This window comes from Beta vulgaris, chromosome 1 (assembly GCF_026745355.1).
Source record: "Beta vulgaris subsp. vulgaris cultivar EL10 chromosome 1, EL10.2, whole genome shotgun sequence".
NCBI lineage: Eukaryota > Viridiplantae > Streptophyta > Magnoliopsida > Caryophyllales > Amaranthaceae > Beta > Beta vulgaris.
The window spans coordinates 41,809,544-41,881,632 of NC_079202.1; the positions used below are offsets into that span (position 1 = coordinate 41,809,544).

Here is a 72,089-nt window from a genome sequence, read left to right on the forward strand (position 1 = left end):
TTGACAGGTAAATCCTGGGTGGCTTTTGTTACACTTTCTACAAGTAGGGTTCTGGGTAGGGATCCTGCTGGTTTGATCTCCCCTGACCTTGGTAGTTGCTATCATTCCCTTGATAATTACCACCACCATTAGTGTGATTATTAAACCCATTATTATTGTTACCCCCATATCGAGGTTTCTTGTCATTTCCATGGTCATTTTGTGTTATGTGGTCTTTTCTCTTATTCCCCCCATAACTTCCTCTTCACGCCTCAAAATCCTCTCAATATTAGAAGCCTTAGCATAACCTCTTGAAAAGTTGCAGAAGTTGCTCCCCCAAGTCTGGTCTGAATTCTAAATGCTAACCATCCTCAAACTTTTGAGCCTTGGCTCTCTCATCTGGCACAACATTGGCAAAATCTAGCTAACTCATTGAACTTTTGGGCATACTCTTGCACAGACATAGTACCTCCCTGGTTAAATCTAGTGAACTCATTGTATTTTGCCTCCTAATATGTTCAGGGAAAAATCTATCCTTAATAGCAACCTTAAAAGCATTCCAATTAAATTTTCCTGAGCTCTAACAATAGGTCCTTGACTCTCCCACCAAGTGTCTGCATCCTCCCTCAAATAAAAGGTAGCTTGGTCTACTTTTTGAGCTTCAGGTGTCCCAGTAGCAGTGAATAACTTATCAAAGTCTTTAGCCAGTTCTCTAAGAGTAAGGGTCTTCCTTTCCTACAAAATTGGAGGTTTTTCGGGTTGTTAACTTCTTTGCCATAGCAGCTTGTGGGTCCTCTCCACCATTATTCCCTAATTGGTTTTGAACACTAAACCCATACGTTGCGAAAGTTGTTCAAGAGATCTCAGTCTCTCAAGCAGTTGTTCAGGGGTTTCAGCCATTTGTTCAAAAGTCCTCCTACGAGATCTAGTGTATACTTGATAGGTTTGCATACAATTCCTGCACATTAGCATTGGTATTACTACATCTATTCACCCATACATGGTCTTGCACATAGTTTTATTATTCAATACTAACTTTCATCATAAGAAAATTACATGCCTCAACAAAATATATTTCATCATAACATTTCAAGACAACTTTGCATGCTTCCACATAAACAATTTGACAAGTAAGCAACTTATAACAAGAACTTAAACTCTATTCAACTCAAATAAATAGTCAAGTAATAAAATTCCTATATAAAAACACATATATAGGAACTTAGAGAATTTCAATACTACTAAAGAACTTAGTCTATAGACCTTATTATAATATAATTTCTAAATATATGCGATGGTCTCGAGCGCAAATTTTCTTGTAGTTATCAACATCTAAACATATAAGAATGAAAAGAAACAATTAATAAGCACCTGAAATAAGTGCTTTCACATTAAGGCACATAAACCCTTTTCGATCCCACTCTCACAATTTATTTTAATGTTTATTATTTAATTTAGGGTTTTTTCACCAGGTATCCCTGTACTTTATCAAAATTCATGGGGTACCCCTAATTTCAAAAAAATGCACCAGGTACCCTTATTCTTTTCACAAAATGCATGAAATGCCCTTAATGACTAACGGTGTTAAGTTTCCGTTAGTCATTAGGGTTAATTAACCCCTTTAACCCCTCTAACCCTAATTAAATCCTAATTAACTAAGTAAATCCTAACCCTAAACCTAACTCCCTAACTTCAAACCTTAGCCCACCACTATCGAACCACCACCACGCCATCACCACCCAACAACCAGCATCTCCCTTCCCCCTCCCCCACCCCCACCGTAGAGCCCACAACAGACCCCCTCCCCTACCCCCGCAGCACCCCTCCCCCACCCCACCTCGGAGCCCGCAACACCCCTCCCCTGCAACCGACACGACATCAGCCCCCTTTATCCTCTCTACTGAAGCTCATCAATGGCGCCACTCCTCCTCCTCGTCATCTTGCGCGAATTCCCAGTCGCGAATTCTCTGTCGCGAATTCTCTATTGCGAATTCTCTCGTGAATTCTCTGTCGTGAATTTCTCTCTCCTTCTTCTTTCATTTAATGATTTTTGATTTTCAAAAACTGCATTTTCAAAACTTGTTTCGAAAATGATTTTCAAAAGTTTTCGAAATTGATTTCGCAAAAGGTTTTCGAAAACAATTTTCAAAAACATTTTCGAAAATGGTTCTTGATTTCGAAAATGTTTTTGAAAATGATTTTCGAAATTGATTTTTGAAAACAGTTTTTGAAATCAAGAATGGTGGTGGTTGCTGCTAGGGGAGAGGGATACGCTGTCGGGGATGGGGGTGGGGTTGGGGGTGGGTGTGGGGTTGGGGGTGGGGTGGCGGTGGGTTGGGGAAATCAAGGGGGAAGGAGGCCTGCTGCAGGGGTTGCCGGCGAGGGGGAGGTGGTTGCCGGCGACGGAGAGGGGTTGCCGGCAAGGGGGAGGGGAGGGGGAGGGGGGCTGGGGTTGTTTGGGGGGTGGTGGGTTAGGGGAGAGGAAGGGAGGTGGTGGTGGTTGGGTGGTGGTTATGGGGTTAGGGTTTCAAGTTATGGAGTTAGGGTTTAGTTAGTTAATTAGGGCTTAATTAGGGTTTAATTAGGATTAGAAGAGTTAATTAACCCTAATGACTAATGGAAACTTAACGTCGTTCGTCATTAAGGGCATCTGGTGCATTTTATTGAAACAATAAGGGTACCTTTTGCATTTTTTTAAAACCAGGGGTACCCCATGAATTTTGAAAAACCACAGGGGTACCTGGTGAAAAAACCCTTTAATTTATTAATACCTATATTATTTAACCTTAGACTCGTAATTATTTAACAAATTTTATTAACTCCTAATTTATATTAATTTATTATAACCTAAGCTCTGATACCAATTTGCAACACCCCAAAACTTTGGTTTCAAAACTTTATAAAACATTCACTTTTCATTAAAATATCTGACTAAACCTTTAGGGTGTTACCGTCGCATCAATTATTAAAAATAAATGCAAGGCTAATTATAAGAAATAAAATTTTAACTTACAAACCAAAGTATCAAAATAAACCAAACAAAGTTGTCTAATTTCAACCAATCCAAAACTAAACAATCCCAAATAACAATACTATACAATTTATTAAACTAGGTGAACCTAAAAATTATAGATTCACTCATTCTTGCAACGTATTCCCTTTCACCAACCTGCACAATATTAAAAGGAAAAGAACAAACGAAAACAAATACACAAAAAATTAGCGAAAGCTAAAAAATTACAACTCCATCTCGTAAAATAATAATAATAATTATTATATTTTGAAAATAATTTTATAGCATAATAAATACAAGTATAACATAATACATACAAGTAGATAATATGCTTAACAATTTCAATTATATCAAGTTTATAGGAGTCATACAACAACAAATTAGGTTATTAGAGGGGAATTGAACGTCAGTAAGCCGGGACTAATCCCAGTAACCACCTACTTCAACATGGGTCGTCACCCAAATAAATTGAGAGTAATGGCCAATAACGTTTTGCAGAACGTCCCTAGTGTGCACACCCCTCACTAATCTAATGGGTATGCGCAATACGCACCACTAGTATTAGGAGGTAGACAATAAAGAGTTGTAACATAATAAAATCAAGTAATGTTCATCACCTATGGAGGATCCAAGTCCACATGATAATTCCCTCGATAATATTTCCACTTTACGTGATTAATATATTTTAAAAGTTATGACACCTCAAACATCACATTAACATTAACAGGAACATCTTCAGTTTAATAAATATTTTTCACAACTTAACTACTTTATAGACTTATAATAATCAACGTCCACAATTCACAGGACCCAAATATCCATCATTAGTGCCTCGTATAGTCATAATACCAACTTACAATACCGTTCGTAACATCATTAATACACTAGTTGTACCCATTAAGTTACATTATCAATATTAGTATAATTTTAGCATGATGATATACATAGGTACATTATAAATCCAAAAGTAATAACAAAATACTAGTAGATACACATGTATTATACGTAGGGATAATATGTACTATAAATATAAGAATAATTTTAGTCACAACTGTTTATGCTAAAATTCGTCTCTTACGACGGAATTAAAGTTTGGGACGATTCAATCAGATTATGTGTAAGACGATGCAACAAATGGATGCAATGGGGATCGAAGGGGATGAACACACAAAGATGGTGACGCGGAAAACCCCAATGAAGATGGGTAAAAACCGCGGGTGGATGTAGATCCACCAATCAACTATCGTTGACTATCACTATAGGCTAGTGAAAATCGTTACAGATTATGTTGTTCTTTTCTCTTAATACAAAAAGTGTTCCGTAGTCCTATCTAATGATGCTTCTTTCTCTTTTGTATGCCTTTTCTTCCTTTGGCTTTTTTTCAACGAATACAATAATAAATTCTAAATCTATTATAATGGTAATGGTAACTTGATTATAGAAGATCTTCCTAATTACATTCCAACGTTGCAATTTTTTTTCCTCTTTTGCATAATCTACTCTTTATCGACGAATTTTACGGCTAATTTAATGCCTTGCTGAACTCTTTCCATTTTCAGACAGTCCGTTACTTGTACTCCGACTGACCTTACCCTCGTGTCTCTTCATCGTGTCTTCACGCCACAGTCGTCGTGTCATCATGTCATCATGTCAATGTCATCCTGCAAAAACACAACCATAATAGTTTGCCCCAATTGTTGAATCGGGGTAACATGAAAACCATGAGACAATTGTTAAAAAATCATTAAACCAAACGAAGAATCTTTAATGTAATCAAGGCAATTTACCAAAAAATCATAGGAAAAATTTCATACGACAAATGCGGAAAATATCTTTCGGAAAAAACCTAAGGGAGGAAACAAAATCCACTTGAGCGGTTATATTGGGCAACCCAAAGGTCTCAAAACGAAAAAGGTAGTTTTTTATTTTTAAATAGCCGTTTAATTCTAACCGTTAGCCCAAAGTCATCATTATTTTTGAAGGCATAAACATTGTGGGCGGTTGAGGATTTCAACCCACCAAATCTTTCTCTCTCGTTAAGCAAGATAGTTTCCATAACTCCCATTATTCTCTCCGCCAGAAAAACGATCACTAGTACCAGGTAATTTTCTACTTTCCGTTCGTCAATTTCTTCAATTCGCACTTTTTCTCTCTTCCTCAATCACACTTATGGCACCTAGTAGACGTAGCATTACGACATTCGTAAAAAACCAGGAAAAATCGAGAGGCAAAGAAAAAGTCGTAGAACAGAGGAATGATAATGAGCATGAACTGTCAACTATGTCTGAGGAAGACATGCTAAGGTTTTTAGACTTAGGAAATTTGCCCGACAACACTGTTATTAGAAATGCCGAGTCGGACGAACCACCAGAAACATGCCCCACCACCTGGGTGGTACTTTATGATTACCCTTTCAAAATAGGCCCGAGACTTCCCTTCACCCCTTTAGCAAGAGACCTGATGCAGATCTACCAAATTAGCCCTGGGCAGATTATGCTCCAAGTATGGTGGATCCTAAGCGTTATCGACAGGGTGACGACGTCGTGGGATGAAGCCTTCACCCTTCACGACTTACTGCTGTATTACGAAATTAGGGTCAAAGCCAAAAATAGGATAGCCCTACATGCAAAGGCGAGATTAGAACCTCTTGTTGGGGGAGTTCAGTCGAACGACAGAGGTTGGAAAAACAGATATGTGTTTTTGAAGAAGTCGACGCTAGGGGAACCTAGGAAGTCCCTGATTGGCGGTTGGAACACCGAAGGTGTGCTTATTTTTAGTCTTTTTACTTTCGTGTCACGTCGTTAACACTACTCTTACATCGTTACTACTACAGGTCTTAACCCCAAGTTACTGTCGCATAGCGACGAGTCTCAGAGTCTTTGCGACAAATTTTTAAAAGTACCAGAAGAAGACAGGCAGTTCAGAAGAATTATATTTGCTTCTCAAGACAGTTGTTCATCTATGGCATCTGGTAAGTTTACTTATTCTTTTTGTTTTAAGGCATAACGTTTGTCGAAAGAATTCATTTTACTGACTAGACGCTCCTGAACAGGTTCATCACAATCGCACCTTAGGGGGAGTTTGGACAACCAAGCCCTGGCTGAAATGCTGCGCAAGCGCAAAAGGGAATCCTCTGCTGACACTGTGTCTGCGTCGACGATGTCGACAACGAAAGACACAACGGTCGTCGTCCAATTTGGATGACGAGCAAGACGTTGCGTCTAAGACGCGCATAACTGACTTTCTGGCCCCTCCAGATAAGGGTGGACCCTCGTACACTATGACCGTCCCTAACGACTTTATGTCGTTGGAGAGGTCCATATGGCCTGAAGCTGACAGGTTCCTTTTTCCTAGCGCTATGGAAAGGATAAAGGAACACACTCTTCCTCGCATGATGCCGGACGGATTGGAGCTCCTATTCCAGGTATAGTCGCTCATCTCACTTTAGGACGCTTATTTCAATAATTGATAACTACCAACTGACACACGCTTTTTCTTCTTCGCATAGTCCTCTCAACATCTCCTTATGGCGAAGAGGGGGATCTCATCCTTACTGAAGGGTCACCTGACCATGAAGCATAGGATGGAGAAGGCTGAGTCGGACGTGAAGTCCAAAGATACTGAATTCGAGTCTTACAAGAAAACTATGGAGGACATGGAGGAAACTTTGAAGGAAAATGGAGAAGAGTTGGAGGAGATTAGGAAGAAGGCGGCTAAGTTGGAAGAATCATCGCGTCGGGAGGTCGAAGCTCTCCAGGCGCGCGTCGACGCTCAGAAGAATGAGCTGGACCTTCTCGAGGCTGAGGTGACTACTAGGGTCAGGGTTAAGCTGATGTATCAATTCTTGATGAAGAAGACGGCATCTTGGATGCCGCAAAAACACATAGACCTCTACCTCGAGTACAAGGGGTCGATGAAGGATCTGATGGACGAAGAAGACTTGGTTGCGACGGCGGATTCTTCATCAAAGGTGGATGAGAATACTCCAGTCTTGCGCCGGGTTCATTGCGTCGGACGTGCCTCCCGACCCGGAAACTGAGAAGGAGACCCAGTCATTGCTCCGTCAGCTGCTGTGTGGCCGGAGAAAGAAGCTAGAAAGACCTCTGACGCTTAGTTTTTAATCATTCTATATTATGCCCTCTTTCTTTGAACTTTTATCGAACTTTGTTCTGGGTCACTTAAGGGAGTGACTCTTTGTTTTGTACTTTTTGGGTCACCTACGGGGGTGACCATAACTTCTGATGTTTGTACTTTTGGGTCGCCCATGGGGGTGGCCATAACTTTGACAATTATGTTTTGTGCTTTTTAATCTTATGTTTTTACTTTGTGCAACATGCGTGTGTTTCAGTCGTTATTCTGACGTTACTAAGGCATAGTCAGGCGCTTAGTAAGCCTTTGTTGTTCGTTCAGACGTAATGTTCGGACTTAACAACTTTGAATACACATAGGAAATACATAAATACTTACATGCGATTGCTAGAAAAATAAATTGAACGTCGAAAATAGTTGTGGCTTTGAATAGCAGTGCCCCTGTCGTAACGTTTAGCTGGGGTAGGTAAAGATCGGAGGACTTTGGATGATGATGGCCATCGCTTCTTGCTTTGTTGTATAATAAAATGCAAGTTTACTTCTTACGTCGTAAAGACCGTCGCAGCGTTATTGGAACAGGTGGGGATGTCTTGCCTGGAAGTCGATAACACACATTGAGAGAACACTTAGGTTGCTAGCAGTTAACGACACAAACATGATAATAACATCATTTATTTCTTACACAATGACAGGAAAGCAAAGTAAATTACTTAACTAGAAGAAGTATCGTTTGAGATGTGTAGCGTTCCAACTGCGTGGTATGGAGCTTCCGTCGCGCCGGACCAGTTGGTAGGCTCTATTGCCTACTACCTTACTAATTTGATATGGTCCTTCCCGCTTAGGTCCTAGCTTACTAGAGTTAGCTTCTTGTGTGTTTTGAAATGCTTTTCTTAGGACCCAATCACCTTCAACAAAGGATTTGGCTTGGACGTTTTTGTTGAAACTCCTTGCGACTACTTGCTGCTGAGCCGACATGCGCACCAACGCTGTGTCACGGAACTCTTCAAAGGTGTCCAAGTTGTTCATGAGCTCATCACAGTTCTATTGCTCCATCGCTAGGTCGCATCTCGCCGTTGGGACGTTCACTTCAGAAGGTAGGACAACTTCACACCCATATACTAGTGAGAACGGTGTTTGTCCTGTCGCAGTGCGCAGTGTCGTGCGATTAGCCCATAAGATGGAAGGCAACGCCTCCGCCCATTTCCCCTTCTTGGTTGTGAGTCGTTTCTTCAAAGTGTCAATGATCGTCTTATTACTAGATTCTGCATGTCCGTTGGCTTGCAGGTATTTTGGCATTGACGTTAACAACGTTATGTTCCATTCGTCACAGAAACGTCTTGTCTCGTTGCTAATAAACTGCGACCCATTGTCGCATATTATTTCGGAGGGGACACCAAACTTACAAATAATGTTAGTATATATAAAAGAAATCACCTCTTTGTCACGTACCTGTTGGAAAGAACCTGTTCTATCCATTTAGAAAAGTAATCAGTTAGTGCCAGCATAAAGACCTTCTGGCCTGGGGTTGGAGGTAATTTGCCGACTATGTCCATGCCCCATTTCATGAAAGGCCAGGGTGTTAAAGTAGGGTGCAAAATCTCGCAAGGTTTATGCGTCAAACCTGCGTGTCGTTGACAGCTATCGCACTTAGCAACATACCTTATTGCGTCTTTCCTCATTATGGGCCAGTAGTATCCCATGCGCAACGCTCTATTGGACAAGCTACGTCCTCCTGAGTGATTTCCACATGTCCCTTCGTGCATGTCTTCTAAGACTTGCCCCACTGATCTTTTTCTAAACAACGCAGATAGGGCCCTGCGGCAGATTTCTTGAATAGTACTCTTGAATGAGCACTTACCGTGACGCTTTAAACCGAATTCTGCGCGCCTCTGCCTTGTCTGCCGGAAGCAGATCATTAGCAAGATAGTCATAAAATGGTTTTGTCCAACAGACACTTACCTCCTCAGTGTCACGGTCACTTGCAGCTACGATGTTTCTGATGTTACCAACGACACCTTGGTCGTCTTGAAGTCGCTCAGTCGTTGTCGCGACGATTTCGCCATCACCTCTAGCGACTGCAGGGTTTGCTAGATGGACTATAGGGATGGAAGTGAATGAGACGTCCCTTAAGGAGGATCCAAGATTGGCCAATGCATCTGCCTGCGTGTTCTGATCTATTGGTATCTGCAAAATGTCAAATGGATTAAATATTTTACTCTTACGCTGAGCTATCTCTAAATACATGGCCATTTTGGAATCTTTTGCTGCGAATTCCCCTTTGACTTGGCTAACAATCAACAATGAGTCGCTGAAAACTTTCAACGCCTTTGCTCCCATGTCTTCTGCTAACGTCATTCCTGCGATAAGTGCTTCGTACTCGGCTTCGTTATTCGTCGCTCTAAATTCACAGCAAATAGCTCGTACTACCTTGCCCCCTTGTGGCGACTTTAGCACGATACCTAGACCTGCGCCACGGAAATTAGAAGATCCGTCAACAAATAACACCCAAGGTTCGTGACCGATGTGATTAATTTTGGCGACTTCGTCGTTTGCGAGCTTTTCTAGCTCTGGGCTAAAATCTGCCACGAAATCTGCCAATGCTTGCGACTTGATGGCTGGTCTAGGGCGAAACTGAATGTCGTACCCACCGACCGCTATTTTTCATTTACTCATGTGTCCTGTTAACTCGGGGTGTCGCAAGACGACCTTGATAGGATAGTTAGTCATAACAGTAACGGTATGCGTCTCAAAATAATGCCCAATTTTTTTGACAACAACAACTATGGCTAAAATGAGTTTCTACAATGAAGAATACCTGGTCTCCGCGTCTAGCCGAGACTTACTGACGTAATGGATTGGGAGCTGTTGACTATCTGCTTCTCGCGTCAGGACAACACTGACGGACACACTGCTTACAGCAAGATAAAGCTGCAGCGTCGCCCCGTCGCGTCAGGTACTTTTTGAGTTCTTGTAGCGCGTCTTCATGCTGCTGTGACCAATCGAAACCTTTATTCTTCCTTAGAACGTCATAGAATAAATGACATCTTTCGGAGGACCGGGATATGAAACGATTCAACACAGCCACGCGACCGGTTAACTTCTGCACTTCTTTGACGTTCCTTGGAGACTAGATATTGAGAAGGGCTTTTATTTGATCCGGGTAAGCTTCGATCCCTCGCTGTGTAACGACATACCCTAGGAATTTTCCTGCAGAGACTCCAAATGTACATTTAGTGGATTTAATTTCATGCATACCTTCGCAGACGTCGAAAGCTTCCGACAAGTGTTGGATGTGATTGCTTGCTTGTTTGGATTTGACGAGCATGTCATCTATATGCACCCCAATGGTGTCGCCCAATTGGTCTTTGAACATTTGGTTGACCAATCGTTGATAAGTGGCACCTGTGTTTTTCAAATCGAAAGGCATAACCTTATAGCAATATATACCTTTGTCAGTGACGAACGCGGTCTTTTCCTGATCGTCCGGGTGCATCAGTATTTGGTTGTACCCAGAATATGCGTCCATGAACGTCAGGAGCTCGTGGCCTGCCGTTGCGTCGACCATCGCGTCTATATGAGGGAGAGGGAACGAATCCTTAGGACATGCTTTGTTCAAGTCTGTGAAATCTATGCAGACTCTCCACTTTTCGTTCTTCTTGCTCACGACCACGACATTGGGTAGCCAATCGAGGTATTTTACCTCGCGAATTTTCCCAGTGTCGATCAGCTTTTGAACCTCGTCATTGATGATTTGATTCCTTTCAGGCACAAATTTGCGTCTTTTTTGCTTTACGGGCTTGTGCTCGGGGTCCACGTTGAGTTTATGTGTTATGACGTCGGGACTGATTCCTGTCATATCCTCATGGGACCAAGCAAAACAATCTTGATTAGCCTTTAGAAAATTGATTAACTGACTTCGTATTTCTTGTGACAGCGTCGCTCCGATTCGAATGACACGATCGGGGATGGATGGATCGAGCATTACATTATCCACATCCTGCTCACTGGGCGTGTCGGGCGCTGATCCATCCTTTAATTTCTAGATTGCTGCCTTTGGCGGCTTGAGCGATGAGCTGTAACATTCTCTTGCGGATTTCTGCTCGCCCTTTATTTCTTGAACCCCCCCTTGGTTGAGAATTTCAGCGTCTGATGATAAGTCGACGGGACGGCCTTCATCTTATGTATCCATGGGGTGCCAAGGATTATGTTGTATGCTGACGGGCAATCCACGATGTTGAATCTGGTTGGCAGGTTGACACCTTTGGCTAACGTTGGCAACGTGATCTCTCCGACAGTGTGTTGTGCTTCTACGCTGAAACCAACTAAGACAGTAGATTTTTTAGTAATATCTTTGTCACACAATCCCATACCTTCGAGGGCGCTTTTGAATATGATATTAGCTGAGCTACCCTCATCGACCAACACTCGCTTCAATAGGTAATTACTGACAGTCAGGGATATGACTAATCCATCATGGTGCTCTACGTCGCAGACGTCGTCGTCATCAAAGGTGATTGCCATTGCTTCCAGCTTGCGTTCTTCTGCTGACCTACAAGACTTAAAAACGGCGGACGAGGGGGTACCCTCTCTTGCTAGCCTTTTGGCTTCGGAGTAAGTTAGCCCATATACATCAGATCCACCAGAATTAATGTTAATTACCTTCACGTGTGTCGGCGACGCTGGCGGGTCGGACTGCGCAGGATTCCTTTCGAAGGACGCTTTGCCTTTGTCGCTTAGGAGATCTTTGAGTTGCCCCTTATTGAGCATGAACGCGACCTCGCGTCGCAATGCAATGCACTGCTCCGTCTTATGACCATGATCATGATGGAACTGACACCACTTCGTCTGATCTTTTTGCGACTCCGGTCGATCACTCTTCTTTAGCCAACGAACGGGTGCTCCAATTTTGGTCAAGGCATTCACGACGCCTCCGACGTCGACGGAGAATCCATAAGAGTCAATATCTGGGAAGACTGGTGACTCCGTCCTTGCGTCATTACCTGCACTATCGACAATGTCAGTAACATTGTTTACCTGATTTGAGCAACTGTAGGGATGGTTTCGCCAATTATTCTTTTTGGGGACGAAAGCCTTCCGGTCGTTGGGATTTTCTGGTGTACGACGCGTTGATATGGTATTGAGGATGGCATCGTCTTCTTCCAGCCTCATCTGTGCTAATGCTCGTGATTTGACTTCCTCGAATGTTTGACATGGGTACTTCGTCAGACGATTGTAGAGTTTTGGTTGCAGAATTAGTCCTTTCCTGAAACATTCAATAGCGGTCTTAGTATCAAGGTCTTTAATGCTAATTATTTCTTTGTTAAAGTTATTATAATAATCGCGAACAGATTCTTTAGGCCCTTGGACGACGCCATATAGGTCACTCGTCTCCTTTTCTAGGCTACGACTGCCTTCAAATTTTTCATAGAACTTGTTGACCAGAGTGGAAAAATTGTCGATGCTTCCTGGCTTGATAGATCCGAGCCATTTGAGGGCAGGACCAGTGAGCGTGGCCCCAAAAGACTTGCACATACAGGCTTCTACCAAATGCGAAGGAATTGACACTTGCCACATCCGCTGCTTGTACTGGGCGACATGCTCACCTGGATCAGTCGAACCGTCATAATTAGCAGCGAGGGTAGGCAGATTGAGCTTTTTGGGAAGCACGGCCCTCACGATCCTTTCTATGAACGGTGACTCTGCATAGCCATCAGGATGCTCCACAATGCTTGGCGTTGGAGGCCCTGGAACCTGGGACATGAGCTTCATTAAGCGCCTATTCTGCTTTTCGATCTGGATCATGTGCTTTGCCATAAGATTTGCTTCTCCTTTTCCCTGGTCATTCTCTTCATTATTCAAGGGCTCTTTGTCCTCAGGCTCTCCGTCATTTTCAGGCTCGTTCTCGTCTGACTCAGAGAAGTCCCTCATATAGGGGATGTCATTCAAATTAGTGCGACGTCGGATCTTCGAAGCTTTGGACGATGCTAACTCCTCTTGCAATTTTTGAATCTTTTCTTGCGATGTCGTGAAGTCGGTGGCTAACCGCTCATTAGCTTGCTTCATTTCGAGCATCTCTGCTCTCATTTGTTCATATTGCCTCTGCATTTCATCGAGATTTGGTGATCTCCCATTTGATGGTTTTTGAACAGTAGCTGGTCTGGTTATACCCCACGGTGGGCGCCAAATTGTTTATGCTAGAATTCATCTGTTACAACGGAATCCCAGTCACTCGGTCGGCAGGCAAGAGAGTCACTCGGTCGGCAGTCAAGAGAGTCACCCGGTCGGTGCCTCTTCTCCATGCGCAAAGCGACCCGGTCGGCGCCTCTCCTTCATGCCATGAGTGACCAGGTCGGTACTCTTAGTCACCGGTCGGCACTTCTTCCCTAAGGGAAGAACGACCCGGTGGACACCTCTTCTCCCTGCCATGAAAGATCCGACCGGTGGCATCACTCACCTAGTCGGTCTTTTTATGCCATGCTTCGAGTCGAAAAAACTTAGGCTAGCAGGTGTTCCGCCACGGATGGGGGACACCCGGTCAGACCTTCATGATTCCCCACTCCTAGCGTGGGACTAATTGTTTGGGCTCAATTGATTAACAGTATAATTAAGGCATGAAGGGTCTTCGAAGGCCCCTGTACAGGTGGCAGCATTGGGTCCCACCATCAAGTTGATCTAATTAAAAGCTTGGAGATCTACTTGAGAGCTGAAATGGTCAATTACCTGAAAAGGCAATCTAGCCATTGACCTTAGAAAAGCCCACTCTACAATGCTCCCCAGTTGAGGATCCTCAAGACTATAAATACCAGCTGCTTTATCAATGAATAGGTATTGAATTCTCACCTAACAAATCATAGCATCTATCTCTAGACTTTCTCTCTCTTCTTCGATCATCAACTGAATTGAGCGTCGGAGGGGCTATCCCGGAACAACCCAGGGGTAGTTTAACTTTGTTTTATAAGATTTCGGTGTATGGACAACTAGCTCAGATCAACGTTTATGGGGCTCACTCCTACTCAGCATACATTAGCATCATTAATTTCGAGACATAAACAACATTAATTTTTTATAATTAATTAATTATCGTTTTCCCAGGCCATTTGTTGTAAGAAAATATATCATGGCCATAATTAATGAATTTAACTGACACGCAATTGCCATTTCCTTTTATAGATAGGATTGTCTAATCAATGCTCTGGATTTGGCAAATTTACTCATCGTTTACGTCAAAGCTTCTTGTTTCTTCTCATTAAGCTAGAGTACCAAATGGCCAAATATAATGCAAAGAATATGGCCAATTATCTGGTCTATATCCTCTCCAATGAACCCACCATTCAATCTCGTCTGTGTACATGCACATATCGACATATCGTACACTTAGTATTGAATAATTCATCTGATGTGTAAATCTAATTATTATTACTTCATGCATTAAAGTAATCCTCTTTGTCCCAAACAATTTTAGCCACTAAGAGAAACAATAATTTATTGGACAGATTGTCAGTGAAATAGATGTTCGTGGCCATTATCATAGCTATGATGAATTTGGTTACTATAATGCTATGCTAGCTTCTAGCCAATAAGGCAACAACCCATGATTCCGAGGAATAGACGACGACCTCATGCAAAAAAAATTCTTCCTATTTGTCAAAAGGAACGACTCAATTATTTTTAAGATTGCGACATTTTAATTTTTCCTGCATTTATGTTTTTAGTGAAGTTTAATTTGTTTGTAACTTACTAACTTCACTCCAAAAAATAACAAGAATACCACGTGTATAATAAGGAATTTTTTATAGTGATTTAAACCACACATATTTTTTATTAATAAACTGCAAAAATAACAACTACTACCTCCGTTTCCTAAAAATCTTCCTTGTTACTGTTATTATACATATCAATGGGAATTACTTTGTGTGTGGTGGGTAAAGTAGGAGAGAGAAAGGGGTTAAGATAAATAAACAAATAAAAAGAGGTAAAAGTAGGAGAGAGAAATGGAGTAAAATTGAATGAATAATGTAATGGTGGACCATATGATAGGAACATGAGAGGGTAAAAAGGGAAAAAAATTTCAAATAAGGATAAAGTAAAAGAGAAAAGATCTTTTGGAAACGCACTTAAACGAAAAGAGGGAAGATCTTTAGGAAACGGAGGGAGTATTATATCTTTTTGTTATCAACCTCATAAAAAATATCTCACTTATTTTCTATATTTATACTATAACTTACAAGATCTCCTATTCCTATTAGAATATGTAAATTAATACTAGCCTTCTAAAATAATTAGGAAATAATATAATTGAAAAATATGTAATTTGGATTCCTACTACCTAAACTCCTAACTATAGTAAACTTAATTCCCAAAACACAAAGACATCTATTTCATTATACTTCTATACTAAAAAAGATTTCTAATAAATACAAAGTGTGCTTGTTGGATTGTAACTGCACAATCTTCCCCTCCAGACAAGAATATGCCGCTTCACTGCAGAGAAATGATAAACGTATAACTGATAGATGCAACAAAACATCTATCAGGGGTAATATAGTCTTTCAAACATTAAATTGGAGTTGTAACGTTCCATTGATGAATGGCTCATTCCCGTCTATTCCTAAGTTTGAAATAGAAAAACAAAATTTAAAAGGTTTGATTAGACAGGGAGGAACAATTGGGAGAAGAAAATGAAATTGGGAGGAAAAACTTGAAGATTGGCGGTGATAGGAAGCAAAAAATTACCCCTGAAGAAGAAGAATTGAATATTCCACAGCAGAAGTGAATTTTCCCCAGCAGGTTGGTTTTGGAAATGGTTGAAGGTAAGTTAAGTCTCGAAATTAATTGAGAAATGAAGGGTTAATAGGAATTTGTTGGTATTTTGCTGTAAATAGTTGTGGTTCGATTATATTGGAAATTCCTTTAATGTTCATACTTGACAATACTATTTTAAGTCTTAGTTGAAAATAAATGGAAATGACGGATTTTATGATGAAATTTGTTGCATTAAGCTGAATCTTAGTTGTTATTGCATGTTAGTGAATATTGTGTTGCTAAATTGAATGTGATGCGGAAATGAGAATCCTGTAGTTAAAAATGTGTTGCTAAATTGAATGTAATGCGGAAATGAGAATCCTGTAGTTGTAAATGAAGATAATTAATTTGAAAAAATGCTTAGGTGATGAAGGTGGTAATGGTAGGAAGTGGAAGGCGCATCGTAATGAGAAGGTAACTGATGTTTTGTGTTGAAAATATGAATTTGGAATGGTAGATATAGAATAGTCCTAAATGATTTATACGGAATCATGTAGGGCAATGAGGAGGAAGAGGGGAGTGAAACATGGCATGATGAAGAAGAGGACAATGATGACGAAGTAACCTAGTATCCCCCTTTATGTTTGTTTATTTATTTAAAGGATTAAAAAATATGTTGAAGCATTGAATATGATCTTTTAAAGGTAATTGGACAATCGCGGAAGAGCGGCACAAGGGATAGGCTTCCTGATGAAGTATACAGGGTAGTTAGTTTTCTTGGTTGAACTACTTACGTTGATTTAATTTTATATGTAGTGAATTGTACTGAATGAGAGATTGTAATGGCAGGTTAATAGGATAAGTGTTGGTGGAAGGTTAAAGGAGAGTGGAAAAGTGATTACAAGGCGGCTGCAGCTTAACAACAAAAGGGTAAGGGAATGTTTGTTTTAGGCGCATTTTGAACCGTAAATGTGTAATTGTGTGCCTACAAAGTGTTACTGATAACAAAAAGTGAATTTCAACTGCCAAGTCGAGACATTTGGTCGAATCGCAAAGCAATTTGATGAGAGGAAAAAGCGTTTGGTAGCTGATATGGGGTTTCCTGGATTATTGCACTTTGGGGATAAGGGTTTGCCGAGGAATTTATATTATTGGTTGTGCACAATGGTAGATGTCAAGAGGAGGGTACTGGTGTTGAAAGATGGGTTGGAATTCCCTCTATCGAAGATAAAAGTCCACTGGGTACTTGGTATCCCCATTGGTCCGAGGCATGTACCTAAAGTTTGTGAGGATGATGCGATGGAGAATGAAGTTGCAAGACTGTGCGAATCATTTGTTACGCAATGCCCGTCTGGTCCTAGGGGAGTTACGTTGAAGACAATTATGGAAGTTATTGAGGGGCCTGTTGAAGATGACCCAGAATTCAAGAAGGCATTTATGATGATGGCGGTAAATGATGTGATTGCCCGGACAAGTTGTCATCGAATATCTGTGAAGATGCTCCCAGTTGTAAGTGTTGCAGAGAGGGCAAAAGAATACGATTGGTGTAGTTTTTTTGTTTGACCATCTTATAAAATGTGTTGGAAATTTTGCGAAAAGGTTTTACACCGATGGATTTGCGAAATACTGCGGCGGTTGCATAATATTTTTGGCGGTATGTTTTGTTTTTTCATACAGTTGACAATATGTTTTTTCATATAGGCATTCTCTATTATGTAAACCCAAGTATTATATGATAATATGTTTTTTCATATAGCCATTATTTATTATGTAAACCTAGGTGTTATACCTTGATCGGTTGAGGAGGAACCCTGTATCGTGGGGAGTTTTTCCACGAATGAAAGGGTGGACGAAGGAGGATATATACGTTGCAAAGAAAGATGATAGGAAAGCATCAGGTGATTATGGTGCCCTCGGGGTAAGTAGTTTATATATATGTATGTGTTTTGTTTTGTTATTGATTGTCAGTAGCTGGAATAAGATATGTTGTGTTTATCAAAATTTGCAGTGTGTGGATGTTGCGTACGGGGAACGTAATCCTTTGGAAGCGAGGGATAAGATGCCTGAATCCTATGAAGTGGATCCCCAGATAGTATCTAATTGTGGAACAACACGTAAGAGAAAAGGGGCCTTGAAGGGGAGACGTAGAGGAAACTCTAAATTAAATCCTTATTAGTATAAGTTGCGCAAGGAAAAAGGCAGTAGTAATGGAAGGGAAATGCAAAAGGATGGAAATGCAGAAGGTATAGGTACGTGCACATCTGCACCAACATCACCTCCATCATTGAGGAGTCGCCAACAGTCAGAGGTGGAGGAACCTGATGATTGTGCATCACCATATGCACCCCCAGGATTTGAAAATGTTTATGTAAATGGGAATTTGCAATTAAATGTGGGTGCATTTGGAGACTTAAGTAGTAATAATACTCTGATAGGTTCCATGGAAGCACAACTAGAGAAGGTGGTGGGTAAGTGTAAGTATGGTTCGGTAATAATGGAGGCACCCATTTTAGGTATGGCAGTATTAGAGGGTTTGAAGTACAGTTGGAGGAAAATGAAGGAGGTTGAAGAAATAAGTGAAGATGAAGATAATGAAAGGAGGTCGTGTTCTAATGGAGGAGGTAATGCGAATGCGAATGGAGAAGCGCAAGTAGTGACTGAATTGGTTGGAGAACGAAGCCGTAAACATAGGAAGACAAAGACATCGGTTGTTTTGAGTGAGGAGTATGAGCAGACGTGGCGTCCTAAGATAACCAACAAGGATAAATTATTTGATCTGATGTCGAAATGCAAGTAAGTAGTAATACAAGTAGATGAGATCCAATTATTTTTAAAAGTAGTACAAGGAATTATTTTTGAATGTAATATTGCAGGGGAGATCCAATTATAATTGATGTCTCAGGCTCGTGACCGATTAGATGACAATGTAAGTCTCGTGCTAAATGCCAAACACATCAGTGTACGTCCTTTAAATGACAATTTTATGTTGGCCTGGTGTTCTCTGTGTAGTATGTTCGAGTAGTTGCATGTCTATATGTCAAAGTCTAGGGACGGCGATTTGGAAGTAGAAGTAGGAGGTTGATGCTGGATCCGACATTCGCGATCAGTTATGTAATGTGGTTAGTTAGTGTAATAACAACAAAGATGCAAGTAACTCCTTAATACATAAATGTTTTTCCATGTAGATAAGAGTGTTGCAAGTAGAAGGAGACAACTGGGAAAGTGTCGATAGGATTATCCAGTCGTGCATCAAGAACACGGAAGTTCCTTCATCTGTTAGGATAAGTGTGGTATGTACAAACTCATAACCCTTTGACAACGAAGAAGATGGAATATTGAAATGTTCAGAAACTCATTTACAGGTTTTTGTCCCTGTTATTGAAGAAGGTCATTGGTGGTGTGCCGCCTTCTCGGTAAACAGGGAAGAGGTGATGATGGTCATAGACTCCTTGGAAACAAAAGCAGCTGCAGACATGCATCACCTATCACTAGAAAAATTGGTACACTTGATTTCTACATTATGCTAATAATTACAAATATACATTATGCATTATACATTATACTAATATATGTGGACAGTGCCACGCGATGGACCGATATTTTAGTGTTGTCGACAGTTCCTGGGAGATTGGGAACATGAGGAGATGGCCGCGTTCGACGCTTAAAATGAAGCAGCAGTCGGACTCGTAAGTTTATCTTAATTAGTTTATGATGCCAGCCATTGATGTGAAATAATAATTTATATTTTGTTGTATTGCGGAGTTTACATGTTAGCTATCAAGCACAATGCTGATCGTTTTGTCGAGACTGTACAATTGGTAATTTTACGTTAATTCGTACATACATTCAACTAAGGGAAGAGGTTTATGTGTAAATAAGGTTGTAATATATTATGAAATGGCGCAGGGAAACATTATGGAAGAGCGTAAATGGTTGCTATGTGAGGATGTCATGTGCGACTTCAACGAGGCCCGCCAAAAGTGTGAAGGCTTTGATGTCCTCTTTGTGAGGATGTGCTTTACTGTCAAGTGTTGTACATTCGGTTGGGAATCGTTTGGTTATGATTTTTACATATTTGAACGTTGGGATTGGGTTTGGTTATGATTTGTATAGTTTTTCACATTGGGATTGGGTATTGTTAGGCAGTTACTTTGAGTTCAGTATAATTGGGCTTTGTTCGCAAGTGTTTATAGTGTTGTACATTTGGTTGGGCAAATTATGGTAGGGTTATGATTTTTGCACATTGTGATGGCTAGTGTTTTGCACATTGGGATGGCTAGTGTTTTGGAATGGGACTAAGCATGGCAGTGAATTATCGACAATTTTTTGTTAGAATTTGATATTATTGACTTATGAGTTGTGTGCACTTTTTCGTGATATTTTTGTTATGATACTTTTGTTAATATATGTTGTGAATAATATTGAGTTATGAATAATATTTAAGACTGTTATGAATCCAAGAACAGAAGTTATGAATCCATGAACAGAAGTTATGAATCCATGAACAGTAGTTGTGAATCCATGAACACTACCTTGAAACCAGTGAACACTTGTTATGAATCAATGAACACTAGTTGTGAATCAATGAACACTTGTTATGAATCCATGAACTCATATTGAAACTTGAATCCATGAACACAAGTTATGAATCAATATTGAGTTATATATAATATTTAAGACTGTTATGAATCCAAGAACAGAAGTTATGAATCCATGAACAGAAGTTATGAATCCATGAACACTACCTTGAAACCAGTGAACACTTGTTATGAATCAATGAACACTAGTTGTGAATCAATGAACACTTGTTATGAATCCATGAACTCATATTGAAACTTGAATCCATGAACACAAGTTATGAATCCATGAACACTAGTTATGAATCCATGAAGACTATTTGAGACTGTTATGAATCCAAGAACAGAAGTTATGAATCCATGAACACTAGCTGTGAATCCATGAACACTAGCTGTGAATCCATGAACACAAGTTATGAATCCATGAATAGTGTTTACGGTTGCATAATAATAATAATAATAATAATAATAATAATAATAATAATAATAATAATAATAATAATAATAATAATAATAATAATAATAATAATAATATAATAATAATAATAATAATAATAATAATAATAATAATAATAATAATAATAATAATAATAATAATAACAATAATAACAATACTAACAATAATAATCTTAACTAGAAGACAGTAGTTCGCACGACGACAAAGTAGTTACAAAATAGTCGTTCCACGACGACGACGACAAACTAGTTACTAAATACTTGTTACAGAATAAGTTTATCCCACGACGACGACAAAGTTCTTGTTCCACATCAAATTTGATAATCCGTTTTTTCTTCACGTTCTTCCTGCAAAAGCCTCTTCCTCATACAGGTGTTATGTTTAGACTATAATAATGCAACCATCAGTGACATTTTATGACATTAATGAGAATGGAAATAAAATAGAGTACGTTAATTAACTTATTCGTGCAATAATAATATAAAAAACAGTGATATGAAACGTACCTTGACATCAACCACGAATTGCGCGTGGGCGCCACCCTCAGCCATGCGGACATCCACATCGACGTTGTTTCCACACCACATCACAACCACCCCCCCCCCCCCAAATTCCAACGCCGTTGACGCACTCAAACTTCATGGACGTGCATGGTATTGCATGAACCTCCGCAAACTCATGGTCGGTCACCCTTGTTTCTAGTAGAACCATTACCACCGGTTGATGGACACCGAAGATAGTCCAGAAATGAGATACGAAACTAGGCCTTGCACAACCCCTAACACTCCAAACTAAAAGTGGGGTGTGTGGGGGTAAAGGGTTAAGCTCACTGATGCCCCCCCTTAGTCGGACCATAGTGAAGTGCCACTCCTCCTCTCTCCTAACGCGCGTACCAGAAAACATGGTTATTCGTATGTGTGACATTGGTGCCATGATGTGCATCACATGAAGGTCGTGTACGTAACAGGCCATGAGAACTTGAACGACCTGAGTTCTCATCAAGTATGTGAAACCTGATTCAGGAATGGTGAATTTTGGGTCCACAATGTACCTAGCAAAATCAGGCACAATCGTTTTACTTCCTTCCTCATTTAGCCTGCATATACTCCAATCTATGAACACCTTGAATGCATCTAGTACCTTAATAAGATCACTTATTTAGGTAGGTGACCAATCCTGGCCGGAGTCGATGCTTCTTACATCTTCAGGGGACTGTATAAAGTGCAATCAGGAAAATCACGTCGAGGATTACAAATAATCTTCCTCAGTTTCCACGGGGTTGCATCAACTTCCCCAAAATAGGAGTGGTCCCTCCAATAATTAATTTTGTTGAAATCTAATTCCGACTTTCTAATGGGTGGGGGATGGCATATATGGTTGACCTAGTTGAACATTCGGTGAAGGACCACCCTGTTGGTGGTTCCATGTTGGGGGAAAGGTTTGCATATTATGCCATGAGTTTGAAGTTAGATGGTAATAAGTTTATTGTGGACATAAAATAGGATTCACTATGGAGTCAACATATTTGCAGTTAGATGGAGTAATATATAATAATATTACACACTTGTTTGCAGCGCACGAGTAATACCATGCTGAAGTTAAAAGAAATTGTATTCACCATGTACAAGATGAAAGAAATTGTGTTCACCAAATATACAAAAGTTGTTGAACGAACTATTAGGTATGAGTGTTGCATAATAGTTTGTACTCATGTAATTCGAATTATTTTGTCCGCATGTAATTCCAATTATTTTAGTTATTACTGGCATTAATATGAACGAAGTTAGTTTTCAAGAATAATAAGAAGTAAATTAGTTTTGATGAATTCTAGTTTTAATTATGTGTAATGTATGAATTTACATGAATATTCCGTTTTGTATTAATGTTTATCAATTATTGTATTACGTGTTTAGTTTATTTATGTCGTTTAACAATTATTGTTAGTGTATTAAGTACTTTATTAGTGTATTAAGTACTTTATTTGTGTATTAAGTATTTTACTACTGTATTAAGTAAGAAAAGGATGAAGACCATATTACGTTTAACATCTTCAGTACTTTAGTTTTGTATTGTTTTTCTCATGTTTTGTATTTTATTTTATCAGTTTTTCATTACTATGTACAAAACAAGTACAAAGTACTTCCCAATGTTGTCGACATAAAGCAAATTTGCGTCTGCAAATGGGTTTGTAGTCCCATCAGTCGAAACCTACGAAGCCTATGAGATGCCTATGAGATGCCAACTGGATTTAATGGAAATGGGAAGTTGTTTGAAGTCCATTGTCCATTGCCCGTTGAACTTTTCTTTATATATACTTATTAATTTACGTTCAAGATTATATGGGTCTTAACCAACTAAGGCCCATTAAACTTTTAACAAACCCATCTTCATCAATTATGGCAACAACACAACCCATCCCACAACCAATGCCAACAAACCTACTAACCTTGAAGCCGTTTCAAAAGAAAATTATTGTGGGATGCAAAGGGATCGTCACCATGTTAGGAGGTGGCTTCCCAACCGGTATGATCATCGAGCTTTTTGGGGAAAGTGCATCGGGAAAAACACAAATTTGCTGACAACTATCATTGTTGTGCCAACTCCCACCATCATGTGGTGGTTTATTTGGATCATGCATTTACATACATTCCTATAGCAAGTTCCTAGCAAAACGACTTGTTCAAATTGCAAATTACATGAAGGAGAACTATATAAACGACAGTAAGTACATTAACGTTGATGATGTAAGGGTCATGCGAGTTGATAATCCACCAGATATTTTGACGACAATTAAAACAATTAGTACATTATGCAACCAAGCCGAACAATCACCCCGCAACGTGCGTTTAATTATCGTTGACTCAATTGCATCTATTTTCCAATGTGCATTCAACACTAACCATGAAGGCATGACTACAAGGGAGAAACTGTTTTTCAAAGTAACAACTGAGTTAGAGGAGCTGTACATAAGTACAATGCAGTTGTGGTATGCACTAATGAAGTTCAAGCTTGTTTCAACAACACACACAATACGAACAATATTCGTCTTTTAACATCTGGAATACAAGTGGAACCAGCTCTTGGTCTGTCTTGGTCCAACTGCATCAATAAACGGTTTTTGTTGGGATTCACATTACCAATGGTGAACGAATTCGATAAATCCGTACAATTATGTATCCCTATCTCGGAGATTGTATTACAAATTTTAAAATTACTAGAGGAGGGGTTGAAGATCTAATGTAGCAATTACATGTAACATACTAAGTCTGTCATGAATTTCAATCCAGTGTTCCAACTAGCACTCTTTCTTCCAACTAGCACTCTTTGTCGAAGAACTCTCTGTATTGAAAAACCTATGAGCCTACGTTAAACGAATTAGTATTACTCATAATGCTACACATAAAAACATAAACTATAATTAAGAACCAACACGATACTATTGGTACCTCACTAGTAGGCCACAACTGCATCTCCAAAGGTGGTGATCGATGTACGTAATCCAAATCCTGTAATGAACAACGACCTTGCTCAATGCTAATTTTTTGTAATATCATACTTTTGCAACAACACCATTATAATTTTTTGCAAAACCATCAAGTTCAATAAATTTTAGTCTTACTAAATACCTGAGGGGGGATCTGCACTCTCCTTGCGTTTCACTCCTTTCCCTTTCCCCTTCTTAGGTGCTTGTTGCTTCTTCTTAGTACCTTCCTCATTCTTCCCTTCATCATTCTTTCCCTTCGCATTCTTGGCCTTTTCAACGCATGACTTAATTCTACCTGCCCGTTTAGTTTTTTTTTTCCTATGGGGGTCTTCAACCGGGACAACAGGAACATCTATGAGACTGCCTTCACATTCATTTGGGGACTTCTCTACCCTATTACAACTGCCAACTCCTACATAGCCATTTGCCTACTGCACCCATTGTGTGTTACCGACAGAAGTAGGAGTGCAATCTTTCAACCTCATACCAGCTATTTTCATGGAATGCTGTTCATTTAGGTGTATGTTCAGTACTTGGAGAGTCTCCAACACAGTGTGAACATCACCATAGTTAGCCACCTTTAAGCAGATTGGGTCAAAAACCACCATCATTCTATCATAGTTCTGCACTTCATCTGTCTTTGAGGGATCGTGATAAGCTACCTTTACCATTGTATGCTTCCGGAATACATCTTTCCGCCATCGTCGTAGTATGTACTTTTCAGGTATCCCCTTTATTTTCGACTTATTATATAACGATATTATATGCCTACATAAGATTCCCGCAGACTCAAACAACTTGCATTCACTAGTAGAATAAATGCTATTTGCTGCGGTAATATTGCTGCGGTTTTACCTATACGCAGCAATATAACATGCAAAAGAAAACAAAAAATAGAAATTGACAATATTGCTGCGGTTTCCCGCCAAAAATCGCAGCAATATTGTCTAACGGATACTTTTTAAAATAAAGTGGGGCCTTAAACAACAAATATTGCTGCGGTTTCCACGTAGGACCGCAGCAATATATTAAAATAATTTTCAAAATTATTATTTTAATATATTGCTGCGGTTCCTTATGAAAACCGCAGCAATATTGTCATTAGGGTTAAATAAAACTAAGGCGCGTTTCCCTCTCAGTTCACTCTCACTTGCTTCCTCTCACTTGCTTCCTCGGCCGTTTCATTTCTCACCCTCTCCTTCCTCTCACCTTCGTTTCCTCTAAACCTTCGTTTCCTCTAAACCTTCGTTTCCTCTCACCTTCGTTCCACAAAAAAAAAAATCACCTTCGTTTCCTCTAAACCTTCGTTTCCTCTCACCTTCATTCCACCAAAAATAAACATCAACCCATGGGAACTCTCAGTCCACAACCACAAACCTCACCTTCACAATTCAAGTTCTGGTGCGGTGACGCCACCAACGTCTCCAACGTCTCTCGTTGTTACTTGTCGGGAACCGCAAACGCTCCAACCTTTTCCCCGTCGACGTGGTTTGATCTAATTTCGTCGTTACTTGTCGGGAACCGCAAACGCAGCAATTTCAAGGTCGGAAATTCGAAATCAAGGTGAACTTATTTCTTCAATTTGCTGTTTTTGTTTTGCAATTTATTCTGATCTAATTTCGATGAGGTTTGGCTGATGATTTTGTTGGATTCTCTCTCAGTTCACCTTCACCCTTCCCATTTCGTCGTCCTTTCTTCGTCGTCCGTCGTCGTTTCTTCGTCGGTCGTCGACGTGTTCGCATTAGAGCAGCGGTGGTTCGATTACCAGATTCGCGCACATCAAATCATCATCAACCACCAACACAACGACAATGAACAATAGGATTGTGGATTTTTAGTTTTTTTAGATCTAATATTTGATGTTTTTTTCGCTGTTTCTAGCAAGCAGATCTGAATTTCAGTTTCTTATTTTTTTTGTTTTTATTATAATTTTTGTAATTAGTAAGTTGTAATGTTGTTTTTTATATTAATGAGATCTATGTTGTTTTTATTGTTAGATTAATTGCATGGTTTTAATCTTTCAAATTTAATTTTGAAATGCAAAAAAAAAAAAAATTTTTTTTTTTGCCATATAAGTTCCTATTGCTGCGGTTTTGGCCTAAAAACCGCAGCAATATACTCTTTTAAATTGATAACACATAATAATATTGCTGCGGTTTGGCCTAAAAACCGCAGCAATATTATTAATACCTATTGCTGCCCTCTTAATTGATGCGCGCCCAAATCCGCAGCAAGAGGGCACTTTTTAACCGCAGCAAATAGCATTTATTCTACTAGTGATTCACACTTAGCTTTCGTCGTCTCCATGTCTATAAGAACAACATATTCGCAATTCCTATCAAGCGGCACCTCATTTTTAGTGTCCTTGCAAACCACCCAAACCCTATCCTCATACGTATGTTCAACCAAATCCTCTCCAACATCCTGCTTACCAGTCCATTCAAGGTATAACACCTTCAAACATTCATTTTGTATCTCCCTAAATATAACATCGGTGTACAACATTTGGAGCACAATCTCCGTCTTGAAAGTTGTGACAGTAACACGGAGATACCTTGAACTATTTGCATCAGCTTCCATCTCCGCATTTGCTCTTGATTCCATCGCGTTGCAATATTGTTCAGCAAACTCGCATAATTTTGTGGTTTTGTGAACATACCCATCGAAAAAGTTATGGATGCTCTCACACCTTTGGGTTGTCTTCATTCCCGCCCAAAATAGATGCCTCATGTAAGCAGGAACCCACATATCTCTTTCCCGAAACAAACCTGCAGAGTCAAACTTTTAAACTAATGCAGGCACATAACATGCAGTACTACATTTCACTTTTCACTACTTACAACATAAACTCCATATCCTATTTATAGTACTAAATCACGCATACACTACTTACAACATAAACTCCATATCCTATTGATAGTACTAAACCACACATACAACATAAACTATAAAATTTCACTTTATATCTAAATGTAAGTTGATAATTTGACTTAACAAACATACCTTGAAGCCATTCATCATCACTTAGCTCATACTTATCTATCGCACAAAGCCAACTCCTCTCAAAACTTCAGGCCTTACACTCTCGTATATGGCTTTCGTCAATGCTTCCTTCAAATCTTTGTAATTAGCATATGATGAACCAAGCTTCTTCCCAAATTTCATCATGATGTGCCAAATGCACCATCGGTGTACAGACTCTGGCATAGCATTGCGAAGGGCCTTCCTTATAGCAGCATCTTGGTCTGTCCATATTTCAATGGGTGCCTTACCCCCCATGCAAAGCAACCATGTGCTAAAGACCCACTCATAAGTCTCTGCATCTTCGTGCGATACTAGCGCACAACCAAGCAATATGCTCTGCCCATGGTGGTTCACTCCAACAAAGTTTGCAAAAAGGTAATTCATAATCATTTGTCAAATATGTCGCATCGAAACACACAATGTCACAAAATTCTTCGTATGCCACCCTCGACCTAGCGTCAACCCAAAGCACATCCTTCAAATACCCTTTATCGTCAAGTCGATGAATGTGGAAAAAATTTTGATTGTCAGCTGCCATCTTGTTAAAGTACATTAGCATCGCATTTGCATCTCCGGGCCCAAGTTTCAACTTCCGTTCCTTGGCAACCATATTCCTAAGATCTCTCTCTGTGATAACCATATTCTCAATACCATTTCGGTCACGCGCTAAGCTATTATGAATCTGTGATATTCTAACGCCAACAACATGATCATTAAACAATCGCCTTCTCACGGCGCAACTCACCTCCTCCTTCCTAAACATGCTAATGAACCTCGATTTGCTTGGTGTTGGATTATGGTTCACATGATCCAAAACGATCCTCTTCACTACCCATTCCCCCCCTTCATTACATGCAGCATACATCATAACAGGGCAATTGCATTTCTTAGACTTCCTAATTGGCACTTCTACACCTTTACGTCCAACCGCAACCCGCCCCTTCAATGTTCGTTTCAAGTCAGGTTTACCATTACACTCACATTTCCAAGTGTAATTCCTAAACTCCTTCCTAACTTCTGCACCGCTAACCCCTTTACCTTTCACACCTCCTTTCTTCAAAGACCCAGCCGCCCTAATTACACCAAAACCTTCCTACTTTCCATATCTCCTAAAATAATCATCAGCATATTCCCATGTGCCAAATACCATACCAACTGTAGGGGGTTGAACAACAGTGTTTGACCCACAACTATGAGGATCAGGTGTCTCAATAACAGCCAATTCATCATTATCAGGACAATTCAAATCCTGCAAGGATTTTTATATAAGATCCACACTTCAATAGGACAACAACTTATGTATGGCAATTTAAATATTATATTTTCCCTAATTACTATACCAATTTAATGCTACATGAAGTTATTACAATAGAAACAAATACGCTTTACAATTATTCGCTGCAAGATAAAATCACATTTTTTTCCTACTTCAATAAATGAATTTATTCCTACCATTACATAATTAATTACTACCACGCAGATAACAAATTAATTTTATTACAAATTCTACTTACCTCCGGAAATGTGGGAACTGCATCTTCACCTGCGCAAATGTCCTTCACTACCGATTCCATAGCGCCCTAACTGCTAGATCAATGTGATTTTTGAATTAACTACGTCCTAATTAACAATTCTCCATTCCTCATTTTGTTTACCTTCTCTATAAAATCTACAAAAATTCTTTATCTTTCATCTTCTAATTATTCTGGAGATTTTCTTATTTTTCTGGAGATTTTCTCTCACAAGCTCTGTTCTCTAGTTTTAATATACATATTGTTGTTGGTTAACGACGTTAATCGAACGTTACAAACATTTCATTCCCCCCTTTACTTATGGGACCACACCAAATACTTTTATTGTGGATATATTTATTTAATCCCTGATAGATGTTTTGTTGCATATATCAATTATACGTTTATCATTTCTCCTTCAGTACGGCAACTCTCACCTGTTTAGAAAATACGAATTTTCATCTTTCATCATTAATGTACTTTCTTTTAACTCGAACAAATTTTTCACAATTTCTTTTACCCTTCATAATTAGCAAGTTACTTTTGGTTACCTTTATATCACCATCTTTGGCACTACAACAATAGCAAAAATCATTAAACCTCACTAAGAATTATATAGTTACCAATTCTTAGTACGTATCTTACATTCCCGAAAGTCCTTGTTGTACCATCTTGCATATTTTTATCAATTCACCAAAAATTTAACTTTTCCTTGATTAGGTAAGATCAAAGATAGGCGGATCCAGGATTTTGGATCAAGGATAGCGTAATTTTACAATAGCATCGAAAGTCGAAAAAAACCAATAAGTACAAAATTCAGAATGCTTCAAAATTCAAATACAACCAAAGAAAAAAAAAACTTTACAATTTTTTTTCCTATCATTCATAGTGAGTTATCAAATTTTGTAATAGTATACAACCGCATCAAGACTTGCATCTAAGAATAAACCATCGCCAAATTATGTTGGTTTGGTTGAGTCGGAGGAAAAAGTTTGAGATATCCTTCTTTTTGTTTTCTATTTATGATTGTGAAGTACATTATTTATACACATAAGTACATAACTACATAAGGCGTAACACAAGAATTAACTAATGAATTCAAACACAAGAATTACTCTGATTATACTATAAACAACTTTACAACTCAAATCACAACATCACAATTTGTATGATTCTATTTAGTTCAAAACTTATGATGCATCAGCAACTCACATAAATCAACATTTTACAATTGTAGGTTAACAATAATAAACTTATAAATTGAAACAAACCCCAAATTTGATCATATAAGTCTCAAGATTAAAAATTAAAAATTAAAAATTAGATGAAATGAAGCTAAAGAAATGGTAAGAATGAAAAGCCACCATTAGAACAATAATGATTCTTCCATCACAAGACCGATAAGTTTCGTTCTCCTTCCACCTTTCTCACCTTCTTCTCCGGAATCTAGAACTCACTTCATAACATTAACCATTTAAGTTAAAAATTAGGTGAAATAAAGTTAAAGAAATGGTAAGAGTGAAAAACTACCATTAAAACAATAATGCTTCTGCCATCACAAGACTGTTAAGTTTCGTTCTCCTTCCACCTTTCCTCACCTTCTTCTCCAGAACCCAAAACTCACTTCATAACATTAACCATTTCCTCTAAAACCCACAAATTTTCCATCTATAAAACACCTCAAATGGTTTTAATCTCACCCCAAAATCAGTAGGTATGTCAAAAGAAGACCAACCCATTTTAGAAAATCCAAATTTAGAGGAATCCAGTTCATCAGATTTAGAGAATTTTGATAAACGTAGGTTGGAAGAGAAATTTACGGTGTTGAACATAGGAATATATGTATCCTTCATGGTTTCCCTTCTCGCAGCTTCCCTTCTCAATTTTAATGGTGGTCTTGAAATTGTCCTCATGTGGAGGTTTAATGCGTGCAAACAAAGAGGTGAAGGAGTTGAATTTTGTTGGTGGTTCATGCGATCGGAGAAACTAGGGTGATTGCAGAGAGAGAGGAGGAAGAATGGAGGAGACTGTAGAGAGAGAAACATGGGGAAAGAGGACAGAGAAGAAGAGAAAAAGGCAGACTATAGAGAGAGGAAAAGAGATGCGGAAAGAGGATATAGGAGAAGAGAAAAAGGCCGACTTTTAGCTTTCACTTTTCAGAGGTTTATTTTTCAAAAAAATATCAATTTTTTATTAAAAAAAACGAGGGGGCGTGCTACCCCTTGTTACAACGTGGCTCCGCCACTAAATAATCTTCATACATTTGATGATTAACAAAATCTTCTTTATTCCCACAAATATGATCCGAACACGTTGAACACAATACCACTTTTCTTTTCTTTTGACATCGAGAAAATGTGCATTGATTAAACAACGAGGTACATCCTATTACTAATACAAACAAACATAAAACAAAGTAATAACTAAATGAGCTTTTTGAGCTCTTACATGCCCTAAAAACAAACGCAAATAAAATTGACAGAGATTCGCCAATTAAGGAGGGCATTGCCGGTCGATGATTGTTTTGGTGGAGTCAAAATTCTAATAACTGATGGAAGCGGTAGGAGAAGTGAATGTCGGTCATGATCTGGACAACGTTAACGGACAACCGAAGGCAAGATTCACATCTTGCCACATGAGCAATCCTAACTAAATTCTGATGCTTGCATTCTAGGCTCATGATCTGTTCACGTTCCTAGGTGACTCATGACTCTCTCTCGAGAGTACTTCAGGTTTCTCTAGTAAGTAGGAGAAACGGGGGCGTGCTAAAATCCACCAGTTGAAACTGGGGTGCCGCCTGCAGATTTCAATTTTTCAAGGCAAGGATCAACAAGATTATTGTTAAGCTAGAAGGAGAGCTCAACAGTTTGAGCTCTCGAACACACTGCCGACTTATGAAACCGGAAAATACATGTCCGAATCAGGAAAAAATTTCATTGCCTCGACCATGGTCACACTTCTCATCCTCTTGAGTAACTTGTTAATTAATTATAAATTTAAAAGGACATATTCTATGACTAAATTCTTAATCCACCAATCCTTATGTAACTAAAAACCATGTTTGAGTTGTCATAACAACTACGAACACCAACACCGACCACATATACTAGGAAAAAAAACAGCAGAATTAGAGCTAACATAGGTCGGTAAGGGAGCACCAACCCCCAGGGGGTTAGGGAAAGGGATGCCCAAAAAACTGAACGCGACCAACTAAGGGGAAGGGAACATGACACAATACCATAAACAAGGGAAGGGGGAGGGGATGCCCAATGCACAACCAGGGGAGGGGGAGGGGAGGCCCGACTGACGAAAACCAGGGGAGGCCCAATAAACTGAAACATAATCGAAAATTAAGGGAGGGAGGGGGCTGCCCAATAAACAGAAACAGGGGAGGGGGAGGTGGTACCTGACACACGACCAGGGGAGGGGAAAGGAGTTGTAGAATACGTGACGAAAACGACCGAACCGAACGGAACATAGGGCGACTTGACGACGATGCGAAGAGCTGACGGTGATAAAGAAAGAGTGATTTGCTTGCTAAGCTCTTTATGAACGATGTCATACTATTACGGTCGTATAAAAGGAAGGGATGCAGACGAAGGGAAGAACCTGTCGAAAACGAAGAAAAAACGATGAAAAAACAATTGGAACTCGCTAGTTACCTATGCGGTGCCAGACCTCCGGCGAGTTCCTATGGTTAGGTTTTGAGAGTAGGTTTTGAGGAGAGAGGTCAGAATAAAAGTTTTAGAGAGAGAAGGAGAAAAAGGTTTAACCCCCTCCATACCACTTTTCTTAACTCTCTTTTCTCTTCTTCAACAATTGATGCATCATCTATATATTCTTCACTTACGTGATCCACAATTGGCTCCCCCTTTTTCTTGTCACCCTTCATAGTTTTCATTTTTATTATGTCTTTTTGAACTGCAAGCATATAAGATATGTTCCACTAATTTTTTATACTAATGATACTCCTTCTCACTGTCATCCCTTTTTGGTTTACGATTATATGTGAATTTCTTCTTCTAGCTGTTTTGGTTGTTCCCTCTTCCTTTTTCTTCTGTCAGAACAAGAGCATTACTGCCCTTTTCATTATTATTACTTTTTTGCCACCGTAAATTAGAACAAATTTATGAGATATTACTCTACTACTTATTAATAGATTAGTAAGTTTTAATGTTATCAATTTTAGTAGGAAAAAGGTCACTAAAGCTCATGCCATTGCCATTAAAGTAAGGAGAGGCATTAGATAATCTTTCTATTCTATTTATATTTATATTTTATCAAAAAAAAGAACTTCTCATTCTCAAGTACTATTGCAACAATTTCATCCACATTCAAAATACACTTTCTCAAATAGTAAACTTGTCATAAGCGTTCTATAATTCCTTTTAGGGACGGAAGCAAGCAAAATTAGGGACTCTTTTTTATATTAATAATCTAAATTGAATAATTGTGTTACCAACCCATTAAAAGTAGTAATTTGGTCTCTATGACCGTGCCCTCTTTCATCTCCAAATCATATAAATATTTCTTCAAATACAATTTATTTGTCAATGACTTCGACATATATATTTTCTCCAAATTATCGCACAAAACATTTGAGTTCATTCTCATCTAAAACATAATACTTAATTTCAAATTCAAGGGTAAAACGAATAGTACTTGCACCACAAATATTTTGTTCTTCCCAATCTTCATCCTTCATTGGGTCCGGCTTTTTGGCTTTCTTTCAGAGGATGTTGTGTAATTCTTGCTGAATCAAGATGTCCTTCGTCATACTCGGCTAAAGGGTAAGATTGTACTTTTCATTAAACAAGTCGATTACAAATTCTATACTAGTAGTAACTAGCTCTTGATACCATTTGTAGGAACTTCACTTCAAAAATAACAAGAACACAAGGAATTCTTTATGGTAATCTAAACCACATGTGATAGAGTATAAATCTATTCCTGGAGTCTCAACCATCAGCTTAAGCTTTTGGTTGAGTTGGTCCTTTGACATGGTTGAGGCCCCATGAATAAATTTATACTCTATCAAACTGATCTCCTTATATTAATAATCTACAAAAATAACAACTACTATGTGTGTTTTCTATATATATACAACTACATATAAAGTACCCCCTAATATCCTATATTTATAGGACTTATAAGCTCTCCTATTCCTACTAGAGTATGTAAATTACCACCTAGACTTCTAAAATAAGTAGGATAAAATGTAATTGAAGAATAAGTAATTTCTTTCCTGACTGAACTCCTAACTATATATTCTTATAATATTAAATATTTTAAAATATTAAACTTCTTATTTTATAATATTTTCATATTCAAAAGACTTTTGATTAATATTTTATGTACTTCTTAAATTGTACTCCAACCCAATTTATTTCTTTGTTGACAACGAACGAGATGTTTGGTTATTGAGTACTCCATCAGGCTCAAAGTCAAACCCATGCTCATTAGCTCAAGCAATTTTTTTAGGAACAGCAACAATTGAGTTTGTCCTTTTCCAAATCAGAGTTGGCAAAATCTTTATATATTGGCTGGCTATAGAAATAATAGAATAACAGCCCATAACACGCTATTGTCCAATGTCTACACTCTACATAACGATTTTCAATTTTTCATTACCCAATTTTCTTCTTTCTTTTTGTTTTCGGAGTTGGACCTCTTAGATTATTTTGTGCTTAGTTGCTTACTATTCCAGCTCTTATTAGGACGCTTTCTTACATAATTTGTTGTTTGCATTTTTTTTCAAAAGAAGAAAGAAAAAATAAGCAAACACTTTAATTTAATTTAATTTATCATCCCTTCAAAAAAAAAAAAAAGAGCACCTTTTTATAAGTAAAACTAGTATTTAGACCCGGACGATGCCCCGGATTTTCTCTTTGCTACAATTTATTAGTAGTTAAATAAGTATTCTCATACTCATTTAAAAAAGTCATCTTATTCATTATATGTATTTCAAACGTTTTCCATTCATATGTCATCATTAATTTTGATTACAAAATCAATAATGGTATGGTGGAGTAATGGTTGGATTTCTTACTTTCATACTTGAGGTTATGGATTCGAATCTTTACGTAAACAATTCTTCTTCTTCTTTGTTTATTATATGAGAAAGACGTGGATATAATGTTATTATATGAGGGAGGGTGACACGTGGCGCATATACATTCTTAGGAACGCCTTTTAATATATTAGTATAGATGGACTAGAGCTGTAAAATCATTTAAAAATTGTGTGCAAAATGACCTACTATTTAAAGTCCATTGTCTTAAGAGGGCCCAAAATATGTAGTACTCCCACTATTTTTTTTCCTCACTTGAAATCTTGACACTATTCATAATTCGAGAGAATATTCTCAATTTCTCTCAAATTTATAAGAAAAAAATATAGTCATGTGAGGTTTTGTTTGATATGTCACAATTAGAATTTATTAATATTCAATCGTTATAATTTTTTACTAATATATAGTGAAAGATATTTAAGTTAAAATACATGCATTAAAAAACGCACAAAGTTATGTAAGAATGATATAAAACAGAGGAAGCACATGTTTATTTTAATAATGCAACCTTTTAGCCATTCGCAACGAATAAGTTAACTTTCAAACCCCTTAAACAAGCAAACAATTTTTCGATTTCTTCAAGCATATGTTGCTAGGAAAAATTGAGATTTTGAAGCTTGAAGAAATCGAAAAATTGTTTTTTGCCACTAGAAGAATTCTGACCGATTACGAATTCTCTCTCCTCTACGATTTGACCGATTACATGATTTTTGCCACCAGAAGATCTGCTTGGCATGTTTGCTTGTTTAAGGGGTTTGGTGGGTGGTTTTGGTGGTGTAAGGGATAGGGTGGGTGGTTTTGGTGGTTTCAGGGATGGGTTTTGGTGGTTTAAGGGGTGGGGTGGGTGGGTTTTCGGTGGGTTTTGATTATTTCAATGGTGAAGGTTATTATTATTATTATTGTTGTTGTTGTTGTTGTTGTTGTTGTTGTTGTTGTTGTTGTTGTTGTTGTTGTTGTTGAGGAAGATTCTAGCTAGGTGGTCATTAATGTACAACTTTTTCATGAAAAGGGCCAACCAAATCTCATCCCTCCATTTACTGTATGCTAATCAGTTGATTAGTCTTCCATTGTTATAGAACATCTTCAGTCAATGGCTGATAAGTGCATGCGGATCATAGGCTACAAGCCTACAACATCAAACTGCCAACTTGGGTGTAGTGTACATTAAGCTGCACGGATAAACCAAGGGAATTGAAATTAGGTTGGGTATAGTGTATATCTATTAGGATGGATTTAGTCAATTCAAAAATTAGGATAGAATTGGTACTTTATTTTTCAAATGAGGGTATTTTAGCCATAAAATTAAGTATATATAGAAAGATTTAATGTAGGAACTAGGAAGAATTTTTTGGAATTTCCTAATAAAAAATACAGGAAGAACAAAGGAAAACAGGAGATAAAATAGGATCATTAAGGGACATTGGTAAACTTTACATAGACTATATCTCTGTAGGAGATATAATAAGATAATTAAGGGACATTGGCAGACTAAAATCGCGAGCAAGAATTATATTAAGGGAAATCACATTAGTGCATACAAGATTAATGAATTCAGAGGAACTTACCCAATTAGATTTTGGCGGCAATGTCATATTTTTTTTTGACATCGAGATAATATGCATTAATGAAAATCGAAATACAACTTACGAACAATCTAGGGGATCATTGCATCGTTGCTAGCAACATACGCTAGAACAAACACTAAAACAAGAACAAACAAAATTAATATATTTTTTCCGAACACGATAAGGAAGGTCCGAAGAGAGAGGAGCATTGCTTTTCCTTTTGGATTCGACATGAGGATGTCACCTTTGTTGATAGTTTTCCTAAACGGTCTGCTAGACCTAGGATTGGCCTGGAGAGCACCTTGTCCAATTGGTCTTCGTCGCCTTTCAATTGAGCTTCTTGTCTTCTTTCTTGTATTCTTTGTCTGTGTGTGGTCTTCCTTGAGTGAATGATCCAAATAACTGAGTTCATCTTGCCCTTGGATACCTGCACTAAAAATTGCGTTAGTTGAGGTACCAATACTTACCTCTTGATGTTGCATTTCATGAAGAGTTGTGCATGTCCGATTTTCATCCTTCGGACTCGACGGCGGATATGAGATACCAGCCTGAAGGCCCTCATCTTCAATGAGTGCGAATTAGAGACCTGTGCGACCCACAATTCAGAATTACAGGGGGCCTCCTTCAAATTTTCAGTTTTTGAAGTGTAGGTGTGAACCTTCAAAATTTATAGAGAATGAGGTTGATAGAATTGGATTACTTTCCCTTCCCTTAACTTGTCTATATTTGATTGGGAAATCAAAAGCCGCGAAGATGGTTTTCTTTTGTTGACAAAATGGATCTTTCAAATTTTTTCTGCACAATGAGGCTCCCCACATTGCGAGTTATCCGAAGGAGCCTCTTCTACCCACTTCGTATCCTGGTTGCTTATGTTCTCATCTGCATTGTTGTTTTCTGAAGAGAACTTGCTCTTGACCTCTTTCTGGACATCCACATTCATTGTAGTGAGTCCAGGGTCCTGCAATGGGGTACCCGTAGCATCGGCTGGGCCTACACCACTATCACGGAGTGATGATCTACAACATCATCAACCCTAGAAACCTGAAAAAGGACAGCCTCGAGACTTGCAATCTCTTGAGCAATCGCCTTACTTTTTGGCTCAACTCCTATAGCTATCCTAAAGTCAGTGTAACCATCTTCCATACTACCAATTTTCGTTAGAGCCACGCCTCGCCTAAAAAGAGCTTTCACATTGCTCTTGTCAACCTCTAACACCAAGGAACATGAACCGATGTCTTCCTTAAACAAGCTAAGTTTGATTTCACATGCTGCAATGTTCAATTGCTGAGAAACAACTAGCTCTCGAATTTCAATATCAATATTATGAACAGAGCATTCTTCATACATGGCAGAAATGGTAACACAAAGACACTTCATAGCATTCATATATGTCTCATAAGCTTTGCGAAATCCAGTCACTTTAAAAAGAGAATTACCAATCTCTTTTAAGAAGTCACATACTGATGGCCTCATTAGGTCCAGTAGTATTTGCAAACAAATCCTCAAGAACTCTATCCTCATCATCCAAGAAATCCAAGTGGTACAACATGAATAAAGCCAAACTAGGATCCTCTTCCATACGATCCAGATTAACCATTGAAATCTAGAAGTAAAGGTAGTAATAACGACAGCTAGAAAAACAAATCAAAACCACAAATAAAAACTTAATAAACACTAAACATAGTAATATTCAATCCCAGTCCCAATTCAACCAGTTTCATCACAACAGAATATACTCTTCTCTCCTACTAACCAAAATCCAATCAAACTTGTTTGTGGTATCCTTTAGTATTATTTGGTTAGAAGATTTTCGCAACTACAAACATACAGTGGGAGAGAGAAGTACCGACACTGGAAACCGCCGTGAACGGTGAAGGATGGGAAATTGTGGTGAGCCGTGGAACGAGCGAAACCTCCAATCCAAGCCTACCGATGGATAGAGAAAAGTCACGGTGAAATTGAGGGAGAATCACGTTGCAAAGCTGTGAACGACGAGGAAGGTGCCGACGAACCCGACGGAAAATAGGAAAACCGACTGAAAAGAAAAAAAAAGCGAAGAAAAACACGAGGGAACACAAGGGAACTCGCCGGAGACCCGCCGGAAACCTGTGTGGCACCGGATCTCCGGCGAGTTCTAGGGTTAGGAGGGGTGAGGGGGTTTTTTGTAGAGAGAAGGCATATAAGGGCTAGATATATTGTAATCCTCTGGCGGCAATGTCATAGATGGTACCATAATGGCTTGCAAATCTATGATATCATGAATCACAATAGACAATGATTGGATCTTTGCTTCCTATTCCAAATGCAGATCAAAGATACAAAAAGAATGTGAGAATTTTCTTACAACAGACGCGTAGTAATATTCTTTGCATGTGATGCATGCATGAATTTTCTTTGGTGAATTTCAGGGTGAGGTGGTGATTGTGGTGGTGGATCTGGCAGTGAAGTGGAGAATATGGTGGCTGATGAACTCAACTGCAGTGGTGGTTGGCGGTTAATGGGAAACTGTGGTGGTTAATGTTAAATTAGGGTGTAAATTATTAACTTTAATGAATGTTCTAATTAGATTGTTAAGTAATTAAGTAATGGCATATTGTAATTTTGGCAAAAAAAAATTTACCTAAAATGGAATTTTTTCAATTGTTGCAATTATTTTTTTACGGCCTAAATTGAAATTATTGCGTTTTTTTTTTTGTTATGGAGGAAGTATAATTAAATGACCTCAATAATAAAACCTAACATTTTGTTATTTTCAGCAATATAGTTGGAGTTGAAACTATGTGAAAGATCGTTGATGTATGTTCTACCAAGTAAAAAGTATTACATATTGAGGAATATAATGAGTTTTTAAATACATTATAAATCAATATTTTCAACATACAATGTTACCCATTAATAATATTATCTCTATTAATCACTAATTAAAAGAGTTAAACACACTAATCAAGAAAGTTGAGATGCTCAACGACTTTTGAGTTTGTTTATGGGTTGGACATAACTTCAATCGTAATTTTTTCACTTTGTAATTGAATAGGTATCGATCATCCATAATAGGATTACTCCCTCCTTCCTTTTCATTTATGGAAATTTATTTTTTTATTCTACATCTATTATTCAAATGCGAAATATGATTTGTATTAATTGGACAATAACTTTGATTTGAAAAGTTATTTATATATGTTTATTTAGTTATTGATTTTTTATTTGAGGGTAAGGATGTAATTCAATAGGGGGACACAATAGCTCCCTCCTTCACTTATATAATAAAGATAAGAGTCGGAATGTCCAATAACAAGGATTACTCCAAATCTAGAGATATTGACTATTTTAATTATACGAGTTGGAATGCACTCGAACTTCGAGACAAGATTGAATGACTACAATTTAGTACGCAAGAAAATTAAAAAATATACATCTTCTACTTGAAAGCTCAGACATGTTATCAGGGTCCCAATACTAGTATATATTATTAAAACACGTGGATAACCATTAGAATCCGACATGTGTTGCTCCAAGTCAAGCACTGACATCGCGCCACTTTAGTAGTTTCATTTTATTGATTTCACATTTTTTATACTTCATCCGTTCCATAATAAGTGAAACATAGGAATTGGACAAAAATTTTATTAAACATCACTTTTAAAAGCCAAAAAGTCATAAAATACTCATTTCATTATCAAAAGGAGGAGAGAGAAAAGCACGCCACCCAAGTTTGTGATGGGTACTCTTGTCATTTTGTCACTTTTTTTTTCCATTTAAGGTATGTTTCACTTATTTTGAAACGTTCTAAAATAGAAATTGTTTCACTTATTTTGAAACGTTCTAAAATAGTAACTGTTTTACTTATTATGGAACCGATGAAGTATGATTACTTGTTGATTCATGTCAAACGCTGACATGGCACCACATCACTATTTTCATTTTATCTATTTCACCTTTTTTTTATATGAACATATAAGGAACCGTTATTCTTTTTTTGAGGTGAAAAGGTAGGAAAATTTATTAATTAAAAGAGTTTGGATAATCCGATACAATCAAATCCAAGATCCATGTAGGACCTCCGGCAAGCCAAACCTCATCACAAAAACAAAAAATAGCCTATTTAGCTGAACGATGAGCAATTCCATTACATTTTTTCTAAAGCAAAATGAAAAACTAATGCAATCATAAAATGATTCTTCAAGCATTGGACATCTTCCACCATTGTTTGAATGTCTCGTCTCCTTCGTATCAAAGAATTAACCACATTAACTATCAACTGTGCATCACTCTCAACTATCACCTGCAACCAACCTTGTTCAATGGCCACTTTGGTTGCCCATAGGACAATTGCAGCCTCTGCTTGCTCGGCAGACCACTCATGAAGAAGAGTGCATGCCATAGCTTGAATCACTTCCCCGTTTTCATTTCTAGCAACCAGCCCCAAGCCAACTCGACCATAATCTCGATTAAGAGCAGCATCCACGTTAATCTTGACAAACCCAGCATGGGGAAGGCACCAGCGCGCCTTCACTCTCGAGCTCCCACTTGACATTTTTCCACAATACTTCTTATAGTTACTCAAAATGTCACGATCAATGGACACCCAACTCTTGAGGGCAGCCCTTGTCTTGGAAAATAAGTTCATTTCTGCATACCCACAATTGCCAAACTCTCGTACACTAGGGGAAAAAAAGGAAGGGTTGCGCAGGAAGGGCTGCACTTTTCCTAAAAGCGCAGCCCTACTAGCGAAGGGTTGCGCTTTTCTAAAAAAGCGCAGCCCTACTCAACAGAAGGGTGCACTTTTTAAAAAAAGCGCAACCCTTCACTTAGTAGGGCTGCGCTTTTAAAAGAAGCATAGCCCTTCTTTAATTTAGGGTTGCGCTTCTTTTTATGGGTTTTTCACCATATGCCCCTGACAAATTTTTTTTTGCACCGTATACCCTTTCAACTTTTCAAATTCATCATATACCCCTCACATTTCGAAAAATACATCAACTTACCCTTTTGACTAACGGTGTTAGACTTCCGTTAGTCATTAACCCCTAATCTCCCCTTAAATCCTAATTAACTAACCTAAATTAAACCCTAACCCTCACCCCCACTGCCACATCACCCCCTCACCTTACCCCCACTGCCACATCACCCCCTCCCCACTCCCTAGTAACCCCCTCCCCTTCCCATTCCCCTGCAACCCCCTCCCCTTCCCATTCCCCTGCAACCCCCCTCCACCCTCCCCGCAGCCCCCTTCCTTTTCTCCCGTCGTCGCGCATCACCCCCTCCCCTTCCCTCGTCGTCGAGCAGCCCCCCTCCCCTTTCCCCGTCGTCGCGCAGCCCCCCTCCCCTTCCCCAGTCGTCGCGCATCCCCCATCCCCTTCCCCCCTATCACAAAACTTGCCGCATCTCAAAACCCGCAGCATCTCAAAACTCGCAGCATCGCAATCCGGCTGGGTTGGGGTGCGTGGGAGTGCCGGCTGAAACCGGGATAAGGGGAGGGGGAGATGCTCTACGGGTGGCGGAAGGGGGGAGGGGGAGATGCGTTGCGGGTGGTAGAAGGGGGGAGGGGTGGTCTGTGGGCTGAGGCCGTGCGAAAATCTGGTCAGGTGGTCAGTGGGTCAGGTGGTGGGTGCGAAAATTCGGTTAGGTGGTGGGTCAGGTGGTGGTGGGTCAGGTGGTGGTCGGTCAGGTGGTGGGTCAGGTGGTGGTGGGTCAGGTGGTGGGGTTGGGGTAGTGGGCTGGGGATGGGGATGGGGTAGGGGGCTGGGGGTGGGTAGGGCTAATGGGATTTTAGGGTTAGGATTTTTGATTAAGGTTTAGGATAATTAATTAGGATTTAAGGGGAGATTAGGGGTTAATGACTAACGGAAGTCTAACACCGTTAGTCAAAAGGGTAAGTTGATGTATTTTTCGAAATGTGAGGGGTATATGATGAATTTGAAAAGTTGAAAGGGTATACGGTGCAAAAAAAAATTTGTCAGGGGTATATGGTGAAAAAACCGTTTTTTTTACTAGCGCAGCCCTTTGTTAATTTATTTTTTTGAGTGAATTTAGTGCGCGCATGTACAGTATCCAGAACACTTTCCCTCTTTCTTTCACTTAGAGTTTATACGAGCGAAAAAATTTCGAGTGCACCACCATTATTTTTGACCTAATTCCAGTGCATCACCACCACCACCACCACCACCACTACCACATTGGCGACTTTTTTCGAGTGCACCACTACCACCACCACCACATTGCGCGACTTTTTTTGAGTGCACCACCACTGCACCACTGCCGCCCACCACAATTTTGAGTACAGTGGGTTTGCGCGGCCACCTTGCGCGCCACCCACCCCGTGCAACCCTTCTCTTCTCTGCTCTTCTCTTCTCTTCTCCACCATCACCACTTCCCTTCTCTTTTCTTCTCATCTCTTCTCTTCTCATTTCTTCTCCACCATTTGAGTGGTTAATTAGGTATGAATTAATTTTGTTTTTAAGTTACTTTTGTTTTTCTTATTTGAATTAAATGATAAATGTGCAATGTGGGTTTTGTCAATTGTAGGAAGAAGAGGCTAAGGAAGGCAAATAAAGTCTCAAGTATCTCTTTTCTCTTCATTTCTCGTCGTTGGTGTTAAGAGGTAACTAGATAGTTTAACTTGTAGAAAAAGTTGACAATTTATTGATGTATATATGTATTTTTTATAATGTATATTATAATTTATTGATATGAGATTGTATGAAAATGCAATGTGATTTAGCTATATATGAAATCTACAAGTTGTTTGAATCATCATCATATGCCTAGATACCCGTTCAAGACTTACTCATTAGGAGTAAGTCTTGAATAGTCCCCGGTTTGGGACTGTTATTGGACGTTTGATCTCACTTAGGTGGTGAATGTGTGTCTTCTTTTCAATTCTGAGGAAAATCTTGGCTTATCGTTTCTCTACATTGTTCTCTGGGTACATATCTAGATAAGCAATTATCTACATTGTGTACTTGGAGAACTGTAGGGAAATGCTGCCGAATTTTCCTTAGAATTGAAAAGTTGGCATATATTCACTAGTGAGATTAGACGTCCAAGGATGGGTTAGGTTGGAGTGATAAGGACCTTTGACTGCATGCATACAATTGAACATGTCACTATCTTAGCTTGCTGTATACGTGACAGACTAAAGTCGTATCACCTTATCAAAAGTAATCCTAAAGTCCTCTAACAAATAGTAGTCAGGGAAGTAGGGTCGAATCCACAGAGAAACAGTGTTCTTTTCCTAATTGTCAGTCAAATCTAGAGTATAGGAAAGAGTGTTTGTGAGTAATTATACTAAACTAGACTATAACTATATCAAGAATTATCAATAATAAAAAGTCTAGGGATGGATATCACCAATGATCAATATTTCGGGATGAAACACAAAAATCAACAATTACAATGCAGTTAAATAGGTTGATTCGCTCTCTCAAGTCTAAATCAACCATAGAACGGTATTAACAGGCTCGATCTCGCAATTTATTAATACCAACTCTACCTATTGAAACTAGCCTTAATATCAAGTTTATACCTCTCGGCGCATAACCTAATATTGCAACACTATAACAATCAAATCTGGCCAAATTGGATTGAATAGACATAAAAACATTCAATAGGAATCAACATACATCAATAAAAATAAATACTTTATAACTATCCCTTCCTAATTGATCATGGATCCCCTTAAACCCTAGAAATAGACTACTCAATCATAAGTGGGAAAACATATTCATAATTAAATAAGCAAACATGAATTAATAATCAAGGATTGAATAGGAATAAGAAGAGAAGAGAAATAATACCAATTGTAGAACCAATCTTGCAAAATCAAAGCTTCTATTGAAAATTCAATGTAAATTGGGGAAAAACAAAACTAGGGTTCTTGACTAATTCAGAGAAAAAGAGTTCTAATCTCCCTGGATTAATGATGGAAAAAAACAAAAATAGAAAATAAGATAGGAAAATAATTATATTCCCTTGAGTCTTTGTACCTTTCTATTTCCTAAAACAACTAGAAAAATAGAGTCTAATTCGTCAAAAGATAAAGCCCTATTCGACTAAACAACACGGAATAACCCGCGGGCGTGGGTTTTCGTCCTGCAAAACAACGTCAACTTGTAAAGACCATATCTCGCAAACTAGAAGTCGTATCGGGGCCTGTGATACACCGTTGGAAAGCTCTTCAAGTCTAGTTACCAACTCCACTGACAGAACTACATTCCGATCTCTGTATAATGAGTTATGATCAAAAGAGTGCACATGACTCAATTTCCATATTTCTTTTAATATGTTTCCACTATGTTTGGGTTGCAATCTGACTCGAAGATGCCCTTTGGACTCCTCATTTGACTTAGCTCGCTCCTTCCTAGATGCTTCTCATGCTTAAGCTTGTACAATAATACTCCATTTGTGTTCTCAATACCTGAAAACTATCAAAAACACCGAAAACACACACAAGAGTGATATCTTCTCAACTTAAGTAACTATATGCAATTATGGACTAAAAATGCAACTAAATGATCCTAAAATGCAACCTAAATGCATCATGAAATACCTATATTAATATGACTCATCAAACTCCCCCAAGCTAAACTGTTGCTTGTCCTCAAGCAATCAAACAATAGACACGGGAAGAAAATGATAACCTACAATATGGGCTAAAACGGGTCAAGCACACAATCCAAAACACGAGAGATATCAATACTACATGAACCAAGCATCGAGTATCAATGAAACAAAGCCGCATAGCACGTCATGTGACCAATCAACTCAACAATCTTACCACAAACCCTTTCCCCCAAGCTGGACTTAACAAAACTTGACAAACCTCACTATAGATATGTGACTAATACCCTCTTGTGTTTAGGGCGAAAATCAATGACACTCAACGATCTCAACCTATATATATTAACTCAGAAGAAGCAGTACTCTTTAACTTTGACCTTTTGACTCACTTTCAACACGAAAAATGCAACACACAAAGATCAAGAGGACTTTCAAGGGTTGTAATAAGGCTAGGGTTAAGGGTATGGATCATATTTTGGGAAATGTGGTGGAAAAGCCAAGAAGGGGAGCAAATATCAATGTAAAAAAACGGCCTAAAAATCATTCACAGCTTCAAATAACACCATCATTACCAAAATATCGCCACATTATCTTTCATGCATAGTAACCCATATATAACCTTTTCACTTTTCTTTCAAAATATGTTCACTTTCTTTGTTTCTTTCATTTCTTTTTCTTCATTCTTTTTCATATTGCCAAAATCTCTTTGAACCACATTCGAATTCGATGATAATGCTCATTAATAACACTTTCTTTCAACAAAACCACGCATTAACTACATCCATGTAATACAGTATGACCAAAACTAACACTTGCTCCCCCAAGCTAGGCTTGGGACAATAATAAAATGAGGTTAAGGTTTGTAATATGGGTGAAAGTAGCAAGCAAAGGTCAAGAAAGCTCAGCGGGGCTAGAGACGGGAAATATGTAAACAAGTAGAACTCTGGAGCTAAAATCATGAAATGAACGCCTCAATCATATCAAATAGTGTACACAATCAAGTATCAAGGAGTACCAGGTCAAAATCAAGATCAATACATCAACTGAGGAACTAATCACTCATGAAAGAACATAACTGACACAGATTCGTCAGTTTATTAGGCACAGAAGCTCACATGGGTCAATTTTGTCTGCACAGTAAAGTTAAAGCCAGCCACAGATGTAACACCCCAAAACTTTGGTTTCAAATTTTATAAAACATCCTCTTTTCATTAAAATATCTGACCAAACCTTTAGGGTGTTACCGCCGCATCTATTGTTCAAAATAAATGCAAGGCTAATTATTAGAAATAAAAATTTAACTCACAAACCAACGTATCAAAATAACCAAACTAAGTTGTCTAATTTAAACCAAACCAAAACTAAACAATCCCAAATAACAGTATTGGAATGTTTATTAAACTAGGTAAACTTAAAAACTATAAATTCACTCATTCCTGCAACGTAGTCCCTTTCACCAACCTGCACAATATAAATATGGAACAGAACAAAGAAAAACAAAAATACAAAAATTAGCGAAAGCTAAGTAATTATAACTCCACCCCGTAAAATAATAATAATAATAGTTATATTTTAAAATAATTTTTATAGCATAATACAGACAAATATAACGTAATACAGTCAAGTATAACATAATACAAACAAGTATATAGTATGATTAACCATTTCAATTATTCAAGTTTTTATGATTCATACAACAACAAATTTAATTATTAGAAGGGAATTGAACGTTAGTAGGCCGGGACTAATCCCAGTAACCACCTACTTCAACATGGGTCGTCACCCAGATAATTAAGAGTAATGGCCAATATCGTTTTGCAGAACGTCCCTAGTGTGCACACCCCTCTCTAATCTAATGGGTATCCGCAATGCGCACCAATAGTATTAGGAGGAAGACAATAAAAAGTTGTAACAGAATAAAATTAAGTACTTTTCATCACCTATGGAGGATCCAAGTCCACAGGATTATTCCCTCAATATTATTTCCACTTTACGTGATTAATATATTTTAATAGTTATGGCACATCAAAAATCACATTAACATTAACATGAACGTCTTTAGTTCAAATAATATTTTTCACAACTTAGCCACTTAATAAAATTATAATAATCAAAGTCCATACTTCATACTAACCAATATATCCATCATTAGAGCCTCATAGAGTCACAATATATATCAACTTATAATACCGTTCGTTACATCATTAACACACTAGTTATACCCATTAAGTACATTATCAATATTAGCATAATTTTAATACGATGGTATAATTAGATACATTAAAAAAAAATCCACTTTCATAACAACAATACCAGTAGATACATTTATATTATACGCAGGCATAATAGTACTATAGTAATAATAATAATAATAATAATAATAATAATAATAATAATAATAATAATAATAATAATAATAATAATAATAATAATAATAATAATTTTAGTCATAGAAAGTACTCTACTATTCCTGTCACATAATATACATCTAACATAAACATAGAATCACTAGTGGAAAAATGAAGAAGGGCTGCGCTAAAAAAGGCATGTAGGGCTGCGCTTTTTGACAGCAGCCCTTTCAGTAGCAGCCCTTCACTTTTTAAGTAGGGCTGCGCTAGAAAAGCGCAGCCCTTAAGCTAGAAGGGCTGCGCTAGTTAGGAAAAAGCGCAGCCCTTCTAGCCCAGAAGGGCTGCGCTAGTTAGGAAAAAGCGCAGCCCTTCTGGGCTAGAAGGGCTGCGCTTTTTCCTAACTAGCGCAGCCCTTCCTACCTACCAAAAAAAAAAAAATTTTTTTTTTTTGTCATTTTTTTACTCATAATCTCACATTTTCTGAAATTAAACAGAAAAGAAGAGAAACGAAACGAAAATACTAAACCCAAAACAATAAAAAGAATGAAACGAAAATGAAAAAAAGGAACAAAAACTAATATACAAAGAGAAGTATACAATAAGTATACAAGAACATTAATCAAAATAAACAAAGAGAAGTATACAAGAATAACATTAATCAAAATAAAAAAGAGAAGTATACAAGAATAACATTAATCAAAATAAACAAAGAGAAGTATACAAGAATAACATTCAAAACAAAGAGAAGTATACAAGAACATTAATCAAAATATATAAACAAAGAGAAGTATAGAAGAACATTATAGATCTGAAAAAATACAAGAACTACAACCTAATAATGTTTAAATACATAAAACAAAACCCAAATACATAATTTAAAGGAAAAAAAAATTTCGGAAAAACTTAAAATGGCTATTTGGAGGCTTAAACGAACTCGGATGGCTTAAAAAGCCTAAACATCACCGCGAAGCAGTGAGTTCGACTTGTTGGGTCGTTCCGCTTCCGAAAAGGTATCACAATAGGCAATCGGACTCCGTCGTCATGTTTAGTGCAAATCGGAAAAACTTAAAATGGGTTTTTGAGACAAATGTTTATGGGAGTTTTTGAGAGAGAAGAGAGGGTGAGAGATAAGGAGGAAAGGAATAATGAGGGACGTGAGAGAGGAGAGAGAATGAGGGATAATATATTTGACGAATCCCCGCTCAATATTTCAAAGCGCGCGATTCCGAAATTTCAAAAATTTTCAGGAAAGGGCTGCGCTTTTTTAAAAAAGCGCAGCCCTACTAAGCAGAAGGGCTGCGCTTTTTAAAAAAGCGCAGCCCTTCACTTAGTAGGGCTGCGCTTTTCAAAAAGGCGCAGCCCTTCTTACCTACAAAGGGCTGCGCTTTTTTGAAAAAGCGCAGCCCTACTAGTGAAGGGCTGCGCCTTTTTTAAAAAGCGCAGCCCTTCTTCTTAGTAGGGCTGCGCTTTTTTAAAAAAGCGCAGCCCTTCACTAGTAGGGCTGCGCTTTTACGAAAAGCGCAGCCCTTCCTGCGCAGCCCTTTATGTTTTTTCCCCTAGTGAATCACATAACCACATGTATTACACATAGCACATACAATTCCTAACGGGATTCTAGTTGTTGATGGACATTGTGAATTACCTCAAACACTTCCCAAGTATAGCAATACCAACTAAAAGTCGCCTTCTACGAAATTTCCGTCTACCACAAATAATATTAACTAAAGTTAGTCACTTGATATAATATCCCGAAAGAATAATTAATCAAAGTTTGCAAGGTTAATAATAATTGACAAAGTTAAATAACCAAGGTTGAAAAGAAAGAAAGAAATTTTAAAAGCTTTTACTTGAAAAAAAAAACGTGACAACACCGTCACAGTTTGGTAGGAAATTTTGTTTCTTCAAAATTGTTTCAACTTTCATGTGACAGCAAGTCACGAATCACACGTAGACTTTGCTGCACATATAATCCTTTTTCTTTTTTTTTCTTTTATGAAAGTAAATGAGTAAGGTAATATGGGAATTTGGAACTTCGAGTTCCTGTAGACAAAGAACAAAAACATGGAACTACAGAGGGAAATAAAAGAAAGCAGCGCACACGAAGAAAGAGGGCAACAAAGAAGGAAGAAGAAAGGAGAAGAAGAAGATCGACGTCGGACTCCGGCCAAGTCGTCGGAGTCGCGATGTCCGGTTTTAAAAAAATATATATATTTTTTTTTTGGTTGAAACCTTCGAAATAACAATGGTGATTTTGATCTGAAATTTAAAATTACCAAAAAGATGAAGAAAGTGTATTACGTGAGAATTTTTGGTGTTTAGGGTATATATATGTGTGTAAATCTAGGGTTTTCACTAAAAGATAAGTAATTAAAATTTCAGAATTTTCTTTTCTCTCTATCTTTTTTCTTGAACGAAAAATCTGATTTAAAAAAATAAATTCTGATTTCGAAATTTTTTTTTTTTTAAAGATAAAAAATCTGATTTAATAAATAAAACAGTTTCATAAAAATCTGATTTATTATGATTTTACTTTATTTTTAACAATTTTATATTTATAAAATCTTTTATAACAAAATAAATTTTATAAAATAGTTACAAAAATTGGGATATTACATCTACTCTCCCTTAAAAGAAAGTTCGTCCTCGAACTTTAACGTTATCGTCGCTACTAAATGCAAACAAAAAGTTAGTATCACATTCTACCCCCTTAAAGAGTTTCGTCCCCGAAACTCAAGCGTACCTGCTGAAAAAGTTCGGGATATCGTTTTTCATATCATCTTCGGCTTCCCAAGTAGCCTCTTCAGAAGTTTGACTTGACCATAACACCTTGACTAGTTTTACCGCCTTGTTCCGGTACTTCTCTTTTTGGTGTCAAAGATCCTAACTGGGCGTTGTTCAAAAGATAAGGTCTCATCTAGTTCAATGGTTTAGGTTGAATGATATGGATAGGATCATGGACATATTTTCGAAGTTGAGACACATGAAAGACATTATGAATGAGCTAACTCCATTGGTAAGGCTAATTTATAAGCTACTTCCCCAATTCGCTCCAAGATCTCATATGGTCTAATGTAACGCAGACTAACTTCCTTTTCCTAACTTTTCAACGGATAAACTAGCTATGAAAGAACGAGACGCCCTAGAATCAAAAAGCATGTAAGCAGGGTTAGAGTTTACGAGGAAAGTACCCATCACAACATTGGCGTTGGTGTCTGCTTCATTCCGGTTCATAACATAGATTCTTCCATTGTTGCCTTGAGCACCATTTCCATTGCTGTTCTGATTGTTGTTTCCTCCATTTGCTCGATTGTTATTCTGACCATTATGCTGAGTATTATTCCCTCCTTGAGCATTCGAAGCCTGACCTTGGGAGTTGTTATTGTTATAGGGCGGTTGTTGTTGTTCTGGTTCTGATTAGGTCCATGACCATTCTTATCCCCCCATTGTTCCATTTTGTCCATTATTCTGACGCTTGGGACACTGATTAGCCTTATGTCCTTTCTCTCCACAAGCATAACAAGTTATTGGGTCTCCTTGACAGGTAAATCCTGGGTGGCTTTTGTTACACTTCCTACAAGTAGGATTTTGGGTACGGGATTCTTGCTGGTTTGATCTCTCCTGACTTTGGTAATTGCTACGGTTCCCTAGATAATTACCACCACCATTATTTGATCATTGCCCCATTACTTGTTACCCCATATCTAGGTTTCTTGTCATTCCATGGTCATTTTGGTTGTTAGGTGGTCTTTTCTCTTATTCCTCCCCATAACTTCCTCTTCACGCCTCAAAATCCTCTCAATATTAGAAGCCTTAGCATAAGCCTCCTGAAAAGTTGCAGAAGTTGCTCCCCCAAGTCTGGTCTGAATTCTAAATGCTAACCCATCCTCAAACTTTTGAGCCTTGGCTCTCTCATCTGGCACAACATTAGGGCAAAATCTAGCTAACTCATTGAACTTTTGGGCATACTCTTGCACAGACATAGTACCTCCCTGGTTAAATCTAGTGAACTCATTGTATTTCTGCCTCCTAATATGTTCAGGGAAAAATCATCCTTAATAGCAACCTTAAAAGCATTCCAATTAAAGTTTTCCTGAGCTCTAACAATAGGTCCTTGACTCTCCCACCAAGTGTCTGCATCCTCCCTCAAATAAAAGGTAGCTTGGTCTACTTTTTGAGCTTCAGGTGTCCCAGTAGCAGTGAATAACTTATCAAAGTCTCTTAGCCAGTTCTCTAAGAGTAAGGGGTCTTCCTTTCCTACAAAGATTGGAGGTTTAAGGGTTGCTAACTTCTTTGCCATAGCAGCTTGTGGGTCCTCTCCACCATTATTCCCTAATTGGTTTTGTAACACTAAACCCATACGTTGCGAAAGTTGTTCAAGAGATCTCAATCTCTCAAGCAGTTGTTCAGGGGTTTCAGCCATTTGTTCAAAAGTCCTCCTACGAGATCTAGTGTATACTTGATAGGTTTGCATACAATTCCTGCACATTAGCATTGGTATTACTACACTATTCACCCATACATGGTCTTGCACATCGTTTTATTTACTCAATACAAACTTTCATCATAAGAAAATTACATGCCTCAACAAATATATTTCATTCATAACATTTCAAGACAACTTTGCATGCTTCCATCAAATTTGACAAGTAAACAACAATTATAACAAGAACTTAAACTCTATTCAACTCAAATAGTCAAGTAATAAGATTCCTAATAAAACACATAATAGGAACTTAGAGAATTTCCAATACTACTAAAGAACTTAGATCAAGACCTTATATAAATAAAATTTAATCCTATGGTCGGTCATCTGAGCACATTTTCTTGTAGTTACAACATCTAAACATATAAGAACGAAAAGAAACAATTAATAAGCACCTGAAATAAGTGCTTTCACATTAAGGCACATAAACCCTTTTCGATCCTACTCTCACAATTTATTTCAATGTTTATTATTACCTATATTATTTAACCTTAGACTCTAATTATTTAACAAATTTTATTAACTCCTAATTTATATTTATTATTATAACCTAAGCTCTGAATACCAATTTGTAACACCCCAAAACTTTGGTTTCAAATTTATAAAACATCTCTTTTCATTAAAATATCTGACCAAACCTTTAGGGTTTACCGCCGCATCTATTGTTCAAAATAAATGCAAGGCTAATTATTAGAAATAAAAATTTAACTCACAAACCAAAGTATCAAAATAACCAAACTAAGTTGTCTAATTTAAACCAAACCAAAACTAAACAATCTCAAATGACAGTACTATAATGTTAATTAAACTAGGTGAACTTAAAAACTATAAATTCACTCATTCCTGCAACGTAGTCCCTTTCACCAACCTGCACAATATAAATAGGAACAGAACAAAGAAAACAAAAAACAAAAATTAGCGAAAGCTAAGTAATTACAACTCCATCCCGTAAAATAATAATAATAATATATTATATTTTAAAATAATTTTTATACATCATACAACAAATATAACTAATACAGACAAGTATAACATAATAAACAAGTATATAGTATGATTAACCATTTCAATTATTCAAGTTTATATGATTCATCACAATCAAATTTAATTATTAGAGGGAATTGAACGTCAGTAGGCCGGGACTAATCCCAGTAACCACCTACTTCAACATGGGTCGTCACCCAATAATTAAGAGAATGGCCAATATCGTTTTGCAGAACGTCCCTAGTGTGCACACCCCTCACTAATCTAATGGGTATCCGCAATGCGCACCAATAGTATTAGGAGGAAGACAATAAAGAGTTGTAACAGAATAAAATCAAGTACTGTTCATCACCTATGGAGGATCCAAGTCCACAGGATAATTCCCTCAATATTATTTCCACTTTACGTGATTAATATATTTTAATAGTTATGGCACATCAAAATCACATTAACATTAACATGAACGTCTTTAGTTCAAATAATATTTTTCACAACTTAGCCACTTAATAAAATTATAATAATCAAGTCCATAATTCATATAACCAATATATCCATCATTAGAGCCTCATGAGTCACAATATTATCAACTTATAATACCGTTCGTTACATCATTAACACACTAGTTATACCCATTAAGTACATTATCAAATTATATAATTTTAATACGATGGTATAATTAGGTACATTAAAAAATCCAATTCATAACAACAATACCAGTAGATACATATATATTATACGCAGGGATAATAGTACTATAGTAATAATAATATAATATAATAATAATAATAATAATATATATAATAATAATAATAATATAATAATAATAATAATAATAATAATAATAATAATAATAATAATAATAATAATAATAATAAATTTTAGTCATAGAAAGTACTCTACTATTCCTGTCACATAATATACATCTAACATAAACATAGAATCACATAACCACATGTATTACACATAGCACATACAATTCCTAACGGGATTCTAGTTGTTGATGGACATTGTGAATTACCTCAAACGCTTCCCAAGTATAGCAATACCAACTAAAAGTCGCCTTCTACGAAATTTCCATCTACCACAAATAATATTAACTAAAGTTAGTCACTTGATATAATATCCCGAAAGAATAATTAATCAAAGTTTGCAAGGTTAATAATAATTGACAAAGTTAAATAACCAAGGTTGAAAAGAAAGAAAGAAATTTTAAAAGCTTTTACTTGAAAAAAAAAACGTGACAACACCGTCACAGTTTGGAAGGAAATTTTGTTTCTTCAAAATTGTTTCAACTTTCATGTGACAACAAGTCACGAATCACACGTAGACTTTGCTGCACATATAATCCTTTTTCTTTTTTTTTCTTTTATGAAAGTAAATGAATAAGGTAATATGGGAATTGGGAACTTCAAGTTCCTGTAGACAAAGAACAAAAACATGGAACTACAGAGGGAAATAAAAGAAAGCAGCGCACTCGAAGAAAGAGGGCAACAAAGAAGGAAGAAGAAAGGAGAAGAAGAAGATCGACGTCGGACTCCGGCCAAGTCGTCGGAGTCGCGATGTCCGGTTTTAAAAAAATATATTTTTTTTTTCTGGTTGAAACCTTCGAAAAGTAACAATGGTGATTTTAGATCTGAAATTTAAAACTTACCAAAAAGATGAAGAAAGTGTATTACGTGAGAATTTTTGGGTGTTTAGGGTATATATATGTGTGTAAATCTAGGGTTTTCACTAAAAGATAAGTAATTAAAAGATTTTCAGAATTTTCTTTTCTCTCTATCTTTCTCTTTGAACGAAAAACTCTGATTTTAAAAAGATAAAATTCTTATTTCGAATTTTTTTTTTTTTTTTAAAGATAAAAAAAAATCTGATTTAATAAATAAAAACAGTTTCATAAAAATCTGATTTATTATGATTTTACTTTATTTTTCAGAATTTTATGTTTATAAACTCTTCTTATAACAAAATAAGTTTTATAAAATAGTTACAAAAATTTGGGATATTACAACAGAGATCAAACAGTCTTACCAAGGCCAATCAATCGTATCACAATTATGCTATGAAGAATCATGAAACCACTGTACAACAAAGCTGAAGAGCTATAGTAGAGATATCCACAAAGTTCTCGAAGGTGTGCCAACAATAGTCCCATAGATGAAAACTATAATGAAATGAGCTAGCTAAAGTGCAACTATGATGCAACTAAGAATGCAGTACATTTGTTTTTTTGGTTACACGTAAAATCCTATTCCTAATGAACAAACAAAAGTGTGTAACAACTACAAAGCAATAAAAACTACACTAGAAAGCAATAGAGGATAGAATATCCCTCCCCCAAGATAAATACAGCACAGTGTCTCACTGTGTAAAAAGTAAGGGAAGGGAAAAAAGAAAGCTCACGCAACGGGAGCTTCTTTCATCGAGGATGGCTCGGGATTACTGTCGATGGCAATTAGAAATTCAACACGAGCTAAGCACCAATCAAGATTGATCAACAATAAACAACTTGAATAGCAACCAAGTATCAATGATGAGTAGTAGGCACAAACAATAAGTGTTCAAAATTCAGAATGAAACTGAACAAATCGAAAACTTACTACCACGTGAAGTACAAGATTGATGGATGTAGGGGACTTGATTGAGGAAATCCAAGTATGTGTCCAAGAATCCCAATTGAAATTTCAAAGCACCTTTAAGAAGAAACCTCAATTCAATGAGAAAGGTTAGGGTTTGAAGAGTATGTGAATGGAAAGGGGAGGGAGGTGGCTTTGGGGATGGGTAGTGGCCAAGGGTGTCGAGTGGGGTGGTGAGAGTGTTTGAGGGTTGGTTGTGATGATTTTTTATTTATTTATTTATTTTGTGTGTTCTGTTTTGTGCGGATGGTAGTAGCACTCGAAAACCTGCGGGCGCGGGGTCGACCCCGCTGGCGGACAGAAGAATGGTGAGTGTGAAGAAGTGTTGTGGTTGCAGGCGCGGGATATCGAGCGGGGGGGGGGGCGCGAGCTGTCGAGAATATGCTGCGATAGGACCCCGCGGGCGCGGGCTACACCCCGCGGGCTGGCAGAAGTGTGGAGGTATTGGTGCGTTGCTGGCCGCGGGCGCGGGCTACACCCCACGGCCTGACAGAAGAATGTTGTGTGCGCGGAGCCGAATTCCCGTGGGCGCATGTTTGAGCTCGTGCTTTCACCTAGGGTCACAATTAGCACACCAAAACCACTAGACAACACTTGTTAGCATGGTTAGTCTAGTAAAAAAAATGAAGATTGAATTCAAGTGAATTCAAAAAACTAAAAGAAACTATGAAAAGAAACGAACTAAGCTAAAAATTACGAAACGAATTCAAGTGAATTCAAAAACACAAAAAAAAATAAAAAAATAAATTGAATTCAAGTAAATTCAATATGCAAATATTTTTGTTCTTTTCTTTTGTTTGGAGAAATGAAGAGTAAAAGGAAAAAGAAGAGTTAGAGATTCGGGTTGCCTCCCGAATAGCGCTGGTTTATGCAGGTCCCGCATGACCGTTTACCTCTACATTACACACATATCGATCGAACCTCTTTACCTGTTGGCATCCATCAAGGTCAAATTCTTCACTTGCTAGCATCTTCTCAATAACATCTACTTCATTGCTCCATATACTGCCATCACCTGTGGAAGAATCAAGACAAAGTACCGCCTCCAAGGGGTCTCCATAGAGAGCTTGGGGCATGTTATCATGGCAAATTACATCAACCACATCAATACTCCAACACTTTTTCTCTAGCATAGGACTTTTCAAAGCAGTGCTTAGATTAAAAGTGACCTCATCTCCAACAGATAGTGTAAGCTTACCATTTTCCACATCAATGACGGCACCTGCAGTATGAAGGAATGGCCTACCCAAAATGATTGGAATTTGCCGATCTTCCTCCATATCAAGTACAACAAAGTCCATGGGAATAAAAAATTTACCAACTCTAACAGGCACATCCTCTAAAATACCTAGGGGGTATTTAACAGAACGGTCAGCCATTTGTAGAGTAATATTGGTAACTTTTAAACTTCCCATATTCAATTTTGAGGAAACAGACAATGGCATAACACTCACACTATCCCCCAAATCACAAAAACCTTTATCAATGAACAAACTACCAATGTGAGAAGGTATAGAGAAACTACCAGGGTCTTTTAATTTTGGTGGAGATTTATTTTGTAAAAGGGCACTACATTCTTCAATAAAAGCAACAGTCTCCACCTCGTTAAAAGCCCTTTTCCTAGTCAAGATATCTTTCATAAATTTTGCATAAGCAGGCACTTGAGTAATTAATTCCGTGAAAGGAACTGTTACCTGAAGATTCTTGACGACTTCCAAAAACTTACCAAATTGCTTGTCTAGCTTACTCTTGAGGTGACGATTGGGGAAAGGAAGTTTGATAGAAGGAACCTCAATAGCAGGCTTTTTGGCTTCATTGGTCTCTCATGTTCAGTTGCTTGCTTAGAGTTCTCCTTGTCATTTTTAGCTTCAGCTGAGACCTGTTCCTCATCATTTTTCACACTCAAAGTATCATTAACAGGCATGGGTGGTCCATTATAGTGAGAACCACTTCGGAGAGTGATGGCACTTGCCGAGTCTGTAGGCTGAACAGGTTGTGCTGGAAGAGCACCTTGTTGGCGAGTAGAGTTCAAAGTAGCCAATTGTGCCAACTGATTCTCCAACATCTTATTGTGAGCAAGAATGGACTCAATTTGTGCTTTGTCAGCTTGTCGATCTTTTTGCATTTGTAGCATCATGTTTCTCATCTCAACCATCATTGGATCGGCAGGAGGTGCATGTTGAGATGGATTGAAGGGTGATCTAGAGAAACCAGGAGGGTGTTGGGAAGGTTGTTAGTAATACCTCTGGTTCAATTGTTGTGCTTGTGGTTGTGGTATAGGAGGATTTAGGACATTAGTGCTCTTGTAAGACAAATTAGGATGATTTCTCAACCCTGGATTGTATGTGTTGGAGTATGGGTTGTTCGGCTGATATGTTTGAAAAGTATTAACTTGTTCGAGAGAACTCCGACACTATTGTGCCCAATGTCCAACTGTACCACAATTATCACACAAAATCACGGATGTAGTACCAAAGGCAACACTTGCAGGAGAGGATAGTTGCACATTGTCAAGCTTATTGCTGATTGCATTCATCTGTGCAGCTAATAGGGATATAGAATCTATCTCATGCTTTCCACCCTTGTTAGCTAGTCCTCGAGGATCGCCATATTGAGAGTTGTGAATAGCCATCTCCTCGATCAAATCATGTGCAACATCAATTTCTAGTTTCATGAATTTCCCATTTGCTGCAGAGTCAAGGATAAGTCTCGAGTTGTTCCCCAAACCATTGTAGAATCCCTGAACTAGGAACCATTTTTGTAGACCATGATGGGGACATTTCTCTGAAGATCTTTAAATCTTTCCCATGCCTCATGTAAAGACTCATCATTCCCTTGGGTGAAATTTGTAATCTGACTACGCAACCTAGCAGTCTTCTCTGCAGGTAGTACTTTCTGTAGAAAGCTAGGGCCAAGGTATTCCAATCATTGATCCCAAGAGTGGCTCGATTAATCCCATTGTACCACATCTTTTCCTTGTCTCGAAGTGAAAATGGGAAAAGAATCTCCCGAATCTGATCTTGTGTCACTCCCTGCTGCTTAATGGTAGAGCAATATTGGCAGAAATCCTGATAATGAAGATTAGGGTCTTCATTAGGTCCACCACCAAATTGTTTTTCTTTCGATCATGTTTAACAATGTAGGTTTGATCTCGAAATTTACAGCTTCGATTTCAGGCATTTGATTGCTCTTGGGAAGTTCAGCCAAAGAGGGTTGGGAAAATCAGTAAGCCTATGAGCCATCTCTGATTCTAGTGGAGTAATAGAGACAATGCTGCTAGAATCAGAGTCAGAATCCAAAGGATTATCTTCCCTTGGATTATCTCGCAACTGCCTGGAAAAGTTCTTCTGTCTATGAAAGGATCTTTCGATTTCAGGATCAAATGGTAGGCAATCTGAACTCAAAGTCCTGCGCATGGAAGAACTAAAGAACAAACAATTAAGAGATTTCGTCCCAAAGAGCAAGTGTTCTCTGAGACGAGAGTATATAATCTAGACTCTAAAACAATTAAAGAAAATGGAACAAAACCGTTTTCCCCGGCAACGGCGCCAAATTTTGACAGGCTAAAGTCGTATCACCTTATCAAAAGTAATCCTAAAGTCCTCTAACAAATAGTAGTCAGGGAAGTAGGGTCGAATCCACAGAGAAACAGTGTTCTTTTCCTAATTGTCAGTCAAATCTAGAGTATAGAAACGAGTGTTTGTGAGTAATTATACTAAACTAGACTATAACTATATCAAGAATTATCAATAATAAAAATTCTAGGGCATAGGTTCACCAATGATCAATATTTCGAGATGAAACACAAAAATCAACAATTAACAATGTAGTTAAATAGGCTGATTTGCTCTCTCAATTCTAAATCAACCATAGAACGGTATTAACAGGCTCTCGCAATTTATTAACCAACTCTACCTATTGAAACTAGCCTTAATATCAAGTTTATACCTCTCGGCGCATAACATAATATTGCAACACTATAACAATCAAATCTGGCCAAATTGGATTGAATAGACATAAAAACATTCAATAGGAATCAACATACATCAATAAAAATCAATACTTTAAACATCCCTTCCTAATTGATCATGGATCCCCTTAAACCCTAGAAATAGACTACTCAATCATAATTGGGGAAAACATATTCATAATTAAATAAGCAAACATGAATTAATAATCAAGGATTGAATAGGAATAAGAAGAGAAGAGAAATAATACTAGTTGTAAAACCAATCATGCAAAAATCAAAGCTTCTATTAAAAATTCAATGTAAATTGGGGAAAAACAAAACTAGGGTTCTTGACTAATTCAGAGAAAAAGAGTTCTAATCACCCTGGATTAATGATGGAAAAAAACAAAAATAGAAAATAAGATAGGAAAATAATAATATTCCTTGAGTCTTTGTACCTTTCTATTTCCTAAAACAACTAGAAAAATAGAGTCTAATTCGTCAAAAGATAAAGCCCTATTCGACTAAACAACACGGAATAACCCGCGGGCGCGGGTTTTCGTCCTGCAAAACAACGTCAACTTGTAAAGACCATATCTCGCAAACTAGAAGTCGTATCGGGGCGTGTGATACACCGTTGGAAAGATATTCAAGTCTAGTTTCCAACCCCACTAGAATCACTAAATTAAGATCTCTGTATAATGAGTTATGATCAAAAGAGTGCACATGACTCAATTTCCATACTTCTTTTAATATGTTTCCGCTATGTTTGGGTTGCAACCTGACTCGAAGATGCACTTTGGACTCTTCATTTGACTTAGCTCCTTCCTAGATGCTTCTCATGCTTAAGCTTGTCCAATAATACTCCAATTGTGTTCTCAATACCTGAAAACTATCAAAAATACCGAAAACACACACCAGAGTGATATCTTCTCAACTTAAGTAACTATATGCAATTATGGACTAAAAATGCAACTAAATGATCCTAAAATGCAACCTAAATGCATCATGAAATACCTATATTAATATGACTCATCAATATGTGTGTGATTTGAATATGTGAGTGTGTGTACTTTAATAATGATTGATGCATTATAATGAATGTTATGTTTAATTATTAGAGGTGGTCTTCTTGAATGAGATGGATCGTACTTGGATGTCTGGTAGTCGTGAATCAATTTAGTTTGTGAATGGGGTCTTAGAATTCTGTAGAAGTGCATTAGAATATCAAACATCCTCTGGAGCAGTCGACTTTTATTGTCCTTGTTCGGATTGTAGAAATGTGAGCAAGGTTAGTAGCATATATGTGGTTTGGGAGCATGTCTTTTGTCGTGGGTTTAGGCCTCAATACCACGTATGGGTTTGGCATGGTGAGCAGGGGAGGTATATGGGAAGCTCTGGAGTAACGAATGATGAATGTGAAAAAGAGAAGGATGATGATGAGTTAGGGGATGAGAATTTGGATGATGACCTTGGAGATGAGATAGGGATCGGGTAGACGAGATGATACATGTAGGTTGAAGATCAGTCGTGTAGACGACTCGTATTTTTGAGTCTATGTTTCAGGCTGCTGAAAAGCCGTTGTATCCAGGTTGTACAAAGTACACCAAACTTTCTGAGGTGGTAACACTGTTCAACATTAAGTCGAACGCTGGTTGGACAGACTCTAGTTTCACATCGTTGTTGGAATTTTTAGTTGAGTGGCTACCTGATGGAAATGAACTGCCAAAGTCGTACTATTATGCGAAGAAGTTGATGTGTCCTTTCGGTTTAGAGTACGAGCGGCTACATGCTTGTCCTAACGATTGTGTGCTTTATCGTAATGCGTATGAGCATTTACATGAGTGTCCACGTTGTGGATTGTCGAGGTACAAGCGTGAAGGAGCTGGAGGTAGTGAAGGACCACCAACTAAGGTGTTGTGGTATCTACCCATAATACCTAGATTTAAGCGCATGTTCTCAATTAAGGAGATGCGAAGAATTTGAGTGGCATGCAGATCGTAGGAAGAAAGACGGTCTGCTCAAGCATCCGGCTGATTCGCATGAGTGGAAACCTATCGATAGGGTGCATAAGTCATTTGGTAATGAGGATAGAAATCTGAGGCTTGGATTATGTACGGATGGCATGAACCCTTTTGGCAATCTCAGTTGCAGCATAGTACATGGCCAGTAGTTTTAGTGGTTTACAACTTGCCTCCTTGGTTGTGCATGAAACGCAAGTACATGATGCTGTCGCTTTTATATCGGGGCCCAAACAACCTGGAAATGACGAAGAGATTTGAATGAAGGAGTGTTAGTATTTGATGCGTATGCTAATGAGATGTTCACTCTGCGTGGCATGCTTTTTTGTACTATGAACGATTATCCAGCTTATGGGAACTTATCTGGGTATAAGACTAAGGAAAACAACCTTGCCCGATTTGTTTAGATGACATGAAATCTACACACCTTAAGGGCTGCAAACATGTGTATTGCGCACACGAAGGCTCCTCAGCCGCGACCATCCCTATCGGTTTAAGAAGAAGGCATTCGATGGGACGGTTGAAGAAGAAGTTGCTCATAGACCATTAACTGGTACTGAAGTTTATAATCAGGTGAAGGGCATTGAAACAGTCTTTGGTAAATCTGCTAGTGAGGTTGATCGACCTACAGGATTATGGAAAAAACAGTCCATTTTTTTGGAAACTCCCATATTGGAAAGATCTAAAGGTCAGACATTATTTGGATATCATGCACATAGAGAAGAACGTTTGTGAAGCTATTCTCGCGACACTTATGAATATTCCGGGCAAGACAAAAGATGTTAAGATGTCACGACTTTACTTGGAAAAAGAGGGGCTTCGACCAGAGTTGTGGGATCAGAAAAGGGAAGGAAGGAAGAAAAAAACAGGGGAAGAAAGGGTTGATGATGAAACTCATAAAAGTAAAACGGTGGAGGATTCGGAGAAGAATTATTTGCCAGCAGCTTGCTACACGATGTCGCGTGCAGAGAAACGGATTTTTTGCGAGTCATTGTATGGCATTAAGGTCCCTACTGGTTACTCATCGAATATGAAGCGCCTTTGGTACCTTAAATGGTGACTTGAAGTTATCGAGTATGAAATCGCACGATTGTCATGTCATGATGCAAGTATTCTTACCGATTGCAATTCGTGGGATACTTCCAAAGCATGTGAGGCGCACCATTACGGAACTGTGTTCATTTTTTCATACAATCTGCAGCAAGTCCTAGACCCGTCGACCCTCGATTCCTTGCAGGCCAGAGTAGTTGAAACTCTATGCAAATTTGAGATGTATTTCCCCCCCGCATTCTTTGACATTATGGTCCATCTCATTGTCCATCTAGTTCGAGAAATTAAGCTGTGTGGTCAGTGTTTTTGAGGTGGTGCTATCCTTTTGAGAGATATATGGGAACTTTGAAGGATAAGTTGGAATCCTGCACAACCAGAAGTTGTATAATTCAAGGGATTGTGGGTGAAGAGATCAGTAATTTTGTGGCTGAGTATTTTGCTAGTGTTGATCCTGTTGGACTTCCGACATCCCGACACGAGGGCAGACTTGAGGGCAAGGGTACAATTGGTTCAAAATTGATCACACCTTCCGTAGAAAAGCGTAAACAAGCTCACTTATTTGTATTGCATCACGTACCAGATGTCCATCCTTATTTAAGTGAACATATGGAGGAATTACGTGTTAGCATCCTGGAAAAGGAGTGAGGGCATTGACGCAAATGCATAACAAGACTTTCATTGATTGGTTTCATAAACGAGTACTGAATGATTTGGATGAAAGTGTTCTGAAAAGTCAAGTGGTTAGCATTTGGTCCTCGTGAAACTGTACGCTCTTATGAGGGTTATGATATTAATGGTATACTTTTGGACTGAACGTCAAGATCTGAATAAGATCGCAACAAAATAGTGGTGTTTCACTTGTGGCGTCGTCTACACAATATGCAAGCTCGAAAGATAAGTCGCTGTACATGCTGAAAGCAACTATTATGGGCGAATACAAGAAATATGGGAGTGGACTACTGTACTTTTAATATTTGCCTCTTGTGTTGCAAGGGGTTGACATAATCGACGTTGTGTAAGAAACGATGATCCTTGCGGATTCACTCTTCTTGACCTTAGTCGTCTACGTGAAACTGAGGAGCCATTTGTAATTGCATCACAAGTCAAGCAAGTATTTTTTGTAACTGATCCTGCTGATCATAAGTGGTCAATTGTTATACCTGGTAAAAGGAGTATCCTCGGTATTGGTGATGTTGATAATGAGGAAAAATATGATGCATTTGAGGACCTCCCCCTTTTACCTATCCTCAAATTAGTGTGGAAGATGATGTGAATATGTCGGAAACTATATGCGTGTAGATCACACGGAAGGGATACATGTACTTGAGGATCCTAAGAAACGGCGGAAGCTCAATAAATCATGAGACATAAACTCAAGTGTGTGTAATTTCTCCAATTTGTAACTATTTTGGCCTTTTCGCTCCCAAATCGTACTTATCGAGTCATTTAACCCAAATTATCTTTGAACATGATTATATGAGGCATAATATAACTAGTGTGTAGATTCTTAAGGCTTAATTTGTTGTTGGTTGCATTTCGGGAACGAAAAGGCCATTTTCGGCCTATTTTGGCCTTTTCGATCCCAAAATGTACTTATGAAGTGATTTAACCCCAAATTTTCTTTGAACATGATTATAAGAGGTATAATATAACTAGTATGTAGATTCTTAGGCTTTAGTTTGTTGTTGGTTGCATTTCGGGAACGAAAAGGCCATTTCCGGCCTATTTTGGCCTTTTCGCTCCCAAAATGTACTTATGAAGTGATTTAACCCCAAATTTTCTTTGAACATGATTATAAGAGGCATAGTATAACTAGTATGTAGATTCTTAGGCTTTAATTTGTTGTTGGTTGCATTTCGGGAACGAAAAGGCCATTTCCGGCCTATTTTGGCCTTTTCGCTCCCAAAATGTACTTATCAAGTGATTTAACCCCAAATTTATTTGAACATGATTATATGAGGCATAATATAACTAATATGTAGATTCTTAGGCTTTAATTTGTTGTTAGTTGCATTTCGGGAACGAAAAGGCCATTTCCGGCCTATTTTGGCCTTTTCGCTCCCAAAATGTACGTATCAAGTCATTTAACCCCAAATTCTCTTTGAACATGATTATATGACGTATAATGTAATCTTTTAGATTCTTAGGCTTGCATTTGTTGTTGGTTCCATTTGGGGAACGAAAAGGCCATTTTGGGGCTATTTTCGCCTTTTCGCTCCCAAATCGTACTTATCGAGTCATTTAACCCCAAATTTTCTTTGAACATGCTTATATGAGGTATAATGTAACTAGTGTGTAGAGTTATAGTCATGCGTTTGTTGTTGGTTGCATTTCGGGAACGAAAATGCCATTTCATGGTCTATGGTATATGGGTAACTATTACTTTGTCGAAGTTTTAATACCCTCCTCCCCTCCCCCACTGCTGCCCTCCCCTCCCCTCCCCACACCCTGTTGGACCCCCTCCCCACACCCCCTCCCCACACTCTGCTGCGCACCCTGCCCCCCCTCCCCTGCACACCCCCTCCCCACTACTGCCCCTCCCGGCACACCCCCTCCCCACTGCTGCCCTGCCCCCCTCCCCACTGCTGCCCCTGCCCCCTCCCCACTGTTGACCTCCCCCCACACTACTGCCCTCCCCTCCCCTCTCCACACCCTGCTGCACCCCCTCCCCCAGCCTGCTGCCCCCTCCCCACACTCTCTGCACCACCCTGCCCCTCTCCCCTGCACACCCTTGCACACCCTGGCCCCCTCCCTGCACACCCCCTCCACTGCTGCCCCCCTCCTGCACACCCTCCCCACTGCCCTGCACACCTCCCCTGTCCCCCTTCCCCCACTGCCCCTCCCATTGCGACCCCCTCCCCCTGCACAGCCTCCTCCCCCTCCCCTGCCCCCCTCCCACTGCACACCCCCTCCCCCTCCCCCTGCTGCCCCCCTCCCGCCTTAAATGTGTTTTTTTACATTAATGCGTATGTTTGTACAATTTCAGGGACATGGCGGAGGTGCATACGGATACGAGTGCGGAACACACTACCGAGGATGAGTGTTTCGATTATGAAAAGGAACGCGGCAATTGGTTAGGCTCGCCGTGAAGAAAAAGGTTACAAAGCCAAGTAAGAACTTGAGACGAAAAAGAGGAAAGGAAGGGGACCTACAAAGTCACTAGGGAAACCCACCCTAATGACTTTGGAGTACGATCATTTGGGGCAACCTTGTGGAAAATGGCGTCAAAAGTATGCCATGCAAGTTGGGATTTGCATGCATAAGCTCTCCATTCTCCACTCATGGAAAGAGGTGCCCGAGTCTTTGAAAAGATGATTTGGGAAGATACTATGGTAAGTTCGCGTACAATAACGTTTAGAATCTTAACACTTTAGTTAAATATACTATGTAATATTTACTAATTTGTGAAATGCGTTTTTGTAGAATCAATTCCATATTCCAAATGATGAAGCAAGAAGAATTGTTTCTATCCGCGGTTGCCCAGAGGTTCCGAGACTTCAAGGCCAAGCTAGTGTCGGGGTGGATCACGAAGCGGAGAAAAGTCGGGGACAAAGAAGAAGAAAATCTACGGGGGAGCAACAACTTCTTCTGAGGCTTCACGGACACATCATTTGAGGGCCCTCCAAGTTCCATATCAGATATGGAGGCATATCACACTGAGGAGTGGCATGCATTTGTTGCCAAAAAAACACCCGGAAGCTGTTGTAAGAATATTTTACTAGCTAAGATTTAATACTTTTCAGATCCAATATTATTGTATAACACCATATCTAACCTTTGTTTATATTTGTGTGTTTCAGGCATCTCGTGAGAAAATAGCGCAATGCAAAAGCTAGGAAGTACTATCACCATCTGGGTGCTCAGTCGTATGGTCAGGCGAGAGAATCGTGGATGTAAGCCATTACCCCAGATTGCGTCGACCACGCATCGGGCACTAGCTCTACGACGACAGTTGCACAGCTCGGCAACCAGATAGAGTGCTCGATTGGTGGTGTTCCATGCATGGGGTTGATGCAAAGGGACAAGAGTCTTCCTGATCCCGGAACAAAACAGATAGCTAATGCCATTGTAAGTACATATTATAAGTTTTTGATAAGGTTAACATAATAATATAACTTGTGCGCTCACGAGTATTTCTCTCTTATCCTTATGCAGATTGGCTTGAAGGAAAAGGAGGCAACTGGTGAGTTCACTCCTAGAGGACAAGTTGATGCCTTACACGAGACTCTAGGACGGGACCAATATGGACGTGTGAGGGGCGTAGGAGGTGTCCGCCTCGGGGTGAGAAAGGTGTATGGTGATCAATACACCTCTACGTCAAATCCAGTGCCTCCAGTGTCAATTCAGCAGCTTCCATAGATGTGGAGGCTATGAAACCCGTTCGGGAGGAGCTCAGAGCGGAGATGACTCAGAATTTCAACGCCATTTTGGCGCAGATGGGCTTACCGACTTTTGGTGTTTCTCGCAGGGCAGTGTTCCTACGCAGCCTGTTCCTACGCAGCCTCATCCAGATCCGGAGTTCACGGTAATCATTTAATATCACAACTATTGTTCTTAATCATGTTTCTATATATATATGTTGTTTCATAGACTAACTATGAATAGAGTTTTTTTTAAAGGAAGAGACACCATGTGAGCTATTAATCAAGGAGATGGTCATGGCAATTTCATTTCGTTGCTTATGGTCTGCACAGCCCCCTAGGGACCGGGTACGATTGCACAACAGCCAGTCGCTGATATTCACTATGTGGTCAGCGTTTCAGACATTGTGCCCGGTTTCGAAGTTTACCTCTTCCGCTGCCGAATGCAGAAGTTGGTGTACATCATGACTGATCCCTTGGCAGTTATGTTCTATGGCCGCGTGCATTGGTGCGGTTATTAATCAGGTACAATGATTAACATAAGTTATATACATAGTTTTCTTTTATAGTTCCTATATATGATTGTCAGTAATATCTTTTAATTTAACTAATTACTAGGGTTCGGGGAAGGCCGACAGGAAGAAAGAAGGTAGCTTCACCTCAGGAGGCCGACGTGCCCAAGTGGAGAATAAATGTTTCTACGGCAAAGTCTCCACTCATTACGGATATGAGGTGGTGCAAGGCCTTACTCAACCGTGCTTTGGCTACATGAGTGCGCTAGCGATGTGACGATGAAGCAATGATTGAGATTAAGTTGTCGCACCACATTCCACTACTTTGAGGATCATCGACCTTCATTTCTAAGGTTGATATTAAAGAATTCTTACTTGAGGAAGAGTTGAATGTTTCCATGATACAAACATTCATGAGGTAATACTTTATTAGTATATAAATTAATAAATATACATATATGCCTTAATTAAGTAGTATTCAATCCAACTAATAACTTCCATAATAAGTAAGTTTTATTTTTAATCAATATGAATTCTCAGGCTATTATACAATGATTTGAGGATCTTGAGCCAATGTTTGGTTGGTTATGTCCAAGCTTTGTACGAGATACAGTTGCGTACAAAACAAAAGGAGGTGAAAGCATATCTCAAGGATTCTTTGAAGCATGTTCTCGTCTTGGATATAAGATCATTCTTTTCCTTACATTGAATCGTATGCTTCTTAAACTCACTTTTTACTTTAATTAAATTGACCTATTAGTTGTTCTACGATAATAATCATTTTTATTGTTGTAGGAACCATTGGACACTATTGCAATATGTTTGTCACGTAACGAAGTCTACCACTTTGATTCTTTGCGTAAAGAAACAATACGGTCCTTACTAGTCAAATCATTGTTAAATAGGTAGCCTAATCGAAACATATATGCACACTTATTAATATTAAATGTACATCTAATCTTATAATAATGTATTGATGTAGTGTGATGAAGGGTTATTGCATCTGGACTTCGACAACAAAACCTCCTGTTTGGATTTAGTCGAGGTAACATGAGTAATTTTTTGCATCCTTTTATAGAAACACATAATACACATCTAACATGTCATTTATTGCATCTTTGGTGAATTTTAGTGTCCGGTACAAGAAGGTGGACTGCGTGTGGGTATTACGTCATGAGGTTCATGCTCGATATCGTCAACCATTGCAAAGATGTTGGTGATCTTCGAAAGTATGTAACTTTTAGGTTTCCAATTGTTGTTTGTTGCATTTCGCATTTCGGCCTATTTTGCCTTTTCGCTCCCAAAATGTAGTTATGAAGTGATTTAACCCAAATTCTCTTTGAACATGATTATATGAGGCATAATATAACTAGTATGTAGATTCTTAGGCTTGCATATGTTGTTTGTTGCATTTCGGGAACGAAAAGGCCATTTCCGGCCTTTTATTGGCCTTTTCGCTCCCAAAATGTACTTATGAAGTGATTTAACCCCAAATTCTCTTTGAACATGATTATATGAGGCATAATATAACTAGTATGTAGATTCTTAGGCTTGCATATGTTGTTGTTTTGCATTTCGGGAACGAAAAGGCCATTTCCGGCCTATTTTGGCCTATTTTGGCCTTTTCGCTCCCAAAATGTACTTAAGAAGTGATTTAACCCAAATTCTCTTTGAACATGATTATATGAGGCATAATATAACTAGTATGTAGATTCTTAGGCTTGCATTTGTTGTTGGTTGCATTTCGGGAACGAAAAGGCCATTTCCGGCCTATTTTGGCCTTTTCGCTCCCAAAATGTACTTTTCAAGTCATTTAATCCCAAATTTTCTTTGAACATGATTATATGAGATATATTATAACTAGTGTGTAGACTTTTAGGCTTGCATTTGATTTTGATTGAATTTCGGGAAGGTATATGTCATTTTTAGAAGTACTAACTACGGTAAAATATTGAATTCTTATATATGTGTTTATTCCTTGGTTGTTTTGCAAGGTTTATGCGAATTCCACACCACGTTTGAGGAACTTCACCAAAGAAGAAATAGATGAAGTTCGGGATAAGTTGGCGTCCCACATTACCGATGATTGCATAGATGACATTTTAGCTCGAATGTACTAGTTTCTATCAATCCTATGTACACTTTTTACATTATTAAATATATTTGAAGTTAATTATTACCTTTCTCCACTTGTCATATATTATCGCATTGCAATTTGCAATTTTTTTTGTCCAAGGGAGGTTTTGGGTGGGGGTGGGGTGTGGGTGGTGGGGGTGGGTGGGGTGGTGGGGCTGCTGGGGTGTGGCATGTGTGTGGTGGGGCAGTGGGGGTGGGTGCAGTGGGGCAGTGGGGGTGGGTGCAGTGGAGCAGTGGGGGTGGGTGCTGGGAAGGGGGGCAGTGGCAGAGGGAGGGTGGGCTGCTGTGTGCAGGAGCAGGAGCAGGGACAAAAAAAAAATTTAGTGAAGGGCTGCGCTAGTTGGAACTTGCGCAGCCCTTCTAAGCAAGAAGGGTTGCGCTAGTTCCAACTAGCGCAGCCCTTCATAGTAGCATGGCTCCTGGAGCGAGCAGCCCTTCAAGCTTAGAAGGGCTGCGCTTGTTGAAAAAGCGCAGCCCTTCAAGCTTAGAAGGGTTGCGCTATTTAAGAAGGCGCAACCCTTCAAGCTTAGAAGGGATGCCCTTCAAGCTTAGAAGGGCTGCCCTTCAAGCTTAGAAGGGCTGCCCTTCAAGCTTAGAAGGGCTGCGCTAGTTAAGAAGGCGCAGCCCTTCAAGCTTAGAAGCGCTGCGCTTTTTACTAAAAAGCGCAGCCCTTCTAACCTTGAAGGGCTGCGCTCTGCGCTTTTTTATTAAAAAGCGCAGCCCTTCGTTGTGAAGGGTTGCGCTTTACTAGCGCAGCCCTATTTTAAAAGTGAAGGGCTGCTATTGAAAGGGCTGCTGTCAAAAAGCGCAGCCCTACAGGCAATTTTCAGCGCAGCCCTTCTTCATTTTTCCACTAGTGGTAGCAAACAGCTCTTGATCATCCTTCGGATGCTGCTCAAAATCCAAGCCAGCCACAACTTGAAATTAGAGGCATCTTCGCATCTCCAAGGTTTACCATCAAGCCCCCACGCCTTCCTAGCCCAATCACAGTCACGAAAACAATGAAGGGAGTTCTCTACCTCCGCACACCGAATGCAACTATCCATCTCCACAGCCCTCTTCAACTTCAAATTGCCATTATGGGGATGGATGTCCCATGTAGCTCTCCAAAGAAAATTACTAACCTTTGGAGGGGTGCGTAAGCTCCATACATGCTCCCATATAGGATTGAATCCCCAAAGAACTGGATGCATTATTTTCATTCTCCATTGCGATACGATATGCATCTTTGACTTTGAAAATTCCATCAACTAACACTACCAATCCAATACAACTCATCCGAGGGTAGTCTTGAACTGAGATGAATGTTCTTTATGCATTGAACATCCATCGGGAAGAAAACCTCATGAATTACATCCTCAAGCCAGCATCCATGTTCAACATCAATCAGGTCTGAGACAAAGGCATCATGAGCCAGTCCTCGAATAGGAGTAATAGGACGCTCTGACCCTGCTTCATCAATCCACTTATCTTTCCCTACACACACACACTTCTTCCATCTCCTATTCTCCATTTAACTCCTTCGTTCAGCATCCATGTTTAGCATCAATCAGGTCTGAGATAGAGCTGATCATGGGAGGGGTAGCCCGCTAAACCCGGCCCGCTCGGCCCGCTAAAATAGCGGGCTTGGACAAAGTTTTTCAAAAAAAATTAAAAGTTGGGAGGGCTGAGCCCGGCCCGTTAATAAAAATGGGCGGGCAACGGCAAAGAAAAATTAAAACCGGGTCGGCCCGTCCAGCCCGTTTAAATTTTAAAAGTAGAAAAAAATTCTGATGGTTAACTTTATCAACCCACTGCCCATAGTAAAAAATATTTAGAAAAGAACTTTCTGGAGCCGTTTCATTGTGCAAAAGAAAGTAAAAAACCCTAAATCTAACATTTTCATTTTTCAACTTTCATTTCTGCCTTTCTGGAGCCGTTTTCTTCTCTCATCTCTTCTCTAGCTGTGTTTCCTTAGAAGTGAAAGAACTCCCCACCAGACTGGATCGTTCTTTCTTCAGTTTGCAATTATAATACATGTAAGTTTAAGATTGCTAAATTTTTATTATTTTTGTTTTCTTCCTGTCAAACTCTCGGTTATTGAAGTTTTAATTTGTTTTGTTTGTAATAATAATACATGTTCAATCTTTGGGTAGGCTGCATTAGTTTACTCTTATAATAATCATTAATACCTAATGTTTGAGGTAGGCTGCATTAGTTTTTTTGGGTTGTTCTTGTAATCTTGTTCAGTAGCATATAATGTATGTCCGTGTACTTTGTTCTATGTTGTGTCTCTCCATTTTATTTATTTTTTATATTTTTACTTTATGTCCACCTTTTCATGAATTATGTATGTCCGTGTAAAATGTAAACCCTATAGTTTCTGATTAAACCTCAGAAGAATTTCTGGTATTTTCTAGTTCATTTTGTTTGTGTGTTTTTCTGGAGATTGTCTTTTCTTGAAATTCTTGAGTTGATAGAGTGAGAATTTGTTCGTTTCTTGATAAACGAAATTGAGATTGCTCATTGCATTGTTGTTTGAAGTTGATTGAGTTTTTGTGTTATA

At 38.5% G+C, this 72,089-nt stretch overlaps 2 protein-coding genes and 1 non-coding gene across 3 annotated transcripts; 1 reads left to right on the forward strand and 2 right to left on the reverse strand.

Moving 5' to 3' along the window:
* Positions 1-10,208: 10,208 nt before the first annotated feature.
* Positions 10,209-13,186, reverse strand: LOC125492543 (uncharacterized). The gene is made up of 4 exons (XM_057392036.1): positions 12,513-13,186; positions 11,491-12,344; positions 10,337-10,483; positions 10,209-10,288 (listed from the first exon to the last, which is right to left on the reverse strand). The coding sequence occupies exons 1-4, from the start codon at positions 13,184-13,186 to the stop codon at positions 10,209-10,211; spliced, it is 1,755 nt and encodes a 584-aa protein (XP_057248019.1).
* Positions 13,187-27,380: 14,194 nt separating this feature from the next.
* Positions 27,381-28,939, reverse strand: LOC104895018 (protein FAR-RED IMPAIRED RESPONSE 1-like). The gene is made up of 4 exons (XM_010681417.1): positions 28,880-28,939; positions 28,513-28,614; positions 27,784-28,458; positions 27,381-27,701 (listed from the first exon to the last, which is right to left on the reverse strand). Exons 1-4 carry the CDS (start codon positions 28,937-28,939, stop codon positions 27,381-27,383), a joined length of 1,158 nt encoding a protein of 385 aa, XP_010679719.1.
* Positions 28,940-58,277: 29,338 nt separating this feature from the next.
* LOC125494474 (small nucleolar RNA R71) lies at positions 58,278-58,383 on the forward strand. The gene has a single exon (XR_007270722.2). It is a non-coding gene; the product is annotated as a small nucleolar RNA R71 (small nucleolar RNA).
* The last annotated feature ends 13,706 nt before the right edge of the window (positions 58,384-72,089 follow it).

Bases quoted from the DNA above. Each gene is read 5' to 3' on its own strand.
- LOC125492543 (XM_057392036.1), bottom strand. From the start codon at position 13,186: ATGCAGAGGCAATATGAACAAATGAGAGCAGAGATGCTCGAAATGAAG. The intron at 12,345-12,512 runs GTTCTATGAAAA...TGAATGTTTCAG, and splicing joins TTTTCCACTCTGGTCAACAA to GAAAGGACTAATTCTGCAAC. The intron at 10,289-10,336 runs GTATGCATGAAA...GAGTCTCTGCAG, and splicing joins AGCTTTCGACGTCTGCGAAG to GAAAATTCCTAGGGTATGTC.
- LOC104895018 (XM_010681417.1), bottom strand. From the start codon at position 28,939: ATGGAATCGGTAGTGAAGGACATTTGCGCAGGTGAAGATGCAGTTCCC. The intron at 28,615-28,879 runs GTAAGTAGAATT...AAATCCTTGCAG, and splicing joins CAGTTCCCACATTTCCGGAG to GATTTGAATTGTCCTGATAA. The intron at 27,702-27,783 runs GTGTGTTTCGAT...CACCATGGGCAG, and splicing joins ACGAAGAATTTTGTGACATT to AGCATATTGCTTGGTTGTGC.